This window comes from Sciurus carolinensis, chromosome 10 (assembly GCF_902686445.1).
Source record: "Sciurus carolinensis chromosome 10, mSciCar1.2, whole genome shotgun sequence".
Classification (NCBI taxonomy): domain Eukaryota; kingdom Metazoa; phylum Chordata; class Mammalia; order Rodentia; family Sciuridae; genus Sciurus; species Sciurus carolinensis.
The window spans coordinates 105385602-105457690 of NC_062222.1; the positions used below are offsets into that span (position 1 = coordinate 105385602).

Below are 72089 nucleotides of genomic sequence, written 5' to 3' on the forward strand. Positions count from 1 at the left end.
AAATAGTTAGGAAATAAAAGCTATTGCTTCTTCTTTCTACCCCTGCCTCTTTTCCTCTCTTATTTTGCTTCCTTTCTCATTTCATTCCCACATGATCTTTTCAGGGGAGCTGATTCATGCTGGTTAGAGAGGTGTTTGAGGAAGTCTGGAAGACTTGATATATTTAATCCTTTCCATGAAATAGCAACAAATTATTTAATAAAATGCATGGATATATGTAAGCAAGTCTTTGCAACTAAGAATGTAATACATCTCAGATTTTCTTGTAATCACATTTCTGACATTTCCATTAATATTATTTAGCTTTTTGTGCTTTGTAATTTAGTTTGTTTCCTGCTACAAAACAGTAGTAGATGTCAAAGATTTTTAAATATTGACCAGGGAAACTTAAAATTGAGAATTTCCATTAATATACGTTTTCATTGTTTATGTTCTGGTGAATTGGGAAAACTTGACATTATTTGACTTTCGTGCAAGGATATTATTCAATATTTAATGGATGCAAATTTAAGACTTAATGGTGTGATTCTATAACACCTTAATTTGTCAAAGACTCCTCCTACATTGAAACACTTCTGAAACATTTCTATAGGGTCTAGACTTTTCAATTTTTACACTATTTATTGGAAATATAATTATTAGATATTAAGATTACTATATACCATGCTTCCCCCACTTAGTAGTATTTAACATTTAATTCCTCACTAGAAAACCCCGAGAGTGTACCTTGAGCTGACACCTTTACCATGATCCCCAAGATAATACTTTCAGATATATCTGTCATCTTTCTATATTGCATTTGGGGGCTCATTGTAAGGAGACCATCATCTCAAAGGAAAGATATGTACTTTCTCCTTGTATGATAATGAAAGAATCTTAATTCTACCTCAGAAGGGACTCTTAAACCCCACTAAAGCTTTTCTATCCATAATGCTACTACCTTAATTCAGCCTTTATCAAATTTTATATTAACTGTTGCAATATCTTGCTATCTTATCTATTTTCCTCAAGTCTCTAAACCCCTATTTCTTTCTCAGTGTGCAGAGAAAGTTGATAAATAGCCAAAAATTGGTTTGCACAAAGCCTTTATGTTTTTTTTTCCAGAATTCTTTCCTTAATGATGGATATTTAAAAAGGCAGATTGCTGACATAGTAAACCAAAGCAAAAGATGAAAAGGTACATTACAGCTGAAGATAGGAGATGTTTAGGAAAATATTAGATGATTTAGAGACTGAATAAATAAGCACATAGGAATAGCTGAAAAGTATTCTAAAGCTGCCCAGGAGTTCCTTGCTGCCTTCTGAGTGAACAGTTCTGAAACTTGCTGTGGCTTGGAGTGCCTTGTCAAGGCTCATGTATTGAAGGCTTGGTTACCCATGCAGCAGTGTTCAGAGGGGTTTCTTAGGAAGTAATTGGCTCATGAGGGCTCTGGCCTGAGCAGTGAATTAATCCAATAATTTGATGACATCAGTGGGATGTGGTGAAAGTTATAGTAGGTAGTCCAGTTAAAAGAAGCAGATCTTTGGAAACATACTTGGAAGGGTATTTTTTTTCTCCACTACCCACTTCTCTCTCCCTGTCTGCATATACCTCCCTATCTCTCTATCTATATCTCTCTATATCTATCTATCTATCTATCTATCTATTTATCTATCTACATCTTCTTTCTGGCTGCCCTGTGGTGAGTACTTTTCCTCCACTACCCTCTCTTCTGCCATGAAATTCTACCACACTTCATGCCCAAAGCAAGAGCTAGCCAGCCATGGACTGAAACCTCTGACTGTGAGTCAAAATAAACTTTTCTTCTTTTTATGCTTTTATGTCAAATATTTTGTCACTGAGATGAAAAGTTGATTCACACATAACTCACTAAATTATGGGAGTCAAAAGAAAAATGACCTTTAATCTCAAAGTATTGTGTTTATTTATAGCCAGGCTGATTATATTCTCTGTGGGAAGATAGGTTTATGCTTCCAAATGAAAATTTGATATTTTAATCTGGAACTCAGGAACCACTGTGAATTGTGGATACACTTTTCAGAACTATCAGTTAAAAGTGATAGTTACCACCATGAAAGAAAATCACAGGGACTCCGCAAGAACATGTTGAATGAAGAACATCATGAGGCCACAGTAGCTAAGATATGGAATCATGCTTGGTGCTCATCAGCAGATGAATGAATAAGAAAAACGGCTACACATACACAATGGAATAGTATTTAGCCCATTAGAATAAAATACTGTCACTAGCAGCAATTTAAATGGAACAGAAAGGTATTATGCTCAGTAAAAGAAACTAGACACAGAAAGGTACGTCCCATAAATTCTCTTTTATGAAAGCTAAAAAAAGAAGTCAATGAATATAAACTCATGATTGGGAAATATAGATAAAGGTAAGCTGGATTTGATCAATGCTATGTGCCTGTGTTGAATGCCACTTTTAACCCCACTCACATATTCACATGTATATCTATTACATCTTAATGAAAAATAAACTACAGAAAATACATGCTCACAATCATGGCCTGGTAGGATGAAAAGAAAAACAGAAAGCACTGTGGGAATCACTAATAACTGTGGTTTGGACAGACAAGAGGAGCTAGCAAAGAAGAATGAGAAGAGAGAATTAGAATGCTACTAAGTATAGAGAAGAAGGCGGTGTCCCAGAATACAAGGAGAAAAACATTCAAGAGGACATTGGTTACCAATGAAAATAAGACAGGGGCTGAAATGTTCACTAACAATGGCAATAAGGAAGTCAGGAAAGATAATAAGAACAAGTTTATTTGGGTTGTGGTAGTGGGATCTGGTAGTATGAAGGTTAAATAGAAAGTAAAGAAATAGTTTTTTTATGTTATTTTGTTTTTGAAGATTTTTTTCATGAAAATAAGTGAAAGTGAGATACAAGAAAGATTCTACTTACTGATTTTGCTCTCAAAGGAGAAATTTGTTTATTTCAGATTAAGAATTAGATGTAACACAAAAGTGAGAATACTGTAGGAAAAAAGGAAATAAAACATTAACAGAAAAAAATGGCAAATATATTTAATTCAACTACCAAGTGGAGTTGAACTTTGATAAGGAGAAGCAAATTATCTTCTGAGAATAGAAAGTATATATAAATGAGCGTGTTGGTTGACTTGGGATGATGTCCCCCATGGTCATCTATTTTCTTTTTTATATGAATCAGGGGAAGTTCTACCATTAAAAGAGACAAGAGTGGCGGCTTGGGAAGGGATGTGAGTTCTGTATCAGAGATAAGGAAACCACAAGAGCTTACCACAGGACTCCTCATAGCTCCATGCACTCTCAGAGCTCTTTCACACATTCTGAACTCTGTCCACTCCAGCCAAATTTTGTTTTTTAAATTTTTCTTTTTCATCTAAAATTCAATATAGTGGGGACTTTTCTAAAATTCAAAGAAGTTGCTTTATTGGTGTGTGTGCTTTCCAAAATCATTACTTTATCATTCAGCTATTTACTTGCAATGTTCTTTTCATTCGATTTATAGTGAAAGCTACTATTTACTGAGTATCTATGAAATTCAATGTTTTGTCTCAAAAACTAAAATAACATACTCATTCATATTGCCATTATTTTACAAATAAGTAAACTTGAAAAACATATTAAACTACATGATAATTAAGTCAGTGAAGAAGAAAATACATCTGTAGAAATCATGATTTAAAGCCATTGGATATTGTGCCATTCTCACTTCATAGTCTGTAAATTATTTAAAATAGGGTAGAATGCATTACATTCTATGCTTCTATCGGTGCCCACTTTACTATTGATGGTCAATAATTAATATTAGTTGAAATAATAACAGAATAGATACAGGCCATCCCTTGCTTTTGTGTTTTTTTCTCGACTACTTAGTTAAATGCTTTATTTTAAATCATGACAAAACATCTTTTCTGTTTCAATGGTACCCAATTATTTTGGAAAAACTGGGAAACATAAACAGCTTATATTCCTTAATCCTCTTTATCCAGAAAGTACTTTTGAAAATTCATTTGTTCTCTTCTCTTTTTTAATTCATATTACTATTCTCATCATAAGTAATATATATTAAGGCATTATTGATTCCATGAACATTTATCATATGAAAGTGAGGTTGCTAGATGAGTTTCAGGAAACTCCATGACATGTTCATATTTGAAGCATATGCAAAGTAATAAGCAAATGTAAAACCAGAAGAAAAAAATCATACTAATAATCTTTAAAGTTGATGGACTATGATGGTATTTCATCGATTTATCAATAGTTATGGTTATTTTATATACATGTGAACATCTGTATTTATTTCACATAATAACAATTCTTACCAAAGTTACTTTATGCAGTGATACAGTAAGCATTTTACTGTTGTGTTGCTTAGCACATTATGGTATTAAGTATATTAAATCTTTCTTTTTAAAGTGAAATAGGCCTACATATAAACTTTTCGAAAATATCAAATATTATTTAAGACATTATAATAAATTATGATTTTAAAAATAGTTATTAAAATCAAAGTTATTCTCCAACATCAAAATGAAGAAATTTTATGCCAAACACTTTGCAATAACATGTGTGATTAGTAATAAACCAAAATACCTTGTGAAGATGTTGGACTCAAAAGAAGAAGTGTAAAATTAGAAAATTATACTATACTTAGGTATGCTATTAGAAATACATTTAATGGTTGGCACCGCAGAGGATAAGGGAAAAGTTAGCTGTTATAACATGAGAATTAAACTGGCCAGAAATGGATGGTCACTAGATACACTGGTTCGAATGGGGACAGTGTTCAGGCCATTGGGAAATACAGGGGTCAGTAAGAACTTGATCAATGGGAACCTTATTTTTATGACTGTTAATTAGGTATTTTGACATTAAATAGATTATTTAGCAACAGTGTACTTCATTCAGCAAGTCATAAAGAAGTGGTAACAATTAAACAATTAGATTTGATATTAAGAAATTATTTTAGTGATTTTTCAAACATTAAAAAAATCCCAGTAGAAAATTAAAACATATCATAACAAATTGTTTTAATAGATATTTCAAAAATAATATTAAAAAGATGGTCAACAAAATAATTTGCATACAATATCTACTATTGACCACAATTAAGTATGTAAAATAAAATAATATTTAAAATATAATAATATAATGTGAATATTATTCACACTTGTAATTTATTTTATTATGTTGTATCAACATACTTCAGTGACACAGCCATATTATTGTTTATAGCAGCTCGATTCACCATAGCTAAAATAGGGAACCAACCTAGATGCCATTCATCAGATGCATGGATAAATAAAATGTGGATTATTATTAAGCTTTAAAGAAGAATGAAATCATGGCATTTGCTGGTAAATGGATGGAGTTAGAGAATATCATGCTAAGTGAAATAAGCTAAACCCCAAAAACCAAAGGCCAAATGTCTTCTCTGATATACGGGTGCTAATTCACAATAAGGGGTGTGGGTAGGGAAGAATAGAGTTATTTTATATTAGGTAGAGGGGAGTGAAGGGAGAGGGAGGGGGAGGGGGAGGGGGAGGGGGAGGGGAGGGGGGGGGAGGAAAAGGGAGGGGAGGGGAAGGGAAGGGGTGTGCGGGTAGGAAGAACAGTAGGGTGAAACAGACATTATTACCTCATATACATATATGACTGCATAACCAATGTGATCCTACAATATGTATAATCAGAAAATGAGAAATTACACTTCATTTATGTATGATCTATCAAAATGTATAAATACATTCTACTGTCATGTACAACTAATTAGAACAAATCAAAAAAATTAAACAAATGTAAATATTAGAAGATTTAAATCATTTTTGGCATGTAATAAAGAATAATGCACCTCCTATGATCAAAGTCATAGTCTTTGTTCATACAAAAGTTTTGAGTTACTTGATAGAATCTATGAACAAATATGGAAAGATGCTTTGCCTCGTCTTTAACTAAAGCTTAAAACCAAATACAAAAATATATTTTGAGTTTTGATGACTACTAGACACAAAGATGAATACAATAAAATACATTTAAAAGATTCTTCCCTATAGTACTTGTTAAAATATTGTGTTTATCTTTTTAATGGTCACTATTAACTAATCTCTCCCTGTTTTCTAGATGAAAATATTTTTGGTAGCTGAAGTAATGTTCTTTTTTCCTAAACTATATTTTCTTCTAAACAAGAATCTCTCTGCACTTGCTTCTTTGAAAGTTTCTAAAGGATCTCTGTAAGTGACAACGGAAAACAATGTTTACCTCTTGAAAAAAAAAAAAAAGAAGCAGTTGGTAACATTTTAAATGCACCCTATTTGTAAGCCAGGATACACTAGAACTTTTCATGATCAAAATGTATTAAGACATAGAATGAAATCTACTTATGGGGAAAATATAAAGACCATGATCTCATGCCTGTTTTGAGTGTCTTGTGTTGACACGCTTACATCTACAATTGGCTGAAATTGCTTCTGGTTGGCAATTATCATGCCTGTCTCTCAGATTAACAAAAAAAAAATCAAGTTAGCAATAAATGCACTTCTGGTCTCAAAAAATCATAGTAATAGTAAAGTACTACAATTTTTTTCAGTCTAAATAATGGGAAATGACGTCTTAGAGATCAAATACAAAAAAAGGTATATAAATCAGATTACTATGTTTTTAATATATAAGAAGAGGTCTACTATGTTTTCCTCTATTCACATAGTGTGAATTATTGTCCTCTGGTATTTTGCAATAACATATTACATGTTTTGATGATATTTTATGCCAGTAATATTTCACAGCTTCCTAAGATTCCATCTCATAGATCATTTTAACCCATTTGATAGACTGTTTTGGTATCACAGACAAGTAATGTGTGCATATCTTTTCATTTTCTTGTACACTATAGTAGTAATTTATACACTAGTACCCTTGAGATACATAAAAGTATTTTGTTTCTATTCAAATTGATGTCTGTAATCATCATTTAGGTTGAGCATTCTTCTGACAATCCCCATGTATTAAACATCTCAATATCTTTTTAATGGCATCTAATTTGGCCATGAATTCTATTCATTTCTTTGCTTTAAAATGTATTTTTCAGAAGTTGATTTTATCACTACTTTTATTAATGATTTCAAAGGATGAAAAACAATAATACTTTCACATAGTCCTCTCTAAAAACGTTTTGATCATCATTGTTTGCATTTCTGATTGTTTTTGCCTTCTCAATGTTAAAGTTCAGCTAAAATTGCTTAGATTGAGTTATCAAGACTATTTCCTTTTCTTTGTGAAACATAGTTTTTAAAACAACCATAATGTAATTTCAGAATAGAATCATGTAAATTTTAATAGTTGTCTTCTCCATTTGATGTTACTATCCCTTTCTAGAATTCTACTTTGGTGGAAATATTATTACTCTGATTTTATTATTTTGTTAGTGTTTTATGAACTTATTTCTTTCTAGTGTTTAATGTGTAACCATTATGGGTCATTTAGCTTCAGGTTTATTCCTCTTAGAAAGGTCATAGTAGACTTTGTTTAGTTTGAAAGTAGTGAAATTAGTTTTTTTTAAGTTCAAGATAATTCATATTCTCTTAAAAAATAAATTTGAGCCATTCATATTTGCATAATAACATACACTAGAATAATTGAATTTATATTTAACATTAATATACTTGCATATGATTAAAATGAACATGCTTTTCTACTTTTATATAATTGTATTCTTTCTGGGAGAAAAATGAATAAACTGTTAAATACAAGTGAGCACATGACAATTTAAAAACAAAACTAATTACTTGTATTAATCTATTTTCTTTAACTATAAGAAAAGACCTGGGGATGGGAATTTAATAAAGAAGAGGTTTATTTAGCTCACGGTTCTAGAAGATCAAGGACATGGTACCTGCTCTGGTAAATATCTCACTGTGGCTGTCTTCACAAATGGTAAGACTCTAAGTGAAGAGAAAGATCATATGGCAAGAAAGAAACCAGAAGTGGTGGGTGCCAGACCAGACAGACTGGTCTTCCTCTTTTGGTAAAGTCATCTCTGTAGGACTAATTCAGGGTCCCACAAGATATGAATCACTTGTTAATCAATTTGAGGCCAGTGCCTCCAAAGAACTAACAACCTCCCAGGAGGCCCACCTCTAAGGCCTGACCCTCTTAACATCACCACTTGGGGACCAAGCTTCAACACTTGAATCCTTGGGAGAATAAATCACATTCAAACCAAAGAACAAAGGGATTTACAATAACTTTGTAAGTAGTCTGTCTCTTTAAATAGTTTTCTCTATAGTTGGATAGTTTCACACATTATGAGCCCTAGTTTCCCAAGATCAAATCTAAAATTCTTCTCAATATTCCTTTACTATGCTGGCATGTAATTTGGGGTCTGCCATTAGATACACAACAGAAGACTTGGATTTGGAGGAAGGTTATGTGAGGAAATACTGTTTCAGGGAATCACATTTTGCTGTTGATGGGAGTGACCGGCAGCTCTCTTTCTTTCTAGGTGGCACAAATAGTTTCAAGTTGTGTTCCATGCATCCCTTAGTTGTGTTCCATGCATCCACTGTCCTCATGGAACCAGTTTTAAAGCCTTGTTCTGGGTCTGTTTATGGAAGTTTATTTGCAGGTCTGTTTCTCTTCGCTCTCCCCAAAATCCTTTCAACTAACTCAAATAATTCAATAAAATCTTCTTCTCGGTAAATCTTACAAATCAATCGCAACTTAAATGAAGTAACAACTCTAACTAATGTAGAATATTTTATTTTACCAAGGGGATTGGGGGAGGGAGAGACAACATGACTTCATGAGAGTAATAAAGTCTTTGTTCCATTGATACAGCGTAATAGAATCACCCTTCAGAAACCATATGACAGTGCTTCTTCTCAAACAAACCATGTGACATAAAAAAACTGATTTTAGGCGGCGGGGGCGTGGCGTCCGCGGCCAGCGCGGTGGTGGCAGTGGCTGCAGGGGCGTCGGGCGCGCGGCCGGCCCTCCGCGGGCGGTGAGTGGCAGGGAAGGGTCCCCCGCGAGTTCCAGCCCTGGGAAGCCGCGGCATTGTCCTGAACGTTGGGCAGGCGTCTGTGTTTGGGACGCTGGAGGCAATGGCTGCGGATTTCAGTATTTCTGACAGTTAAAGGAGAGAATGATTGCAAGCGAAATGAAAAAGGCTAAGAAAAAACGCGTTGGGGCATCGGGCCAACTCTATTGACAGTACAGCTTCGGAAATGGGGCGCAAGTCCCTAAGTTCCAACTCCAGTTTTGATCCGGACTATATCCAGGAGTTGGTGAATGACATCAAGACCTTCTGCCATGTGCTACAGTATTTGAGAGAAGCTATTCTTTCAGACTCTTTCAAAGAAGTCATTCATATTCGTCTGGATGAGTTTCTCTGTATTGTAAAGAACATAAGTAATAAGCATCAGAACCTCAATTCTGTTGATCTTCAAAATGATGCAGAAATGCTTCCTGATAAAGTGAAAGCTGTGACTCTTACAGAAGTTAACGAAGAAAACAAAACCATCTATTCTGAGAAGTGTTTCCTCCCATTGAAACTTTGGTATTTACCTTTGGGGGTAGCCTTACACACTTCCTTAAGGGAGATGTTGGCAATGACTCATTGTTAGAACTGCCTGTTTCTCAGGAAAAGAAGTCTTTTGGAAGCATTTCTGAGGACTCAGTCAAGCCATCCACTGAAAAAGGAAATTTTTCTCCTATCGAATTAGACGGTGTGCCATTAAGAAACACTGACGGTTGAATTGGCCTTGTCATATTCTAAAGCAAGGTCAAAATATACAAAGAACACAGTGTCATGAGTTGAAAAACAGCTTAACTTGGAATTGGAGTCCACCAGAAAGATTGTGAAGTTGGCAGAGGCAACTAGAGCTAATATTGGACCACAGGAGTTCATGCTGCTACAGTCTCTATTTACCAGTGCGCTCTGCAGTGACACAAAACATACTAACCTTTTACAACAAACAACTGCAGCTCTCCAAGCCAACAAATTTGCACAGCCTCTACCGGGGAGGAAAAATGAAATGGAGAAACAAAGGAAAGAAATAAAGGAACTCTGGAAACAGGAACACAATCAAATACCGGAAACAGAAACTGCTCTCCAAAAGGCAAAACTGTTATGCATGCAACGTCAAGATGAATATGAAAAAGCAAAATCTTCCATGTTTCGTGCGGAGGAGAAGCATCAGTGCTCAAGAGGTAGATTAGCAAAAAGTCTCAACAAGAAACTAGAAAAAAGTGAAGGTTGGAAGAGAAAGCTCTTCAAAAAGTAGAAGCAGCAAATGAACTCTGCAAAGTTCGTGTGGCAAATGTTGAAAAAAGACGAAATCTAGAAAACACCAAAAGAGAAATTTTAACACAACTCAGGACACTTGTTTTCCAGTGTGATCTCACCCTTAAAGCTGTAACAGTGAACCTCTTGCAGGTGCAGCACCTGCAGGTGACTTCCCTTGAGTTGAGTTCACAGTCTCTCTGATAATGCCAAACCTTATGAGCCAGGCAAAGAGTCCAGTGAATTTGCGAAGACTACAAATTCAACTGAAGAAGAAAAAGTTGATGGGAATGTAAATAAACCCTAACAAGTAGTTACCAGATTTCTAGATATGGCCCTGCTGACTCTATAGGGGATGTTGTGAGCCCTCCTGACACTTGTAGTAAAGTTGAAGAGGACAGATGCTCTAGCAATGGAGACCTAACAGGTTCTTCTTGCATAAGATCAGGGGTATTTTGGGATGCTTAGTGACTCAGAGAGGCCTGGAGGGAGCAGGGAACCTAGATCTTTGGATTCAGAATCTGTAAGCCCAGGAGACTTTCATTGAAAACTTCCACAAACTCCACCCAGTGGAACCATGTCTTCTGCAGATGATTTAGATAAAAGTGAGCCACCTCCCCCTCCAGAAGCTGGACCTAATTCCCTGGGAGAATTTAAGAAAACATTGACGTTCAAGCAGCTGTCACTCACAAGTTCTGAAAATTGAGATTCCCCACAAAATGCAGAAAGCGTGAAGGCATTGTAGTATTCCAAGGTGTTGAATGTGAAGAGTGTCTCCTTGTTTGCCATCAAAAATGTTTGGAAAACTTAGTCATTATCTGTGGTCATCAGAAACTTCTGGGAAAATACAGTTATTTGGAGCAGAATTCACAGAAGTTGCAAAAAAGGAGCCAGATGGCATTCCTTTTATACTCAAAATATGCTACTCAGAGATTGAAAAGCGATTCCTGTGTTTACAGGGAATTTATTGTGTTAGTGGAAACAAAACAAAAACTGAAAAACTGTGTCAAGCTTTGGAGAATGGAATGCATGTGGTAGACATTTCAAAATTTAATTCACATGACATCTGTGACATCTTAAAATTATACCTTCCACAGCTCCCAGAACCACTATTTTATTCCAATTCTACAAGGAATTTATAGACCTTGCAAAAGAGATCCAACATGTTAATGAAGAACAAGAAACCAAAAAAGTATAAACAGAGGACAAAAAATATCCAGATATGGGTATAGAAATAAACCAAATTCTTCTAAAATGCAAGGATCTTCTAAGACAATTGCCAACATCGAACTTGAACAGTCTTCATTACTTCATGGTACATCTTAAGCAGGTAGTAGATCACACAGAAGAAAACAAGATGAACTCCAAAAACTTGGGAGTGATATTTGTACCCAGTCTCATTAGGTCAAAGCCCACAACTGTTCCTGCCACCATCTCCTCCCTTGCTGATATTCAAATCAGGCACTGTTGGTACAGTTCCTCATTACTTACTCACAGAAGATCTTCAATGAGTCCCTACAGCCTCAAGGTATTATGTGTAGTACAGGTGTTGTTACACCTCAGGTTGATCAAAGCTGTCCTTCAAAACCTCTGTTATCATCAGAAGAAAGAGACTCAGAACTTTCCATGAAGTCACTATATTTTTTCTTCAAAGGGAGATATACACACTGCAGACAGTGAAAGCAAAAATTTTGAATCAATTGCATCATTTGAAGAATCAGAACACAAGCAAAATGCATTGGAAAAATGCGATGCATGTCTCATTGATAACAAAGAACTTGAATCATCATCCCAAAAGATGGATGATGTTTGTAAAACCAGTAAGTCACTTATTTTGAGATCTGATAGAGCAACAAACAATATGCAGAGGCATTCACCAAGGACCAAGATTAGACCTGTAAGTTTGCCTGTAGATAGGGTACTCCTTACAAACCTTCCTCATGAGAGAAACAGCAGAAATATGGGAAATGTTACTGCAGACCAGTTTTGCAAGAATCCTACCTTCAAAGGACTTAATAGAATAGATAGCCCTACTACTGTTGTTCCAACTTTAATGACTTTCATCAGCAGATTCTACCAGAACCTCAAGGAAAACAATGTGAACAACAGCTTGTCCTCCAAGACTACAGTGATTGTGTCTAGTGCACTCCAGGAAAAAGTGACAATGAGAGACAGCATCAGTGGTGACCATTCCAGCAGTGCCACACAACCTGACAAGCCATACAAAGAGCCATCCAGATCAACATGAGAGGCATCAGAGACAGTCCTCCGATTCCTACTCTCTCACTCCTGCCAGAGCACCCAGAACACTGCAGCGCCAACACTGGTTAACATTTTATAAATGATGTACCCCCACCCGCAATATCAGGGGGACTGAGGAGAGACCAGCTGCATCTTCAGCAGCAGTGCCTCCTGAGTCAGGGGGAGAAATCCGTTCCACACTGGGACAGCACATCAGCTTGTTCTTTGCAGCCAGGTGGTAAGCCTGAAGAGAACGTTGAGGAGCATGGCCTACCTGACGTGACTCCAACGTGTCAGAACCCAGGCTAAAACGGATGCAACAGTTTGAAGACCTTGAAGATGAAATTCCCACTATTTGTATAGGGTTGTCAAAATTCAGTTTTTCTTTTTGTTGTTCTGTTTTATGGTATTGTGTTTATTTTATGAAAGAATGTTTTGACAGCACCCCTTTTGTATAAGATTGCCAAAGTATGTATTTTTGCTGTTTGCCCTTGTATCATATTTACTAGTCATAGTGCATGGTAGTGTTTGATCGGGTCACATTTGTGCCTAACTGCAATTATCTTTAATTCCCTGTTTTCTAACTTGTGCATAATTAGGTATCATAATTTTAAAATTTCAAATGATTTTCCCCATAAAATGGTCCATTTAAAAGTATCCCTAATGGATGATATAGTTGTGAACAAATCTGCAGTGTAGATATCCCATTGATGCAAGAGAATTTTTAAACTAAAAAAGCAAAACACAACTCAGTCAAAGACTACCAACTTATTAACATAAATATTACAAAGTTCTAATGCAATTCTATAATGGTCAAAATTGTATGGGAAAAAACATATTCATACCCAATAAAGACTTTTCAGGCCCTTGCATTCAGAAACATTTTATAAATACTTAGTTTCGCTCCAAAAAGTAAAGCTAATTTTCCCCAACTGTGAAACTAAGTGCTTATATATTTAAATGTTTCTGAATGCACTTGCATTCATTCAAAACTTACATACATGCTATGAACACACAAAAGGTCAAAGGTGCTCTATAAAATTGTATGGGAAAAATCATATTCATACCCAATTAAGATTTTTCAGGCACTTGTGTGTTCATAGTATGTATGTATGCTTTATTTTTCAATTGGCCATTCACTTAACTTACTAATAACTATATAATGGACAAAAAGCTTGCAAGTCTATTTAATTGCATTCTAATTGTCAGTTTTTACATGTGGGAAAATTGTACAAGGAAAATGCACTTAAACCTATTTTTACATTATATAGTTTAGTTATATTTTATTTGGCTTTAGTGGTTTTAATACATTTGATAGTTTTTTAAAGCTTAACTTCATCGGTACAAATTTTTACCTTATGACAGTTCCAAACTTTTTGGTATTTTCTATAATGGTCTTAAGAAATGCCTGCTTCAGAAGTTTTTAAAGTCAATGCATTTTCTCTTGATATTGTGTGGGTTTTGTTAAAACCATTCCTTTTGCATGAAATGTTTAGACTTATAAATCATTTCATGTACTTTTTCCACCTGGACATCAACCATTGAAAATGTATATGTCATTAAAGTAAAGCAAAAATTTATTTAAGTTCATTCCTAGAGTAGAGTTCAGTAAGCCTCTCTGTTTGGAATTTGAGAGAAGGGATAAATGATTGGATCGATTGGATCTGTTTCATTTATAAAATAGTATTCCTGTTATTTGCTGGGTTTCATCATTTCGTCTACAATAGTATGTGTGAAAAATAAAACCCTGTTTTAATAAAATATTCTTCCTAAATTCAGAATCCTGTGTCCACATACCACTTTTGATCTTTACTCCTAGCAGCTGAATCAAGTCATCTTGAAGGGACCAACACTGAAACCACACACACAGGAGCAATTTTAAAGCAGCTTCATTTTAAAATGCTTGGCTCTGCTGTGCTAAACACATTAATGATTTGTAACCATCCTCTAAAGAGGAGAAGAGGTGGCCTATATTTGAAGATATCAAGACATTTTATGGGTTATGGTTCTATTGAGTTTCCCTATGTTAAGAACTGGAACACATTTCTAGACATTCGGTATGATAGGTCTAGTGAATGAGTGAGGGACACCAGCAGCCCAGCTCCCCTTTGCCACAAATGTGCTGACTTACCTTCTACATTCAACAGAGGACACTTGGTTATTTATCTGGTGTGAGAAAAACTGAGTTGAAGTACGATTTAGGCAGTCTTCCATTTTGTCTTCCAGTCATTCTAGTTGTCATCCATTGATGTTAGCTAAGATGATCTTTTACCACTTGGGAGTCATTAGATCAAAGATTCTACTTGGACTTTGCAATAGAAGTATTTTAAGCTGCAATGGATAATATATCTGAACTCTCCACAGGGTTTAGCCTAATACAATTTTTATTTTGGGATTTGGAACCAAAGTTCACACTTAAATGAAATAGTAGGTTCCCTTGTTTTGTCCAGCACTCTCCTGTGGTTATCCATTTGGGAAAGTCATTGGAAATGGTAGCTCAGGAACAGCAGAACAAGATTGATTCTGAGCCCTTGGCTAAGAACTAAGTATACTACCACAATGTTCAACAAAAACCCCATCAGCATGAAGCTTTACAATAGCAAATGATCTAGGTGTTCCAAGGTAGCAGAAATAGTTACGTTGTGTTGTATGTATTACTTATGTGGAAATTTCTTATGTACCTTTTATTGTGTCATGACCACTCTGTAAATTTTCAGCAATGGTTTGAGGAGACTTTTCATTTTTGTCTTAACCCCACACATCTGTGTGATACTGAAAATATCCACAGAACTTTTCTTTAGTTTCATTCCTACTTTATCTTTTCTGTTCTTGTAAGGCCTTCCGTATTATATCAAACACATACACGAGCACACACACACACACAGAGATATATTTATTTATTTTTACCAACAGTTTTTATAGATTGAGATTTTATTTTAAATGTATGCCCAGTAAATATAATCATATCAAGAATAATACAGTTAACTTTTTTAATGCACAGTTCTGTGAATTTTGACATGAGATGATACAACCCTCATCACAATTCGAACAGAGAACATTTGCATCAGCTACCAAAATGCTACAGCCTTGCTCAGTTGTGGTTAATCCCATTCATAACTGTGCCTTCTGGCAACTGCTACTTATTCTATGTCCCTACATATTTGTCTTTTCAAATTTTCATGTAAATGAAATATACACACCCACCCACACACACATAAACACACATGCATATATATCTGACTTTTCCTTTTTCTTTTTTTTTTTTAATACTGGGGATTGAACTCAAGGTCACTCAACCACAGATCCATATCTCCAGCCCTATTTTGTATTTTATTTAGAGATAGGGTTTCACTGAGTTGCTTAGTGCCTCACTGTTGCTGAAGCTGACTTTGAAATTGTGATCCTTCTGTCTCAGTCTCCCAAGTACCTGGGATTATAGGCATGAGCCAATGTGCCTGGCCTGTAACTGACTTCATGAGACTGAATTCTTCTACTTTGAATACTGCACTTAAGGTTCACCCATGTTACTGAATACATTAATAACATGTTCTTTTTTCTTGATAATCTTCCATTGTTTAGATATGCCATAGTTTGCTTATAAGCTCACCAGCTGACAGAGGTTAGTTTATACCCATACGTGTTGATTATGAATAAAGTTTTTATACACATTCACTTACATGGTTTAAAATGTATTTTTTTTCTCTTCAATGAATATTTAGAAGTAGGATTTCTCAGTCATGTTACAAGTGCATGCTTAGTTCTATAAGGGGCTGTCAACATTTCCAAGATGGTCATATCTTTCTGTATTCACACCAGCAGCAGCATTTAATATAATCATTTAAAAATGTCATTCAATTAGTTATATACTGTTATCCCTTTCAGGTTCATTTGAATTTTTCCCATGCCTTAATAATGTTGAGTGTCTATATGTGTACTTATACTTTCTTTCATAAGAAGTCTGTTTGTTGGGGCTGGGGTTGAGTTGGGGCTGGGGTTGTGTTGGGGCTGGGGTTGTGGCTCAGTGGTAGAGCACTTGCCTAGTGTGTGTGAGCTCTGGGTTCAATCCTCAGCACCACCTAAAAAATAAAAATAAAATAAGATAAAAGGCATTGTGTCCATCTACAACTAAAAATTATTTTGAAAAAGAAGTCTGTTTGCCACTTATTGACCATTTGTTTTCTGATTATAGTGTTTTGACCAGTAATTATTTATTCTGAATTTCAGGTCTTTGTCTCATATGAGATTTATAAATATTGTAAATCAATCTCTGGGGAGTTTTTTCAACCTTAACAGTGACTTTCAAGTAGAAGTTGTAATTATAATAATCTAATTTCTCATTTATTCTTCTGTTATCCTTCTTGCACATAATAAGTTTTGTATAAACTCAGGACTTCTATTTTGTATTTTCTACTAGATGTCTTATAGTAGTGGTTTTTATAATAAGGTCAAGGACTCATTTTTACAAATCTTTCATGTGTTGAGGTTCTGTTGATCTTCTTGTTGATTGTTTTATCTACTGATTTATTTTGTACATAGACATCTGATTGTCCCAGCACCATTTGTTGAAAGTAATCCCTTCTCTACTGACTTTTCTTTTTTTCATAAAAAAATCAACTCATCATACTTGGAGGGACAACACACTTCAACCTAATCTTAGTTACTGCTGGATCCTATTGAAACACAGACACAGCTGGTTGTTTATATATTGTCTCAGACTACTTTCTCACTATGGTGAGAGAGTTGTATAATTTCAAAAGAGCCCATGTAATTAACAAAGTGTAGATGTTTATATATCTGCTCCTTTATAGACAATATTTGCCTATATCTAGAATTACAGGCTGCATTTTGTCCCCTCCAAATTCATTTATTTAAGTCTTTACTCCCAGCACCTTAGAATGTAACTCTTTGGAGTTAAGATTTTTAAAAAGGTAATTAAAGTTAAATGAGGTCATGGGCCATTGTCTTACACGACTGGTGTTGTAATAAGAGGAAGAGACCTGAGAGAAATGCCAACTCAGAGAAAAGGCCACTTAAAGACACAGGGAGAGGGTGGCCACCTGCAGTTAAGGGCAGAGGTCTTGGAGAAACCAAACCTGCTATCACCTTGAACCTAGACTTTTAGCTCTGAAAAAAATAAGTTTCTGTTTTTTCTGCTAAACTTCTAGTGAACTTCTGTTATGGCAACTTGCTTTCTAACATACTTGTTCTTTTTCTAGTTTCACTGATTTTGTTTCTATTCTTTTGCTAATACCACACTGTCTAAATTCCTGTTCCTTTGTAGTAAGTCTTACTACTAAAATTAGATGACTTTTTTTTTTTCAAAATTATATTGGCTATTCTTGTTCCATTCATGTTTTATCAACATTTACTTTCAGATTGTCAATATCTACACAAATTCAGTTGGGATTTTGTTGTAGTTGCACCAAATTTATTGATCCTTTAGGGGAGATGTGACATTCTGACAAGTTTGAAACCAAACCAGTCATCACCTTGGAGCTAGACTTTCAGCCTCCAGAATTCTGATAGCACAGTATTTCTCTCCATTTATTTAGGTCTTATTACTTTCTTTAAGAATTTCTTTTTCTGTAATTTCTACCATATATATCTTATATATTACCACCTATCTCACTTTTGCAGCAATTGTAAATGGTAATTTTTGGAGTTTTATTTTCTATTTCCTAAGTACAAACGTAACTAGGTTTTGTATATTGATCTTGTATTCTGTGACTTCACCAAACTCAAACATATGTATTGGCTCTGTAAGTTCATTCCTTCCTTCTTTTGTTATTGTTTTCTTTTTTGTGTTTTAGGTTTTTTTGGTTTTAAGTTTCTTGAGATTTTCTACTTTAATATGTAATCTGCAAATAAATGAACCTTATATTTTCTTTTCTTCAACATGTCCTTACTTTTTTTTTTTGGCTTGCTCTCTTGCACTGGCTGTGATTTCCAATATGACTTTGAATAGGAATGCTAAGAGCAAAATAAAATCAATTTTTCACCATTAGAAATGATGTCAGTTGTAGGTTATATGTGTATGTCTCATATCAGGTTAATAAATATGTCTCTTCTTCTGACTTTACTGAGATTTCTTTCTATTTTTAGCATGACATGGATCAAGCTTTGTTGAAAGTTTTTTCCTGCATCAGTCGAGATGACCATTATTGATGCTATTAGTTTACAGGTAATAAAGTGAATTACGTTTGTTTATTACATTTTTTAGTTTGTTAGTATAGGGAATTATATTATTTATTCTCAAATGTTTTTTGAGTTAGCCCTGTATTTCCAGTATAAGCCTTACTTCATCCTGATATATTACCCTTTGGATATTTTGCAGAATTCAGTCTGCTAATATTTGGGCAGAGGTTATATTTTGTTCATATTCCTGTGAAATACTTGTCTGTAGCTTTTTGTTTTGTTGCGTTTGTTCGTTTGTTTGTTTGTTTTCCTTTTATTACCTTTAGCTATACTTTTTTTTTTTTTTGCCATCTGGGAAACATTGATGTTGGCGTCATTCCAGGTAATTTATAAACAATAGAAGATTCATCTAGCTTGGGACTCCAGAGGCTGGGAGGTTCAAGGTGAAGGGGCTTCATCTAGTAAAGGCCTTCTTCCTGGTGGGGGCTCCCTGCACAGGCCCACATCTGAATAATGCATTACAAACTGAGAGGGTCGCAGAAGAGGCAGAGCCACAGTGGTTTTTATAAAAGACTCATTCTGCAGGTAACACGTGAACACATTAACTCATTAATTGATTTATGCATTAGTACAGTCATGAGGGCTCTCTAATCACCTTCTAATCATGTGTTTAAGGTCTTGCTAGTTCCTAACTCAATACCTCAGAATGAGGATTAAATTTTCACATGAAATCAGAGTAATGTGAAAAATGAATTGTGAAGTCTTTCCTGTTTTCCTGAAGAGACTGTACAGAATCAGTCTTTCTTCTTCATCAAATAGTTGGATGTACATGCTTGAGAATATTTTCCCTGGACTTTAACTTACTAGAAAGGTTTTAATGATAAATTAAACTTTTAAAAATTCCATATTAAACAATTAAGATTATCTATTTCATCTTTAATGATTTTTATTGCTTTATGTCTTTCAAAGACTTGGTGCATTTCTACATTTCTAAGATTTCAATTTGATAGCCTTAGAACTATAGCTTTCTCTTTAAGGATTTGTATGATCTTTATGAATGACCCATGTTTCCCTGGTGACACTGATCATTTACATTTTTGCTTTTTTTGTTTGTCCTTCCTTCCTTCCTTCCTTCCTTCCTTCCTTTCTGTCTTTCTTGGTACTGGGATGAAACTCAGGGGTGATTTACCAATGAGTTTCTCCCCAGAGTTCCATTAAATTGCTGGGGGTCTTGCTAAATTACTGAGGTTGTCCTTGAACTTCCAATCCTGCCTCAGTATCCCAAGTTACTGGGATTATAGGCATTAACCACTGTCCCTGTCTATACTTTTGCTTTTTTTGTAGTCATTCTATCTAGAAGACATGATCCACATTTTAAAATAGGTAGTTCTTTATTAGATTGATGCTCTGTTTACTTATCCTACATTTATTTTTTTTTTCAATTTCTACTTTTACTTTTGATATTTCTTTCCTTTGATTTATTTGGGTTTAATTTTATCTCATTTTTATAGTTCAAATGGAAACTTAAATGATCAATTTGAAGTCTTTCTTCCCTGATATAAGCATTTAATACTACCAATGTACTTTATTGTTCTTATTCTCTCAAATCCAGAACCAATATCTGAACTAGAAGAAGAAAGAGAAGGTCTTATTTCTCTAAGGTTGAACACCCTCCTGTTAGCACTGTGTGGTGTATTTACAAAGCATTTGTGGAGCACTAGCTACTCAGTTAACCAAGACCAGTAGGAATGCTCCAGAATGGATGACTAAGCTGGAAGTTAGTGTGTCTCTAAGGTGACACATACTTTTTTCTCTGAGATACAGAAAAATAAATTATTTCTTAGCAAAGCACAGTGGTTCTGAGGACTTGGCACCAATCAAAATGACCCACATGGGTAGTTATACTGTAGATTCTGTGTAGTACTTTCCTGTCAGCAATCGGCGATGTTTTCCCTGTTTACCGTTTTATCAAATTTGAGATTGCTGCCCTAAGCTATTGACTCTGTGAGGTCAAAGACAATACCCACATGCTAAATAGCCCAACAGCAACACATAGCACTTGGTTCACTGACTTTTAGTAATCAGTGGTTAATTAAATAAAATTCTATATTTAAAGGATTTAAAAATAGGAAATAAAAATTTACATAGGACTTTCAAAATACTGTTTATGAAAATGCATTTAGAAAGGTGACAATAATGAACATGGTTTTAGTTTCAGGAATCAGAATACTTCAAATGAGAATCTACTGTGTATGTAACTAGCACTTCATTAGGCATTAAGGTAGCTCTACCAGGAGAACACCAAATAACATTACCAATGTTTGCCTTGCAAGAAAAATTATTTCAACCAACAATACTAAACAGTAACATAAATATCATACTTTTCCTAGAAATGAGATAATGAATACTCTATAGGTTAAATAAATTGTGCCACATTTTACACATTAACAATTTAACTGGATCCAACATAATCTTGAGGTCTTAGAAAGATTCCATAAGTGACAAATATGAAGTATTTCTTAAAATCCCATATTTTAAAGATCCATTCTATATATCAATTCTATAGCAATTCAGTGGGAATAAGGTCAGAAGGTTGGGGTGATGAGGAAAGTCTTTATAAAGATGATAGAACTTCTCTAGGCCTGGAGGTCCAAGTAGACACAACAGGTTATGGGGAGTCTTTTTCTGGCATAGAGAGAGATGGGCAAAGTGATGAAAGCAGCAGTGATCATAGAGGACTTCTGCAACTTACATTGCAACTGGCCTGGAGAGGCACGCTTCATGCACGGTCAAAGAGCAGGAATTTGTTGTGTCTAATTACTCAGTCTCTGTTTGCTCTTCTTTAGATAAGGAGGCTTCAATTTTCTTTGGGGTGTCCATCTTTCCATTCTCAATTTATACATTTTGGAATTTGATTCCACTATAGAAGTCACTACTGCTTGATTTTGCATCTGGGAATGTGATTGAAGCATTTTCTGTATTGCCTTTAAACATTTGATTTGTTTTGGTTCTTTCTCAAACATCATTATTCAGTATACATATAAATGCATTAGTCCAGCAGCCATCACAGAATTCTACCAAGAAGATAATCAACACCAAAGAAGAGCTGTGAAGTTAAAGCAAGAAATAAGCATAGACATACACTGAGACTGCACAGACTAGGGTAAAGACTAGATTTGTAATTAAAACAAAATACATGTGCTTTTTTCAAAACATTGTTTTGTTAGCATTTTCTATTACAATTAAAATCATACTAATGGATATAGGTAATAACATGGCAAAAAAGTAAGGGGAAAAGCATAAATTATAAACAAATCCATGTTGGATCAAATTTTGACTTCCCCATTTTCCAGATGAGTAACATGTTAAAATATTTAATTTATTTTGAATCTCAACTGACATATTATAAAGGAGAAATTGACTAATTACAAAGCATTTAACAGGCAGAATTGACAATAAAGTTAGATGGGGGTAAGAATTAAAGTGTACCTGAGATATTAAAATTTAATAAAGTCTGCTAAAATGGACTTAAAAGAGTTGTTGGCTCAAAGAAATGACAATACTGGAGGAGTCAGAACCTGTATTTGTAGACTACTTTGCTTAAAGGACTTCAGGAAAACAAAAAGTTCCTCACAATAATATTTAAGTATGGTGAATAACGTCTGGGCTAGGATATTGAGCCTGGGAATAGAAATGGAAAGGCATCCTTGGGTAATATTTCAAAGGTCAGGAAAAAGTAAGTTTAGGAGACTAAAGGAATGAACTGACTTCATTCTAGTTATAACCGATATTCTAAATGGCTATCGTGTTAGAAAATAATAATAGTTCAGCTCTTGGTTCAGCCAAAATTTAATATTTGTGTTAGACTGGGTTTGTAGTTTTGTAAATCTGTGCTTTTGCATTTGGTTTGCGGTTCACAGTTCAGCTAAAGACCCTGCTAAAACATATGATGCTTTGCTGCACAGCCGAGAGCTACAGGGGAGAACAATACTTTAAACAAAAACATTAGATGTGTATTTGGTAGAAATGTGCAGTAGAAAAAGAGACACTGAGATCAGATGGAGAATAAAATAAGTCAGCATGAATTCAAGAGGTGCACTTGCCTAAAAACAGTCTTAACTTTCTCCATTTCCATAAACTGTTAAAAAAAAAACAAAGAAGAATAAAACCTCAGAGGGTTAGATTTTTCTCCAAATAGCAATTATGTTTCCAAAGATAAAGAAACCTGGAGAGTTGGATAATTATTAGCATTTTTTGTAGACCGAAATCATGGTTTCTGGGAAATAATGAACTAAGGGAATGACTGAATTATCTAGAAAAATAATTCTATCTGTAATAACAAGTTGGTGGTGTTCAATAAGTTCTTATCCAAGCTTTTGCTCCTCTAGAAACAGTTCACCTTTTGAATGGGAATGTGATTGGGACATTGACTGCCTTCTTGTCTCAGAGATATATATATATTTCTTTTTTGGTGTTCCTACCATGACCGTGAAGGTCTCTGTTTCCATGTTGCTTCATTTCTTCTACAAATAAGGGGAACAAAGGTAATAATCCCAAGGTGATTTATGCATTTGTTTTCTAGCAGCAACTAATAAAACACAGGCTGTAAAGTATTTGGAAGATATAAAACTGAGGGTTAATGCATAATTACTTGTGCTGAAGATACCACGCAGGAAAGGGCAACTTAAATGTTCCAGGTGTTCACAACTAAAATGGATAATGACACCACAGCAGCTATAATTCATGAAAAAAATAAAGATCTCAGTTCTGCAAGCCAGGGAAGAATGCAGTAAACATTATAAGGCTTTATTTGTTATTAAAATATGCAAAAAGTAAATAGCCTGGGCCTCAGCTAAGAATGCTACAGCACTATAAAATGGATTGCAAATTAGTTATTTAGTTTATACTCTACTATCAAGAGAATCAATCTATGACTTATGCTAAGAAGTTTTTCATTTTAATTTTTCACCAGGATCTATGAGATCCAAATGCCCAAACCAAGAAGAAAGAAGATGATTTTTAGCCCCCGGGTGTTTGACTGCCTCTGCTTCTTCTGCTTACAGCATTTTATTTTTGCTTTATTGATAGAACCCCTCAATGCCTGTACCAACCCAGTGCCTGGGTTAATACTAATTAGAACAAGAAATATAGCAAAGTCTCCACAAGGGACCTATAAATCCAGCCAGGTTCTCACTTTATACTCCATGTTGTTGCCATGTTTACCTTGTTTTATATCTCACCACTCTTGATAGGATCCATTTTAGAATATTCATCATTTTTTTTCCATACCAAGGATTGAACTCAGAGGGACTTAACCACTGAGCCACATTCCCAGTTCTTTTTTTGGTTGGTTGTTTGTATTTTATTTAGAGTTAAGGTGTCGATAAGTTGCTTTGGGCCTTGCTAAGTTGCTGAGGCTGGCTTTGAAATCACCATCCTTCTGCCTCGACTTCCTGAGCTGCTGGAATTATAGATAATGCACCACAGTGCCTGGCCAAAAATTCATCTTCATTGAGCACTTATTCCAAGTGAAACACTATGTTTGCCCTATCATCAAGTTTATCTTCAGAGGTGAAGAATTAATTCTATGCCATTGTCCATGGTATCTAATCATCATTGGTTAATGCAAGACCCTTAATTTGTTTTATGAATTTATTTATTTAATAGCTATCTCCTTTATCAACTTCTTCCCCAACTTTTAAAGGAGAGATGGTTACGGCTATGCAACATGAGTAGGCAGAAGGACATGAAATGGAGGGGTTCTTTTGGGGGGCACCTCTTTGTACTCCTCTGTCTTGTGATAGTTGTTCATAGGAAATACAACTCAACTAGACAGGACTCTTAATGATGCAGACTCTCCAGAAGTGAAGTTCAGTCACTACCAATCAAGAAACTGAAGTTGTGCAAAGCATTTTCTGAGACCAGAGGCAATATTATGAAGGTGGTGGAAAATGGAAGTACCATTTTCCATACCAACCACAGCCACGTGATCATTAGCAGCAGGGTAGACCAGCATTGTAGCTATTCCTACTTATTTGTGTCTATTTGTATAGATAGGTGCATATTGTATATATATTCTGTACAAACACAAATAAAGGCATTTCCATATTTATATGTTAATTAGTATTCTTTTTGTTTTTCTTTTCCTCCTTTATTAAACCTGTGATCATAGTAATTAACCTTATGTTATGATTAACCTTGTCTTCCTTATTTAAGTTGGAGCATATCAAATTTGGAGGATATCAAAGGGGAAGTGTGATGCAGATCAAGATGTATAAGTGAGGCTTTGTTCCCTTTGGGAAAGGAGGTTAATATTTAGAGGTTTTATGTAGAATAGTTATATTTTGTTAGATGGAAACCTGATATTGCTATTGTGATTATTTGAAAGTTAAATATGCTTAAAATAATGTTTACAGATACTAAGTTTACAATGTGCAGACTGTGGTAGACTCTTCTATGCTGGCTAAATTATGCGGAAGTCTAAAACTTTAAGAATCACTTTCCTGAATATTTTTAAGAGCATTGAAAAGAGAAACATTTTAGGAAACACACACACTGCTCATGTTAGAGAAAATAAGAGCTTCCAAATCTCACAGCCATTTCCAATATAAAGCAAACAATTCATTTAAGAAAATATAACGAAAAAAGTTCATCCATAAAAATCACATCATACAAATTCAGTACTTACAAGACTTACAATGATGGAGCACTTGCCAAAGTTGTTAATGAGCTCTTAGAAGCAAGAAGCAGATGTCCTGGCTTGATATCTCAGAATGTATTGAAGGCAAAGAGTTCAGAAAAGGTTCCAGCTCTATTTCAGAAGATCCAACACTATTGTTTACTGACTTTCTCCAATGCCCTCATGAAGCACAACTTTATAATTTGAAACTGAAATCTGAGTACATTCTACATAACTTTTCAAATCTATATAACATTTTTAAAAATTATTTGAGAAGGTGAGTCATTCTCCATACATTATTTTGGGGTCTTGGTTAAATTGCAAGATACATAACCTGTCCAAGTGTCATTATGAAATTTAGCTACATGAGTAAGGAGGACTCTATTTGCTATTAATGGTTTGTATGTGGCAAAAAAAAAATCTGTTTAGAAAGATTACTTTTATTCAAACAATATAAATTATCTACTTCTTTACACTGAGCTTCTCAGGAGTTTTACCTGTGAATCACTGAAATATCATATATGCCCTTACAGGTTTTGTATTCTAGTGGAGAACACTCAGAAACATTATGAACAATTACAAAAATAAATTAAAAATATTAAGGAAAAATACAAAAGTCTGAGACAGATCATAAGGTTGAAGGAAGAAGGGCTTATGTTTGAAAGGCTAATATTAGATGAATTTAACAAAGAAAACACCTAAACTAGATTAAAGATTCAGTTACATAACAGTGAATGAAGAAAGTTGCACAACAATGATTTCTTTTTTTTTCTTTTTTCCACAAAGCCTCTTGTTAGGAAAAGTAGCCTTGGATAGATGATTCAATGATAGATAGACTTGGATAGATGAACCTATGATCAGTGGCCTAGGTCATGCATACGGTAAAAACCTGAAGCAGTTTAAACAGGGACATTAAAGAATTATATTAACATTTTTATCAGATCATTTGGAATCATGCATAGGAACAAATTGAGAGTATGAATTTGAATTACAAATACCATTTGCAAGGCTTAAGCAACAGTTCAGACAAGAACATTTCTTGTTTGTTTGTTTGTTTGTTTATTTGTGTATTGGTACAAGGGATTGAACCCAGGGGCCCTTAAACACTAAGTATCATCCCCTACCCTGTTTTACATTTTATTTGCAGACAGGGCGTCACCAAGTTGCTTAGGGCCTCACAAAGTTGCTGCAGCTGGTTTGAACTTGCTATCTTCCTGCCTTAGCTGCTGGAGCTACTGGGATTACAAGTGCAATGTGTAGAAATGTAAATAATTGGTGGAATTGACATAGTTTGCTATAGATTATATGTGGAGGATGAAGGAAACTGGGGATTCAAAGATAATTCAAAGATTGATGCTTGTCCTTTTGACTGTGCTAGGAAAAGAGGATGGTTCTAGTACCAGATTAACAATAGTTACTCCTTTTAGTTTGTAATTTGTGTCATCTGTAAGACATGGTTGAAATGTTGGGTAGCTAAACATATAAACATGGCACTAAATTGCAAGTCTGGGCACAGGTCTACATTAGTAGGTCATTGCTATAATAAATTATCCTTTAAAGACATGTCATGAAAGCTGGATGCTGTAGTGCATGCCTATAATTCCAGTGGCTCCGGAGGCTGAGGCAGGAGGATTTTGAGGTCAAAGCCAGCCTTAGCAACTTGGCGAGGCCCTAAGCAATGTAGCAAGACCTTGTCTGTAAATAAATTTTCAAAAAGGGCTGGTGATGTAGTTCAGTGTTTAAGCACCTCTGGGTTCAATCTCAGATACCAAAAAATAAAAAATAATAATAAAAATTAAAAATTTCTAAAGACATGTCATGAATATATTTCCTTAGATAAAAATGAAGTGACCCTGAATGAAATCCTGATGAATATTGAATATAAGCCCCTAGTCAGGGATTTGATACAAAAGAATGTGAAGTAAAGCACTTAACAAGGGAGAAGCTAACAAGATGAAAATTAGGAGAGGATGCCATTGTGAAAAAAAGAGAAGAAAATTTTCAAAGAAGATTGGCCTTGTAAACTTCCACAGAGAATTTGAAAATGGTGAGTAAGAAAGTCACCTATGAGCATGGCCACAGGGACAGGATTGCTGACTGACAAGAACAGTGTTGGTGGTTGAAGGAGGAAGCTAGAGGGTTGGGATAAGATCAAATAAATGTCAAATTAGGATAAGCCTAGAGCATTATAATTCATCAGTAGGAGCCTCATCATATTGGTATGCTTGGGACAGTCACATTATTTTTACTTAAGATTGAATAATGAATTGTATGGTCACCCTATGGGGTGTTAGGGTTTTTAAAAACTTATAGTTAATGCAATGAGCATTTTGACATGCATATTAGAGGTAGATATAAATGATTTGGCACAGAGGTCAAGAACATTAATAGGTAAATGACCTCTTCTTTAAGGAATGGCATTATTAAAACTTTTACTGTAAAATAACAACTAAACAAGCAATGTTCTAGTCTCTTATCCTGAAATTTCTGAGTTGGAAAATGGAGGCTGTGACCTTTTTAGTTCTGTCTCTGGGCCCTTGCTCTTTCTCACTTGGTCAATATCCTTCTCTCCTTAGGTCCACCTACATCTCTCCTTTTCCATACTCATTTGCACACCTGCTGGTCACTCTCCTTCTTCCTTAAAGATAGTAACTCCAGGAAAGTGTTGTCATCTTCAACCCAAATTCTGTTGTCATTTGACATAGCATGACTTCTATGAGGACAACCTCAGCTAGAAGTGATTAAAGCACACTTCACACATGAGCGTATCTGGCTCCTTCAGAGGGGTCTTCCTGACTGAGGCCCACAGTGAGGTGTTACAGAATTAGGGATGTCATTTCATTTCTCACCAAATTCATCTTTATACATTTTTTTCTTGTGACAATTTGTTCAATGGCTTCTCTCCCACTAGATTCCAGGATTGTCACTGCAGACAGTAAGATTTACTTTATCTGGTTTTTCATTGTCTCCCCAGTGACAAAAACAGTAGCACAGATAATGGTCAAAGGCATTTGTTGAAGAATATATTGTAACAGCAACTAAATAAATAGAATAAAAAATAAATATCATAAGGCAGAACAGAGATTGCTAAAATTTTTTTCTCTCATATTTTCAAAAATATTGAAGCACCTTACTGGAAAATATATTAAAAACTGAATATGCATATTGAAAGAAATATTTAACAAAATAGTTCTAAATATATATATATATTTGTGGTACTATTAAATATATATATTTGTGGTACTATTCCTAGAGAAATAGCAAAAAGAAGGAAGAGGTGGGCATCTGTAAGCATCAAAGTTTTTCTAACATGAAACAAGTACTTGTTCAAAAATAAATAAATAAATAAAAGGCGGATATGATCTACTAAGGCAGAAAATATATTCTCCACACATTCTCTTGGAAGAGATACCCATGACATGTAATAAAATTATTCCTAATGTTACTGCATTCATTTTATAAAATGATCTTGTAATGTCCTTCAATAAAAACAAATGGAATAATTTAGTAAAATATAAATTATTCTGTGGTTAAAGCGATGCAAGGAAAAAAGATTTTAGAATGTTTTGAATGAATGAATAAATGCGTTACCCTCCAAATTCACACTGTGTGTCCCTCAGCACACACAGCTATTAGGTATTTCAGTAACAGCCATGAAGTTTATAGGAATAATCTATGTTCTAATAGCAGCTTATCTTGATATTTAATGAGGCATATGCAGCCTCCTCCTATTGAGAATTTCTTTAATATTTGTAAACGTGTAAGATATGGTTATACTCATTTCTACTTAGTTTCATTACAATATAAAATTGCTACTTATAACAGTATATTTTTATTTACTTCTATTTATCAAGTAGCTAAATGATTTTTATATTTTCTTCAGAAATAGTAATGTGTTTAGCAATCATTTTTCTAATTTTTTTTATTTTTACAGACTGCATTTAATCTATATAGTTATGCTCTTCCTTGCATAAACACTTTCACATTTAATTTGGGGTAAAACTGACTAATGTATATTTTTGTATCAATTCTCAATTCAATAAATAGCATGTTATATGTGGTCAATTGTTGATTTTGATTTTTGTAAGCAATTTTACAATATTGTAGTTAAAGGATATAAAAGTCATATTAATTTAGATATTACCAGTTGCCATAAAAAATAAATACCAGTTATCCACTGGTTTAATAAACTAGAAACTTATTTATCCATTATGTAAGCATCTACCACATATCCTGCTTAAATGTGTGTTTCTTTCATCTATATAATGATTCAAGGGTCTTCCTCGTTTTCATCTTTTGGTGTGATATCCTTCAGCCTTTCCAATGGAGAAGGAGATTTTTCCAGAGAGATAAGCCCTAATTTTCTAAGGTATCTATTGTATGAAATGAACTGACTTTTTCTTACAGCATAGTAATATTTATGTGGATTTTTAGAAAAATTGATAAAATAGTTAAATCACTTACATGTTCTGTGGTTTAGACAAAAGTCTTCGCTTAAAAAGATTTTTCTCGAAATTTCTGCATCATTGCAAAAGGAGCAAGAGAGAATAGTGAAAGCACTCCTCCAAAGCTCCAACCCTACCGGAAGCACAAACTCTTACACATTGTCTTGGTGAGAATCTATCACCTGGCCATAGACTGCTAGAAGAAATGGATCAATGAGTAGGCAGGCAACCCCCTTCAGATGTAGAGCTAACTCGGAGCAGGAATTACTGCAATGTGTACTCCCTCTATTTCATTGTTCTGTGAACTCTTCTAAGGTTAAAAAAAAAAAAATGTGCACAAATTTACTATTTACTGAGCATCTTCTATAAGTAAACTCATGTGCTAGGGAGGTTATGTGACTTCTTAACAAATTAAGTCAGATTTGAACCTAAGTCAACCTGCCTGCAAGTCCCATGTTCTCTATTTGCTATAACACTGATTTGCTAGCATAATTAGAATTGAACACATAGCTGAGAAGGAAATATTAACTAATTTTTATTTTTTCTATGAACTTAGGGGAAAATGTCAAAATTCTGTTTTATTTAAAGGACAATTTGATCTAATTCATTAAGTTTTAATTTCTTCGAGAATGTAACTAGAGAAAGAACAATCTAAAAGTTGATCATCATTTTGGCTTTTTCCAAAAGGAACTGAAAATTGATATCAGCACGAAAATCTACATGGATGTTTTAGGTGGCTTTATTCATAATTGCCAATACCTGGAAGTGAACATGATGTCTTTCAGTAGGTGAGTGGACAGACTGTAGCACATTCATGTGGAAATTCATGTGTAGCAAAATGAAATTAAACCCCTATCTCTCACCCTGCACAAAACTCAATCGAAGTGAATCAAAGACTTAGGCACTAGAGCAGAGACCCTGTGTCTAACAAAAGAGCATATTATAAATACTTCCATGGCATGGTAAATATAATTTCTATAGCATAAATATATGCAAATCAATAATTTTTTAATTGATGGACATTTACATAGTTTCTAGTTCTTTGTTATGACATGAAGAAATTCATGTCCAACAATAAATCTTTAAGTATGCCTACACTGATATCTAATTCTGTATTGTGTATGTAACAAAGATTATGCAAAAATCACCCTATTGACAGTAAGATAATTGCTATTTTTCTGTAATGACAATGCTGCAATAAGTACACTTGTTAATCTTACTACATTTTCATACTTGGGTTTGATTCCTACAAGTATAACTTCTGAGTCAAACTATTAATACCAGTTAAACTTTAATTCATTTAATCACATTACCCTCTAAAACAGATACATCAAGTCATTCCACCAATATTCATTCCAGTTGCAATTGTCTAATTATTCTGGATATTTTGTGTATACTTCCGTAATCCAGTTGGTATAAAAAGTAATATTCTTTCATTGCTTAAATTTTCATTCCTTTCATTACTTGTGAAGCTCAACACATAGGCAATGATGTTTAAAATCTATTTATTTTGATAATTAATTCACATACTCTGACAAATTTTTCTACTAGATTTCTTGTCAATTGTTTTCAATGTTCAAATAAAGGCATAATTAATAATTGCATTTCAAATATATTGTCAGTATATATCTCTCATTCATGGATTCTTTAGCTTTCATCATTTTTTAAAATTTATTTTTTATGTATACATATCTATCTATATGTTCCCTTCATATTTTCCCGGGTTCTGTAAGTTTAGGGAAACTCTCTAGGCTCCAGGATCAATTGATCTATGTATACTCATCATAAAATATTTTAGATATCTAGTAGATAGATATGACATACTGATGCATAACATCATTCAGATAAGTTTTATGATCAACTTGTGAATTTTTCAAGTGGGGTTGTGGTTTTTGAAATAATGTTTAGATTATTTTTGTGGGAAGAATTATCATTAAAAGAACATGTAATTCTAATCAAATTTTCATTATAGGTGTGGAAAATTGCAAATCTTATTTATGTGTGTTTCAAACCTTTCTTGTTATGCAAACGATTTCTACTTTTCTATCACATCTTTTGTGGAAGAATAATGGCATAAAGAAAAAAATATAAACTTTTAAATTGTTGCTTGTATATGAACCTATTATCAGCTATACAGCATGTCATGTCCATTGCTCACATTTTTCACTTAAGACTTACCCAAAACTTGTAAAATATCCCTTTTAGAAAATGACATCCTCATCATGGAGGAAAATACAATCCAGACCAAGCTGATCTCATATGAGCTCAACATTATACTGTCATCAACTGCTATTGATTTTTGAGTTGAGGATCATTCTTTATAAGTCAACAATAATTTTATTTGCAAATACCTGTAATTTTTGATTTTTTCCAATATACAAACGTGTTTTTTTCTCTTGTCCCATTGCATAGGCTGGAATATTTAAGTTTATTTTGTCACCAGGAATTTGAATCATATTTGAAATATCAATATTTTAAAAAAGGAAGATTTTTTTAACATTGCCCAAGTTCATTAGGCACTTAGGAATCATCTCAAAATTCAAGGATTATATAAAATACAGTAGGTTACTAACAGCATCAGATTTCAATGTTTGTAATCATTAAAATTTTATCTCTAACAGTAAGTCAACAACCTTCATTAGAAATATACATATATACACATATATCAACATATATAAATGTATATGCATACACACGTATATTCTTTTTTAACCAACTCAACAGTTTGATCTACTTCTAAAAGGTCTTACCCCTATCCAAAATAATTTTGCAATTTAATTTTAATTATTTAACTTGTAACATTAGGGTAGGAGAGAAAGATTTACCTGTACTGTAAATGCTATATTTTGGCTAAAATACAATTGGTATTTTTTAGACCACAATTAATGTTTGTCTTTTTTGACTTTATTTATACTGAAAAGACACTGATAGGAAGAAACTAATATTTTGAATGGTTATTCTGTATCAGGAATATTGATAAACATTTTACTTTATTTTACATCAATTACTCTAATTCGATCCTCAAAAATCTCATGATGCTATTAGATTTCCTGTTTCTAGATATCAGACTGTTATCTCTATATCCATTGGCAATTTAATTACCCATTTTCAAACATCAGAAGTGCTATTTGCTTCTTCCTTCATTTTCAGTTGACAAATTTGATTTTATGTATATTTAATGAATGCAGGAAACAAATTTATTTGTTTGCAAACATGTTTAGACAATGCTGCTCAGAGAGCTTAAGCTGCAGGTTAGACAAATTTTATTTCACATGCTAACACTCTCACTGACAAATGGAGCAAGTCATCTAACTTCTCTGAGTTGTAGACTCTCCACTGATAAAATGAAATAATATTTACATCATAATATGTCTGAAAAAATAAATAAGAGAACATTTACTATGTGCTGAGTAGCATAGTAAATATCAATGTGTACTGTTGTTGTTAATATGCTTTCAAAAAATCTATCAAAACGTGAATGGAAATATGTACTAGTGTCAGACATTTTTTCTGAAATATCACTCAGATTAAAAACTAAAGATGTTTTAAGGAAAACAATATTTTATTATGGATATTAGCTTACAAATTCCAACTTGGAACAATAGCAAAAATTAAAATAGTCATAAAGGAAAATGCAAGAGTATTGCAAAGCTAGAGAATCTGAATAGAGCAAATATTGGAAATTAGAGAACTTTTCATGAACAAAATGTAATAGTTTGCTTTTTCAATTCTTGCATGTCTAATACATTTACTGTGGCTTTATTTTATTATCACAAACCACCAAACACTTTAACTTGTGGAATAAAAGAAGTCATTTTAAGATGTTTAATGACTCAGTGCTATTGAATACATACATATTCCAGATATCATTTAGTTTTGAATATTTGTCAAAAAAAATCTCTCTACCACAGATATTCATTCGAGCCTTTTACACAGATACTTCATGTCATGTAACTAGATAATTAAGAGATATGTTTAATAAATTTTCCAGATATATTTTGCTGTTGCACTTGAAGCATAAACATGTGATTGATCAGATGTGGCCAGAATGTTATATGGAATATAAAAATTAAAGAAATAGAATTTATAATTGGTGAATGTCATAAAAATTAATTATCTAGATATATTGAATATATTCAGTTCTAAAAAATACCATCTGGAACCAAGATCATGAATAATTTATTGTTTTCTGTATTCATCTAACTGACAGGAATTTCCAGCCAATACTTTATAAGTGGACTACATTAGGAAATTTCTTGATGTCTTTGTTTTAAATTCAAGACTGATATTTATGAAACTTTCTCATATATTTGCTGCTTTCTGACATTATATTGAATGACAATTTATGGGCAGGGAAACACAATTCAGAAAAAAAAAATGTAAAGTAGAAGCTGTGGCTGACATAGACATGAAGGATCTCCTGGAAAATAAGTACTTGCTCTCCTTCCATGAAGAGTGCTGCAGCCTCCAATTGTCAGTACTTGAGGTTCCACTTCAGCCTTCCAAGTCCTGCTCTTCCTGGGATAATCCCCAGACAATTAGAAAAGCAAAGTATCAATTTAATAGCATAGTAGTTTCCACCCAGTGTGGGAATTTTCCATAGGCAGTTTGCTTTAGTGCCTTATGAAATAAGAGACTTTGGTTAGGTCTGCATCTTGTTCTGATGGCTCCTTTTCTAATCTTATTTCATCTCCATTTTCTTCACAGACAGCAATCCCTATAAATCTTTTACATAACTAACCACTTCTGGCTTCTGCCTCCCAGAGAATCCAATCAAATCAAGAATTGAACCCAAATGTTTTTCCAATTACATTACTGTATTTGAAGAAGGAAGTTCTATTTTTCCAAAACAATATGCTTACCATAGCACCTAACCTAAAAACAGCTTGAGTTCAACTTCAGTAGTTTCTGTAACACTAATGAAACTCTACCACCTGTTATTCAGCTTTTGGCGGCCCATAACAAAATATTTGAGAAAATAAACTTAAAAGAATAAAAGTTTATTGTGGCTTAAGGTTTCAAAAGTTTCAGTTCAGGATTGTTTGGCTCTGTTATTTGGGGGCTGTGGTGAGTCAGAGTACAATGGTGAAGAGGGTGTTGTAGGACAAAGCAACCCGATTCTTGGGAGTCAGGAATCAGAGAAAGAGAAAAAGAGGAAGAGGAGGAGATAAATCCTTCAAAGGTGTTCTCTCAGTGACTTTCTTCCTCCAAATATATCCAACTTCCTAAAGTTTCTACCACCTCCCAATAATACCACCTGTCAGGTACAAAGATTTCAACATACAAACATTTTGAAGGACATTCCAGATCCAAACAATAACCACTTTTAGTCATTTGCATGTCTAATTTATTTCTGCAGTTATCATTAAGAACCAACCAATTACCCGCACTAATCTTACATTGTTTTTGAGCTCAGCATTATAATGCAGAGGCCACTAGAACATACAACTGTCTACCTGAACAAATGGACTGATATGTCATATTTTCACATCAACATTTTTAGGTGAGGAAAATAATGTTTGTATCTTCATAGAATATAACTGAAGACCCTTGTAATAAAAATAAGCTAAGAAAAGAAAAATAAGGTTATTAACATGTGTACCTCATGTGTACACAGGAGGAAACAGATATGAGAAATCACTAGAATGGTTCTCATTAAAAAACATCTAAACTTCAGGATCAAATACATCACTTTTGGAAACAAGGTTGGGGAAAAGACTACATTAAGAAAAGATGGCCACAAAAGCACTTCAAGAAAAGTAAAATTTGCTATGCAAGGTCAAAACCAAGCGTTCTCCATTGTTTATGGTCTCTAATAATTTTACTCTTCTCCTCTTCTTGGTGCAGAGAGGAATAAACTCTTAAAATTTTATATTTCCTTCATAGATATAAGTTTATCTTACACAAGAGTCACTTTTCAGAGCTACTCTCTATGTGTGCTGTTTCTCAAAATAACCCATCCAAAATAACCAATATGCAAAAGAATTGTATTTTGGGGTGGCATATTCTGTCAACCCATAGTTGTATTTTGAAGTGCTATGTTCTGAGTCCTATTACATTTCAGAGCAGTAAAATTATGACTCATTCTTTAGTAGTGCATAATCTGTCCCACCATTCATTTTGTTTTCTTTCTTCCGTTACCTTGATAGGGTGGGTATGTGAGCAAAGAAGCTACCCTTTCCAGTTGGTTGATTTGATACTTCTATTTGGAATATATCTTCATATTTAAAGTAGTCACCTGCTTGCCTTCCTTGCAAAAGATGATATTGCATTTGTGGTAGTTGGACTATAAGTCTTGGTGATGGTCACAAAGATAGAAATATGTCTGGAAGAGAAGGTAGATACCAGGAGGGTGTGCTACCATTTCTCTAATAATAGACTAAGTACACCAGACTAAGTCTGGTTCAATGATATTAATACTGACAAAGAATACTGAATAACCTGAAACTGTCCTCTTCTATTTTTTCGAGCATAAATGCACTCATTTATCCATTTACAAATTATTATTCCTATTAAATATCAATATGAGTAGCAAATATTGACCCTGAATTCTTCCATAAGGTTTTAGAAATGCTACTACAGACCAAGTTTGAGTCAGATATTTGGTTGCACAGAGATAAGTGAAGTGAACACAGTCCCTTCTTTCATGACATGGTGGGGATTGCAAATGAATACAGGACAAGCACATGTGGTCAGGTTGAGTTATTGAGCTGAAAGTGCAGAATGCTTTGGGAGTTCAGGAGACATGAGCCCATGCAGATACAGGGGGATTGGGCACATGGGTGGTCAATCATATGAAATGACAGCCAAACTGAGAACTAAAGGATGCAAATAGAAGACACAGGGCAGGAAATTTGTATAGGGAAAATGCTAAACTGTTCCAAGCAAAGGGACTAGTGTGTCTGGAATGTTCACAAGTCAGAAGTAGTTGGTTCTTATCCTTATTTTCCCATTTGGGACACTTATCTAAAAGAGAAGATTTTTTAAAAAATATATATTAGGTTAAGAGAAAGGGAACACTGTAAATTTACATAAGAAACAGCCCAGGCTTTGTTGAATAACTCCTCACTGCACATTGTTTCTACAGAATGATCACAGAGTCTCACACCCCTCTTTGGAAAAGGCCTCCTTAGCACATGAAGTAACTCATGTCACCCACCTACAGGGACAGTTTTGAAACCCCAGCACAAGTTTAGTCATTCCTTCCACTATGTTTTGAAAGAAAACCTAATATTTAGCACTAAGTGACCAAATAGTTACATCTATGAACTCTTGCCAGAAGGAAGTTTTTAATTTTTGTATAAAGGAAGTAACATTGTGTTGCAAAATGGAGAATTCAATGTCACCTCAGGCTCTAAGTACAAAACAATTCTTTCATCAAAACCAACATGACAGCAAGAGAAGGACAATTGTTCACTCACAAGCAAGTACCCAAGTTAAAGAAGCAGAATCCATAGCAGCTGGCTGCCATTCAGCTGAACCAAGTAAAACCACTAGCCAAGACCAAGTAGCACTAAGTGAAAGACATTGTATCCTTCTCTAAAACTGTTAGATGAAGATTATGATTTTGTAATCAAGGACTAAAGTATTTTATGATTTCTCAGATGGGCTTATAAAGCAGAAGCCATTATCAGTATTTTTGACTTCCATATATAAAAGCATGAAAAATAAATCTTGGTATTGCTGGTGAAAACATACTTTGGATAAGATTAAATAGAATGGTAATGTAGCTGGTTTTTAAAGTACAGTCTTAAAATAGCTTCCTTAACTTATATTTGAGATATTCAAGTTGAGTTAGAGTGAAGTAAATTTTCAGTGGTAGTGAAAAAATTCAAGTTTTGCAGATGAACTTGGAGAGATCTCTGACAGGCAGAATGACAGCTGACAGCTTGTACCATACATCCCACTTCCATGAGAGAGTATAAATATTGCTTCATCCTACCATATTTCTATTCTGGGGGTACACTGTATGATATATCTTTGGTATTAAGGATAAGGAGTAGAGAAGATTTAAGGTCATTCTATAAAGAAGACTGTAATGAAGGTACCAGAGTAATTCAAGAATACTGTACTTTATACACTAAACATACCTCTGAAAATCTATAGACATGCTTTTCAATAGAATATATTCATAATTAGAGTATATTATAAAATTCATAAGGGAATTTATAAGATGAATGAATTTCTTTTGTAAATTCTCTTGGAAAATTAATAATCAATTCTTAATTTATTTCAATATGTATTGTGATTTCCTAAGAAAATCATGTATATTCAAATACATGTGGGCACAAACATATCTACTAAGAGATACAATACATTGGAATTAAAATTTTGGGAAATAGCCAATATCAGATTGTCTGGTATTGAGGAAATAATTTTGCTTGCATAAAAATTTATTTATAAAAGCATGCTAAGTGGACTGATCATAAGCATAAACAATAAAAATATGTTGAACGATCAAAACATAGTAATTACATAACAACTTTGCTTTAGAGAGATCAAAATTCTCTCCAGTGCATTATCTCATTTAACCTTAACTTCCTCCTTGCTTGGAATTATGTGGAGACTGTGAAATTCATTGCCTATAAAATATTATGAATTCCCAGTTGCTTCTTTGCTTCCTAAAAAGAAAACTGAAATAATACAAAAACAGTATAATTTGATTTAAATTTAAAATCTAAATTTAAAATCTAAACCAGGGATGTCATTATCATTATAATCTCTAAAATCACATAATTTAAGACAAGAATTCCTCTTTTAATCCAAATCCACTCTAGGGAGTTATAAATAGTTAAACAGTAAAACCATGAATTTCTTGATTGAGACAATGTATTTTTTAAACAGGCTGTAATGTGTAGGTATAAACCATTAGTAATTTAATTAACATACTGTACCTTTAGTTGAGGTTTACAAAATAATTGCTCTATTGCAATGAAGCTCTTAGTTTTAGATACTGCAATTTCTCTTCTTCCTTTCACAGTCCCCACATAATTCCACCTAATAGCCAGTCTTTCTTTTATAATGAAAGCTACAGCATATTTATTGGGAATTATTTTATAGGCATTAAGATATTGTGTGCATGTGTGTGTGTGTGTATGTGTGTGTGTGTGTGTGTGTGTGTGTGTGTGTGTGTATGCTATGGGAATGTTTATGTCCCTCTAAAATCATGGTTTAAAGCTTGGTTCCCAGTGTGATGGTATTAAGAAGTGGGTTCCATGTAAAATAATTTTGTCACAGGAATGGAGCTCTCCCGGATGTGGGATAAGTGCTTCTAAGAAGCCAAAGTACTATCTGGTCTTTCAAAAAGTCTGCACTCTACAACCTAGAAAGACTTCTCATCAGAATCAGCTGTGTTGTTATGATTATCTTAGACTTCTAGACTCCAGAACTGTGAGAAATAAATTGTTGTTTTTTATATGCAATCCAGTTTATAAGAAATTATTATAACACCCAAGACATTACAACATGACAAAGGAATCAGACCTTCCTTATTGTGGCCTTAAGATATTTATGTATTTCTTTTTTCCTTCAGGCTAATTGTAAATCTGATGCAGGGTTTCTGGACTTGCTCTTCCATCTGTATGGATCTCTCTTTTTCCAGAATTCACATAGTCTTCATTCAGGTCTCCTTTAAAAACCATCTCTGTTTTAGACCTTTTAATAACAGCATTAAACATAAATTTAGTGAAAGAATGAATGTATTTTAACAAAATATCTCTCATTGAGTTCCTTGGAAATATTTGCCTAAGTAATAGTGCCTAAGTAATAGGCTTTCTAATTAGATACTGCTCTTCTGAATTTGTTCAATGAGTATGTCTCTCTACATAAGGTTTTAAAGAAATAAATAGAATGATATACATAAATTGCAACATTAACAACTAAAAAAAATCATTGCACATTATAAAATATAGTTTCTCTCAAAGTGGTATTGCTCTCCAGAACTCAACCCTGAAAACAAATGGTCTATGGATCATAATAATATTCCTCTATAAAAATGAAATTTAACTTTTTGAGTAATAAAATATTTTGAGAGTTAATGAAAAGCATGAGAATTCTTTTTCCAAACAATGTTTAATCAAACACCTTAAGGATGATGTACTCAGTTCTAGTGAACCTGAATATAAACATGAGGAACTATCCTTACAGACTAAAAATATCTACTGTTAAAATAAATATTTAGTATCCCTAGTTCAAAACATTTATTTTGAAAGGAGATAGTACAATTATAGTTGTTTAGCATCTCCCTGGAAGGTCACACTGCTATTAAGTGGCAGCTCAATATTTTAATATAGCATGAAAACTCAGTTCTTTTTCAATACCTATATATTGACAAGACTTTCAAAACCCAAATTTCTGACATAACATCTTGCACATGACAAAATCAATAAAGTCCCTGATGCCACAGAAAATTCCACTAGCTCTCTCCCAAAATTAATTTGAAAATATTTTCCGCCAATTTTTGACTCTGTACCCATTTATAGTCCTTCAAAGTCTTGTAAAGCATAGCATCATAATGACAAAATTTTGTGAAAGTAGTTTGTATATTCTGCAACTTCATTAAAGCAAGTTTCTTTTGACAAATACATGATGCTACACTATTTTTTGTTAACCTGATTCATTGAAGGAAATTTATGTGCATGTTTCTTCAATTTTAATAATTTATGCATTGTTATATTTTGTAAGTATGATTAATTTTTTAATAATGAAAATATTTGCAATAAATATTGTGAGACTGATTGAAATAAATCCATATTTGAGTTCTAGTTTGTAAATTTGCTCATACCATATCCCCTGATCCAACTAAGACTATATATGTATATGCCTATACACACACACACACACACACACACACAATGATTTTTTTAATTAGTTTTCAAAACTGTTTCTCCTCGGTGTCTATTATAATTATGCTAAACATTACATAAGTAATGCTGACAGTCTTGGTAGAAAAATATATGAGGAAAGAATAGATATCCTGTGGGGAAACTAATCAACTGAACTGTTATGTAATGTAATAGAGTAAGTAACCAGAAAGAATGTTGGTCTAATAATAATGTTACAGATTTTATTAAAATGGGTCATAATTTCTTTAGCGCCATGACTCACTAAGTGTTAGGAAGGCACCTTGAAGAAGCATATTAATTAAATTTTTTTCCTGAAAATGTTCTTAGACTAAATATAGTGATAAACCAAAGAGACAGACAGACAGTACTGTAGAAAATATATGAAGTTATTATGCTCAAAAACCTTGAAGTTGACTCCTGTCTTTAAGCTAATAGCAGGAGAAGAAGGGGAAAAAATTCATAATAATCTAGGTTGAAAGTTTTAGGTAACATCTGCTTACTTGTGGTGATGATGGAGACCAAGAGATGTGAGAGCATTCTAAAGTGATTATTTTTTCAATTTTAGAAAAGTAAAAACATGAAGGGAAACCTTGACAATCTGGAATTAAACAAAATAAAATAACCAGAAATGATTAAATGCAAATCATTACAAGTGAAATCATTGAAAGACAAATAGCTGACAAATAGCATAAAATAAATGCAAATTCTAGAAACGCTGTTTAAGAGAGACATGAAGAAGCATAAAAATAGAAAAGTCTTAAATAAAGGGATGGGAAAAGGCATTGAAGCAAACACTCCCTTAAAGAGAATGTTATACTATTAATAGAGATACAATACAATAATAATACAAATATGATAGTGATAAAATAGGAAGAAATAAAGAAGTCATCCAGGATGGGATTTTAAAATTAATTAACTTTAAAAATAAATTTCAGTTTTAAACTATAAGTACCTAATTAAGTAAGCTCAAAACATTAAGTAAGATTTAAGCAATAGCTACAGAGAAAAACTGACAAATCTACCATCATGGAGTTTAAAAAAAAAAAACAAAACTCTATTATTGATAAATTAATTAGACAGCAATTTAGAAAGTATGCAGAAGATCTAGCCAATTTCTTCTAGACCCACACTACCACTGCAACTGAGAATGAGTGCTCTAAGACCCACTCTAAGATGAGTGCCATCTCCCCACAGCCAACTCTCAGGGACTGAAAGAGTTGCTGCGATCCCTAGTTGCCACCTCTGTTAGTGGACTTTAGGGCCCAAACTGTCAGTGAATCGAGAGTAAGTGCTTCACTGATCCACTACTTCAACTGCCTACAACCAGTCATTCATGAGCTGCATCAGAAAGCAGGTGTGCATTCCTTCATTGTAACCCCCCATCCATGGGCAGTAGCTCCCTGACCCAGATCATCAATGGAACTAACAGCAGATGCTGTAGGCCCTCCATCACTCCTGGAGTTGTCAGTGACAGAGGCTCTTACCAGCATCAGAGCTTGCTCCAGCAAGCTTCCTGGAACTGTCATTCCCTTTGTTGGAGGGACCACACAATGCACATCCCACTCCCGATTCTAGGTGCACCACACCCAGCTGAACCAGTAGAGTGTCCCCATTTCCACGTGACTCCCTCACACAGAGATTCTCTTGGGCCACAAGTGCTTCACAGAAGACATCCAATCAGCCAAAAGAGTTGAAGGGATACAACACTACAGCACCCAGATAATACCAAAGCCAACATTCCATTCCAAAATGATACTTCAAGACACATCTTCAGGAGAAAACGTTTACTCTCAAAGCCACCTTTAAAGAGTGGTATGAATCTATATCATGCACAACCACAGAAAAGAAAATCTGTTCCCCATTAGTGTGCAAAGAATCAAAATGCAGTCTGTAAAAATAAAAAATAATTTAAAAATAATAAAAATAAAATAAAAAATAAAAATAGACATGATGCAAAAAAAAAAAAGTGGTAGAAATAACTGATCCACCAGACATTCAAATCTCAACATTGGGCCCAAAAAATGTGGGAAAACAAGGTAACATGAAGCTTCCAAAAGAACAACAAAATGATATGGACAAGATGCCTGAGAAGGATTTTAAAGAATTATTATAAGAAAACTCAGTGAGATTAGAAAGAGTACAGACAGTTGAATAAAGTTAGGAGAAAAAAATCATGTAATGAATGAGAAATTCAACAAATAGATAAAGATCTTGAAAAGAACCAAACAAATCTAGGGAATAAAGAACTTAATTTTTGCCTGAGAAAGATTTTAAAGAATTATTATAAGAAAACTCAGTAGAGATTAGAAAGAGTACAGACAGTTGAATAAAGTTAGGAGAAAAAAATCATGTAATGAATGAGAAATTCAGCAAATAGATAAAGATCTTGAAAAGAACCAAACAAATCTAGGGAATAAAGAACTTAATTAACTCATATAAAAACAGTTGAAGTTCTCAATAATGTATCAGATTAAGCCAAAGAAAGAACTGAACTAAAGATAGGTCTTTTGAAATATTCCAGTGAGACAAATAAAAAGCAAAAAAAAAAAAAAAAAAAAAAAAAAAAAAGGATAATGACAACTCTTGAGACCTTTAAGATGCCATTAAATGAACAAATTTCATGTGTTCATTTGGTTTATTTTGTGGTGGTTGATATTAAAGAAAATAAGTTAAGCCATAGAAAATACACCTTTCTTGGGAAAGATATACATGACCATGTATAAGCTTAGAGAATTCCAAATATATATGACCAGAAAATACCTGAACTTAGGGTCAAATTGTCAAAAACACAAGATACAAGTCAAGAAAGGCGCAGTATGCACACCTGTAATCCCAGCAGCTCAGGAGGATGAAGCAGGAGGATATTGAGTTCAAAATCAACCTCAGCAAAAGCAGGCACTATTCAGCTAAGTGAGAACCTGTCTCTAAATAAAATACAAAATAGGGTTGGGGACATGTCTTAGTATTTGAGTGCCCCTATTTCAATCGCCAATACCAAAAAAAAGAGAGAGAGAGAGAGAGAGAGAGAATTCTAAAAAGGACAAGAGAAAATCTCTATACGTTACATTTAATGAACCCCCATTAAAATAACAATAGATTTCTCAAAGGAAATCTTACAGGCTAAAAGGAAGTGAAATGACTTATTCTTTCTAAAGGAAAATAGCTGTCAACCAAAAATACAGTAACCAGCAAAGTTATTCTTCAGATATGAAAAAGAAATAAAATTTTCAAGACAAATAAAACCAGTCTGAATTCACTACTACCAGATTGGCCTCTGAAAAGAAGCTTAAAGAAGCCCTACATGTAAAACACAAAATAAAAATAGTGAACACAATGAAAACATATGGAAGTATAAAACCCTTGGGAAGAGTAGGTTCACAAAATAGAACAGAAAAAAAACTCAATATTTATCAATATAATAAATAACCAAACCACAAAGATGAACAACAAAACAAAAAAAGGATAGAATAAAGGAGAGTCAAAACAAACAACATTTAACATTACATGAGTAAGTCCTTACTTATCAATAATAACTTAGAATGTAAGTGGACAAAATATCCCAGTTAAAAGACACAGAGTAGATGAATGTGTGCAATAAATAAATAAATAACCCAACAATATGCTATCCATAAGACAAGACAAGACACTCGCTTCACCAGTAAAGACACACACAGAGATGAATTAAAATGAGGGCAAAAGATATCCCATGCAAATGGAAACCAAAAGAGTGAGCAGGACTGTGTGTGTGTGTGTGTGTATATATATATATATATATATATAGACAAGATGCCTGAGAAAGATTTTAAAGAATTATTATGAGAAAACTCATATATTACATATATGTAATATATATATGTAATATCAGGCCAAATAAATCTAACAACAAAAACCATAAATAGGAAACAAAGAAAATCACTGTATAATGATCAAGAAATCAGTTTGACAAATGCATATGACAATAGTAAACATACATTTTCCTAATGCTAGAACATTCCATTTTATAAAGTACACATTACTAGATCTAAAGGGAGAGATAGGATCCAATACAATAATGGGAGTTTTCAACATCTCACTTTCATCAGTGTACAGATCATCCAGACAAAACCATCAACAAAGAAACATGATTTAAACTATATTATAAACCAAAGGGACCTAACGGATATTTACAAAATACTTAATCTAACAGCTGCTTAATGAATATTCTTTGCCTCAGCATTTGGGAACATTCTCTTGAGCACACTACGTATTAGGTCACAAAATCAGTCCCAACAAATGCAATAAAATTGAAACCATGGCATGTATCTTTTCTGACTACAATAGAAGAAAACTAGAAATAAATACAAAGGAAATGTTAAAAATCATGCAAATATATGGAAACTGAATGACATGCTATTGAACTTACAATGTTTTTTTTTGTTTTTTGTTTTTTTTTTTTGTGGTTCTGGGGATCGAACCCAGGGTCCTGTGCTTGTAAGGCAAGCACTTTACCAACTGAGCTATCTCCCCAGTCCTACAATGTATTTTTGAAGAACTCAAAAGGAAAATGTAAAAATTTCCTGAAACAAATAAAAATGAAAACAATATACCAAAAATTATAGAATGCAGCAATAACAGTGCTAAGAAAAATTATAGCAGTAAGTGTCTACATAAAGAAAAGATTTCAAATAAACAACCAATGATGCATCTCAAAGACACAAAAATGCAGGGGAAAATCAAAATCAAAATTAGTAGAAAGAAAGAACAAGATCAGAGCAGAAATGGATGGAATAGAAACTAAAAACCAAACAATAACAATGAAAACACCAAAAGATCAATGGAATGAAAGTTTGACTTTTTGAAAAGATAAACAAAATTGACAAATATTTGGCTAGACTAACAAAGAATAAAGGAAAGAAGACCCAAATAAATATAATTAGAGATTAAAAAATGAGACATTACAATCAATTCATACATGCTAATAAAATTTTTAGAAAAATATTGAAGTAGATGAATAGGCTGATTTATATAGAATTCATATACTGCATACTATATCAAATAATCAGTGTATCCCATAAGTATGTTAAAGTGACAGCAAACTTTTTGAAAAACACTTTACATTTATTAAAAAATGATCTATGATAAACATGTCATATGAATGTCAAGTCTTCATGATGTGCACTTTGAATATATGCAATTTTGATTGGTCAATTATCCTGAAATAAAGTTGGAAAAAATATGGTTTTGGGTGGTGAAATCTCTGATCTGGTGAAATATAATAGTTGCAAATATCTCTCTTTAAATGGATCTTTAATATTTTAATGAAAACCCATTCTAGTTAAAGAGGTTTTCTTAATTATCACTATTGAATATAAATGTTCTTATGTAATAGATTAACAACCTGAATATCTTTAAACATATGAAACTAATTAGTACTTAAAAACAGAACCATTGTGATAAGTGAAACAAATTTTTCTCCCCTAAGGACAGATTTACTATATGAAAGATCACTCTTGTTAATGTTTAGTCAGAGGACTTTGATATGCTTGTCTCAAGCCCAATAGCCTCTCTTAGTAATGTTACTCATCAGAGCTCTGATTTTTACATTATTGTGTTTTACCCTAAAAAGGATAGGCCTGAAATAGCTATGCTGTCACTAATAAGACCTCAAGATGTGAGGATAGGATTTTACTCTTGGAAAAGAGGCAAAGAACAACTAAAGCAAATCCATGATGACCAAGGGGATTTGGAGGAATTGGCCATGTTGGGACCCAAAGCCAAAACAGAGCTGGTCGGACTTCTACTTCACAGGCAGGGTAGTTGCCTGGGCCCAACATGATGTAGGATAAGAGAAAGGGAGGAACGCTATGGGGAAAAAGGTACCTGCTCTCACCACCAGTAGTATAATCTAAAAGAAGAAGAGATAACACCTTATCCTGTATCTTCTTACAATAAAACTACAGGAAGCACAAAAGAAGGCTCAGAAGGTGGCCTCCTAACATTCAGATGAAGAACTCTTACCCATGTAACCCTTTTGAATCCAGTGTGACCCACTGGATGTCAGGTCAGAATGACACAGATTGCCTTAGATTAAATTCTGTAAGATGATTGTGAAACCAGGACATAGTCTCTCTTATAAATCAATTTGAATTAAAAAGGAAGTGGGGATTTCACTTATAGATTATCTAGAGAATAAAGATGAGTAAGGAAAAATTTATATTTACAGAACTTAATGTGAGAAACTTACAGAAAAATGGTTCACTTATCCTACCTTTTTATTGTACAAGGAAGAATGAAAATGAATGCACTACCTTTTAAAAGTACCATTGGACAGGCTGACATCTCAGTAAATAATGGTATGATCACCATGATAAATTGAGCATAATGATTTTAAAATAATGAGTTGCCAGAAAGGAAATCAGGAAGAAGAAATTAGTAAGTATAAAGACATAAATAAGAAGAAAAATGTAGAATATAAAATATTTTTCTTTACAAAGTCCAAGAAAACTTAAAAAAGAAAAAGTTCATGAAAATATAAAAAAATGCAAGAAACCCAAAATAAAAATTCTAACTAAATTCTAATTAAAAATTCAACATAATCAAAGATATGAAAATGAGTAAATATAACTTGTATAATGTTAAATATACTGCTATAAATACTGATATGCACATGTCACTGTTGTGTGCTGATTTTATTTCATTTGGATAAATACTAAAGAATGTGATAACAGTGTCATATGGTGGTTCCATTCCTGATCTTTTGAGGAATCTCCACATTGCTTTCAAAGGTAGTTGTACTACTTTGAAGTTCTACCAACAATGTGTGAATGTTTCTTTTCTCCCACATCCTTGCTAGTATTTCTTTTTATTTGTATTCTTTATAATTGCCCTTTTAACTAGAGTGAGATGAAATCTTAGTGTAGTTTTGAATTGCATTTCTTGATTGCTAAGGATATTGCCAAGGATGTTGGACATTTTTTCTTATATTCATTATCCATTTGTGTTTCTACTTTTCAGAAATATCAGTTTAGTCCAACCCAGGTGACTGTCAACAGACAAATGGATAAAGAAAATGTTCTGTATCCTCACAATGGAGATTTACTAACGAGATCATGTCACTTTCTGTTAAATGGATAGAACTGGACAACATAATACTAAGTGAAATGAGCCAAACTCACGAGGTCAAAGGTTGAATGTTTTCTCACTTTTGTGGAAGCTAGAGAGAATTAAAGAATTTTAAGAAAGGAAATCCCATTAAAACCAAAGGAAAAACTATAATGTAGAGGAAGGGGATCCAGGGTGAGAGAGAAGAGATGGGAAGGAGAGGAACTATGAAATGAAACTGACCAAATGAAGCTATTTGCATGCACAACTACAGCACAATGAATTCCACTTTTCTATGTGTCTATAATCTGCCAATTTACAAAATAATAAATAAATAGAGGGATGACTAGTAGAGTAGAAGAAAGTGAGCATGGGAAGAGAGGAGCAGAGGAAAAGTGGAAGTGCTGATGATCAAAATGGAGCAAATTATATGCATGTACAATTATGTCAACTTGAACCCCACTATTATGCATGACTATAATACAACCCCACTATTATGCATGACTATAATATACCAACAGACATTTTTAAATGAATAAACATTATGAGTGATAGTGAAGTACAATTCTCTACAATATATCCAAAGATTAATGAAGCATAGGCTTTTTAATTGAAGTACCTGTTACTCGTTCCAAATCAAGAAGAGGAATGAGACTCAGAGAAAATTCATAATCAAAATTCCTACTATGAAACAGATGAAACAAGTGGACACAAGATGAAAGATTTCTGTGTTTGTTTGAACTCTGAAGTGCCTCTATCCAATCTTCTTGGCAAGAGTGTTTATTTTGTTTCCCTAGAATCTCTCTGATCTTCATTGATTTCAGTTTTGAAACAGTTTCACAAAAAGTGTAGTCCACTGATAGAACATTCTCATGTTCTATTAACAATTACCAAATAAATTAAAATTAACTCAGTGGCAGAAGACATGGCAGACCTGTCATAGTACATCAATATCCTTGTCTTCCCTTTATATAGGTGGCTTTTATTTTTTACACTGGGTCCAGCTCTAATGACACAGTATGCACATGCATAAACACAAATTACAGCAGAAATACATTGGGGCTGTTAACTCTTACTGTGTTTAAAATTACATGAATCGCAACAGAAAAATATCAACCAGGAATTATTTTTAGCTCAGTAAAATGATTTTTAACATTTTAAAGAATAAATGCATTGATACTTTTTTTAATCTAGTAAAAAAGAAAAATATTCTCCACCAGAGATTATTTAAATGCTGTCATATTTAAAGAGATTATTAAATTCTCCACCAGAGATTATTTAAATGCTATTTAAATGCTCTAATATTTGCTTGGGAATCAGTATACAACTATGAAAAAGAAAGTTGCAATTCCATATTCAATATATGTAATACTTAAAGTTGAAAAATAGACATTTCAAATACATTAAAAATGAGAAGGGATCATTTAAAGGAAACCAAATATAAACTTCTATCTTCCTCCACATCATACCTAAAAATTACTGTATTATAGATTTAAATGTTAAGCATGAGATAAAACTAGATATAGCTGATAACAATTTTACTCGATCTCTGATTCTTACCTGGGCCAAACTGGGCAATGACCCTTACCAAATCACCAGAGAACAGCAATTCACAAGGACTCATCACACACTGGTCTTCAGAGGGACTTTTGCAGCACGAGTGGACCAGGATGTAGTCTCACTAGCAACCCAGATAACAGTTGAGGTACAAGGAGGTGAAATACACATCAGTGAGTGCAAGGTGCAGAAATTGGTTCAAGCCCGGGTTCTTGCTTCCCTATAGCTGAACTCTGCTTCCTTCTGTGTCTGATGCTGCATTGTTGTATGTTGATCTTCAGAAACCCAGAAGGGATCAAATTCTAAAAGATAATGGTATGTCTGTTAAAACTATTAGATAACACTTTAATATCTCAATTTTATAGATGTATTAATTATTTTACATAGATATTTTTAATGTAAAATTTTCTGCTTTGTAGGATTTTATTATCTTAAATTTAATTAAATGGGAGGAAGAGCCCAGGAGAGGTGGGGAACCCACTAGCATTTAATTTTTGCAACTTGTTTTAAAAATATCTCATTTACCCTCCTGGTCATTAATTGAGGTGGAAATGTCTTCACCACTATTGATTGACACTCTGAGTTGTATTGTGGACAATCTGAGTTGCCCATATATCCCTTCAAGGAAGGATTTTTGTCTCATTTGTTAGGAATTCTATTGCCAGATGGCAGATTTAAATCTCAGCTCCTTCAAGATTTGTCTCAACTGCAGAGAAACAGCCAGACCCAGGACAAGACCCTTTCCAGTGTAATCCACAACCATTGATTGGCATTGCATGAGTAGAAAGGAGCAGCCATGTTGACCCCATGTAAGACCAGCCAACAGAGCAGTTGAGCCCCAGAGACTCCTGTAGGATTGACTGAAACTCTCACTGGACCCACAACCCAGTTAGACAACTCACTCTGCTGATACTTTTTCCCTCTTTTGCCTATACAGGTGTTGATAATACGCAGTCTCCATGAAAACACCTGCTCCTTAAATGTGCTAGCCTCACGTGTTTGTGGAGGAACATTACCTGCAACATCCCCTAAGAGAGAGTAGAATTTAGGGAAATTAAATGCTTTGCCACCCCTGCAGAATGAATTCATTGTTGAGCCAGGACTAAGATTAGTTTATTATTTCCTATTTTCCATATATCGATGTTTGAATAAAGCTGAAATAAATTCTGAGGAAAATACATTATACTAAACTGAGTGCAGCCCATGACATATACACAGAACCAAATGTAGATTCTTTTGAAAATTAATCCACTTTTAGGAACAGAGTTGCCTACAATGAATACTTATTCATTCTAGATGAATAAAGATGAGAAACAGTATATTTATTTATGTCAGACTTTCTTTAGAGAAAACATGAGTTTATTTATAAACATCACCTTCTAAAACTCCCAGTTGATCCTAATATATCTATTTTCAGCCCATCTTAAAATAGTTATAAGACTGTATATTTCCTACCTCAACACACACACACACACACACACACACACACACACATTTTCAAGAGCTGAAAATTTAAAAATCCATTTATCTGCAGAGAAGTGCAGATATAATGTTGAAAAATAATAGGATAAAAGGTTTGTTAAGGAAAAGAAGCAGCAAGCACTATCCAGCATATCAGGATGGTCAGGTGATGGGACTGATGAGTGACGTCTATACAACATGATAGGAAGGAATGGGAAAGTGAGTTTCTGGCTTCCAACTTGATAGGCGATGCTCATCTTAGGGGAAATTCCACAGACTTTGGAAACATTACAAAATTTCCCACTATTGATGGCAAATAGCCACATGGGCTACCCTAAATTTTCCTGCCAGTTGCTTCTGAAAAACAATAACAAAACCTACTTAAATGAGATTGGGCTATTTGCTGAAACTTACCAAGACCTTCATATAAATACTGAATAATACTGTGCTTAATATAAGTGACACATAGCCTGTGGGAGGATTTTCTTGGTCCACCAGAGGTGGGTTGTGTTGGACAATGCAAAGAAACAGAGATCTGGACGTCATGGAGTTGCAATGTGGATAGAGCTGAAGCAACCTTTAGGTTTGACCAGTTGGAAAGGTATCATGATGTGTGTGTGTGTGTGTGTGTGTATGTGTGTGCACACGCGCCCACATTTACTTGTGTTTATGTGCATGATTGAGGAAGTGGAAACACAGAGGATAAAAATGAATATTGAAAGTAAGGGTAATGCTTGATCCAGTTAAGTAATGTGATCCACTCAGATTAACAAAGGGTGGGGAAAATCGTTAAAGCCTGCGATGACAGCCAATTGTGTTTTCAGGTTATCACTTTCCATTTTAGGTTTTCAGGATGAATAACAAATTTTACTCCTCTTTACATCAACCTGGTAGAATAAAAGCTTTGCTCATCCTTTACAGAAAGTCCTGAGAGTCCGCTTAGCTTTATGACCATTTGTTGCTTAACTATGCTCCAGTGTCAGGTTTGCTTGAAAAGAAGACTGCAGGGTCTTGAGAAGAGTCTAAAGTTGGCAGAGAACGCCAACTGGCAAGGCCTATTTCTGTCTGCTGAGATAAATGAGAAAGTGGGTGGGAATGGAAACTTTGAGGAATGAAAAGATTGTGGCAGAGAGAGAACAGCAAATAAGAAACGGTTGTTGGAACAAAAGGACTGGATAGAAACATTGAGGGAGATGATGAGGTCATGACACAATCAGCAGTGAGCAATTTAGACTCTAAATCGAGTGAGACTATCAGGTTAATAACTCCTGTACACTCTGGGTATTTACAGTTCAGATTCAGACTTCCAGGAAAATGGATTTCTTTTCCTCTCAGAGTTTGAATGAAAGTCCCTACTTCTGAGATCTAAGATGCAGTCCTAAAATTAGACACAAGCAAGTGACCAAAATCATCAATGTCTATTAGATATAGTGACAATTGAAAAAAAAATAGGTTAACCTTTTAGAAAAATGTACACCTTTAGAAGTGAACATAAAAATACCTTGTAAGAAAGAAAAGCCAGATTGTGGGATTATGGTGCTTCACCCACAATATGGGAAAAAAGGATAAATTCAGCGGCAAGAAAATGCATGACATAATGCAAGATGTTTCTGCACAAAATTCAGAACAGCACCCCAGCTAAAGAGCACACACAAGGTACACAACTTAGGAGAGAAACTGATAATAAAAACAAAAGTTCCATTCATATTATCATAAATATGATGGCTACATGAATTAACTCATGTGAGAAAACTAAAAAATATCATAGAAAAGAGTAAAGAGTTGCTGGAAACAGGGTCTGAGAGTGAGGGTTAAGAAAAGGGGAGACAGGGATCAGAAGACCCAAAGGTTCAGTAGTTAGATTATAGAAATAAGTTTTAATGACACATTGCTCAGCCTTGTGACCATAGTTAATAATACTGCATTGCATATTTCAAAATTGTTAAATAATCTTTAAAATTTTTACCAAAAGAATAAGTTGGTGATGTGATAGACATATTTACTTGACTGGCTCTTTTTTTATTTTTTTACAATGTATACGTGGATCAAAATATCACTTGGTAATCCATAAATATATACAATTATTATTTATCAATGTAAAGCAGATTTAAAATGAAGAAATAAAAAATGTACAATTATTTGATATATGGGTATATGAAAATAAAATGATTTCCAGAGGCTGAAGAGAACAGGGAAGGAGGTAGGGATGGGGAAATGATGATCAATAGGTATTAAGTTACAGTTAACTAACAAATTTGGCATACTATTGGACAGTAGGGTAAGTATAGATAATGATAATATACTGTATATTTCAAAAAGCCAGTAGACAGGATTTTGAATATTTTCATCACAAAAGGATAAATATTTGAGGAGACTGTAATATTTACCCTGATATAAGCATTGCACAATGCATATATGTATTAAGACATCACATAGTACCCCATAAATATGTGCATTTCATGTTTTTATATATCAGTTAAGATATAAATTTAAGACTAAAAACTTTCAATGTTAAAAATATCCAAATTCCACTTCAAGTTTGCAAATTCAAATATTTTTCATACCTGTTGTCTAGCATGTATAGTAAAAAAATACTGTAGTTGAAACTATAGTATAATTTTAGAGTATTTTCCATAATTGTGTCTGTGAGGAACCAGGTTACTAAAGTTTACAGTAGATAAGTCAATTTTATCTTATCTTCATACAACTATTGATTCCAAAAAGCTCAGAAGAGATAGCAGGACAAACTCCCCTTATTTAAAATTTATACTCTAATGAATGCTGATACTTAACATAATTTGGGTTTTAATTAGTCCCAGGCAGTCTTAAAGTGATGATTTTAAATATGTATGAACATAATTTGCTTATTGCAAGATTAAAGTAATAATAAAAGCTAGTATTGTTTTCCACACTAGCATCTTCCCGTGCAGGCTGAAGTAGTCTGTGTCCTCAACCTTTTTGTCCCTCTTTGCAGTACACAGGAGCTGATACAATCTGTTAGACATCATTCAACGTCGTGCATGAATTCTTTTGTACCAGATTCTGTGTTATCTGCTGGGCAATAACACTTTAAATTCATGCTATAAAATATGATTCGTATATCAAGAGACATTTGTCTTATATATTCTCTAATAATAAGGTAGAATATGACAATTCAGGACAAAGAGGATGGAGAGAGCAGTCATGAAAAACAGAAGCCTAGCAAACTAGACTCTGAACGAATGCATTTCAAAGAAAGGCAGGGAAAACAAGCAAAGAAGTGAAATTCATAAGCAACTATGGAAAGGAAGTTTGCTAACAACAAAATACAAAATAGAAAATTAAGAAATGTGTGTATGTGTGTGTATGAGCACACACCTGTGTGTATATAGTATGAATATGAAATGAATATGATATATATGTTTACCCTTTCTGCTGGATGTTCATTAGTTCTAATACAACTGGGGCTCTTTTCCATTAAAGGACTGAGCTTATGTATGTTCCTAATAGTTGAGCAAAATAAAGACAGGGCTACACAAAAAGACATTATTCATTGAGAAACAGAAATTAGAAAAGTATGCAAAGAGGAATTTTGAATCTTCAGCACCTAAAATCTTCCAATCATGATTTACCTCTTACTCCTGTTGTAGGACAGTATTAGCTTACGTTCAGAAGAACTTGAACAGTGAGGAATACCTGGCTGTTTTGCTTTCTCTCCAGGAATCCCCAGCAGTCTCAATCCTTGGGAATATCAGAATGGAAGCTGCCCTCCTTTCCCAGGTTTGAGAATGCAGTGGCAGTCACTTCTACAGTGACATGAGGAGACAGAGCATTCTTTCTCCAGGTAGTAACCATGCAGTTTCCTTGGCCACTCCCTTCTGGGGGTTTTAACACTTGTGTTGCACTTTTTTTTTTTTTTTTTTTTTTTTTCCAGGTACCCATAGAAAGTTCACTGGGCTCCTCCATCACCTGGCTGGAGCCTGGAGGATCCGAATCTGACCGCTTTCTCTCATCTTAAAGAGACAGGACTTTATTTAATAGCAGATAAATTTGGGCAAGTTTCTTATTCTCTCATGGCTTTAGTTTGTTCCTACAAAAAATAAGGATAATAATATTACCTACTCAGTAGGGGCTTTGTGAAGAGTAAATGGATAATCGATGTAAAGGCTTTGAAACTGTCTGGTACTTCAAACAAACAGTAAAAGTCATCATCCCAGGACCCGTACCATGTTTATTAATGCCCCACTGACTTCTGTGCCAGCTTTCTGGTGCTGCCTTTGAGCATCCCTCTTACCTTAGGAGCTTTCTGCAGGCTGTTACCTTATCCTCCAGCATGAAGTACTAGGACTCTTTTTAAACATGTCCTTACTGCAATCTTTTCTCCCTTCATTGCTTCATCTCACACCTGTTGAGCACCATACTTTGTGTTCAATACTAAGGTTATAGCTGATTTAGGAAAACAGAAAGAGGAGCAAACTCTGCCTTACTTTGCCAGGTAGATGTTACCTTCTATTAACTCCACCTTTTGCTTTGACTTTCCTTCCTGAAGAAAGGATGATGACTCAACCCAAATATTACTATATTACTCTTAAATCAAGTACACATGGTTTCTATAATTAAACATGACTTTCAAAATGTCAACAATCACCATCTAGAATTGTGAAAAAGCTCTGTTCATAGGCAATAGGCAAGCATATAGAAGAATGGCTAGATATCTCACATAGGTCAATAGGTAAGCAATGAACTTGGATTAATGCCCTAAATGAGCAACCACTATTAGCAAAGTCATTAATTAGGATTATGTTTACTCTCTTATCATCAGTTCTAATTATTTGTTTGAACTGAGATCATGCCAAGTTCTTAGTACTTCCAGGAACCTTATGAACACTCACTCTGTCCCACTAACTTTTTTTTCTAAATTCTTCATAGGTGTTACTTCATCAGTTTTTATCATACTATTATGAAGTAAATATCGCTAAGCCCATTTTATAGATAAAAATGCCAAGGTTTAGAAAGCTAATTTACTTGTCCCAGGATATACAGATGCTAAGTAGCAAGGCTTGATTGAAACCTACTTGAATTTAAAGCCCATATTTGCGATCATGCAGCTATGTTTCCTATCATTGTTAGGTAGATCAAATTCATGTTATATTAATCAGAAGTAGCCACACATCATTTTATATTTATGATACCCTCATCTAGAGGTATCATAATCATTATGATACCCTCATCAGTAATTTCATCCTCAAAATAAGTTCACAAAGTACAATACTACACGCAGAAATAAATGTAAATTTGTGTTAGCTGTGGGAGATGAGATAGTGCCAATTCTTCCAATTAGCAAGAGGCAGAGCCAAGGCTCAAATTTCTGACTGTGAATCTCATTGGAGAATTAAAAGCCTTGTTGGTTGCAAGGCTCTGAGCAGCAGTGAAACATGGCTGCCAGAAACAATCTGTACTGGAGGCAGATGAGTAAGGACAGTAAATTTTGAAAACTTCCTAATGGAGGCCAAAACTTTTATACTGAAACACAGTGATCCTCAGCTGGCTCGTTTAGGTGGAGCACACAGAGACCACGAGACAAAGTTACCATCTAAGCTCATGATCCATAGACATGAGAAGTGAAGTCAGCTTTCATTTTGCAAGTTTTAAGAAAGACTTGCTCAAGTTGTCACAATTAAACAGGCTTTAATATAAGAAAAAAGCAAGAAGAGGAAGAATGTGAATCTGATCATATTGCTCCCTGGTTTTATATCCTCTATTAGTTACACCAATCTGATGATAAAAATCAGAATCCTTAGGATGATTTACAAACCCTCCAATATGTGATTCCTGACTTTATCTCCGTTCTCATCTCTAGCCTTTCTGCTGGCCTATTAGGCTTATATTAGCTCTTTAAAGAGCATTTAAAATATGTTGCTTGTTTGAATTCAAAGACAAAATCTACTTGGTCCAACAATCACCATCTAGAATTGTGAAAAGGCTCTGTTCATAGGCAATAGGCAAGCATATAAAAGAATGGCTAAATATCTCATATAGGTTAGTAGGTAAGCAATGAACTTGGATTAATGCCCTAAATGAGCAACCTCTATCAGCAAAGTCATTAATTAGGATTATGTTTACTCTCTTATCATCAGCTCTAATTATTTGTTTGAACTGAGATCATGTAATTACTAGTCAACTTTGCAGGCAGTAAAAGAAAATACTTATATTTGTCAAGCATGAGTTGCAGAATTTTGCCAATGTTAGCACTAGTCTAACTTACAATTTTAATAACAAGTTTGGTAAGGAAAGGGTTTTCTTTTCAACCCATATAGAGGACCTCATTAGTGAATTTGCTAATGAGTCTTTGGCTTTAAAAGATAAACACACTGAAGTAGGAGGACAGAATAATCAGTTTTGCTAAGGAGTATGGTTGCCTTTCATTTAAAACAAATAAAAAAAAAACTTGGGCTTCTAATAATGTGATACATTATTTCTAGTGAATAATCTTCAGAAAATGAATTATGACAGATATATTTCTCAATTTCAAATCATTACACTCATTAGAATTTGACCACTGAATTGATGATTGTAAGAGCCATTAAAATTATTCTTATCAAAATAGTCATTAAATATTTTGAAAATTACACTTGCAAATATTACTAGTTTAATTGTCCTAAATACAACTAACAACTATCATTACATGGTTTATTTTCCCTCGTGACACATTACATGGTTTTATTTTTCCTCGTGACTGGGGAAGTTCCATATGGGCTGTATATTTTAGAATTGAATGTGGATAAATCTGACTAAGACCTGATCAACTAATTAAAATGGTTGTGCATATTTGGTCTAATTCACATTGCATAAACTAATTTATTTATTTTATTAGTTCTTATCACTTATCGTAGTGTTTTATCTTTTTGGTTTCTTGTTCTATCAGTGCATTCACTGAGGTCTCAGCAGCAAGCGCCAATGTTTCAATAGGCACACTTAGCAAGGAGTGGGCAAGGGTATGGCAGGCCTTAATGAACTAACGGTGAGTTACCCACAGCAGCAGCACAAAGCCCACACTACTCCTGTGACTGAAGGCACAAGATGGGGATTACCAGAGCCCACTGAGACCCAGAACTTCGTGGAAGTCATCTGGAATAAGACACTGCAAGAGACCCAGTGAGGACGGGAGCAGAAGAAACACAATAATCTCTCACTTCAGTATCTCAGGGGCTTCCACTGAACTTGAAGACAGACAGTTGGAAAAATGTGAAGATGTTGTCCACAGGGCTCAGCCTGCTGGGGCAGAGTCGTAGAGAAGGGTAGAGCATGGACTGGAACCGACAAGCAGGATTAGCACCTTGGTAATGTAAAGAGGTAACACTGTGATCATAAGTTCTTAAGAAGCACTTTTATTGTATGCACACACAAAAAAATAAACAACACTGTATATAGACTTAAAACCTTCTAGATAATTCTGAAACTATTTCCCTCCTTTCATACCTAAGTAATTTTATAATTGATAATTTCATGAATATGTTTAAAATTTTACTTTATACTTATGTGAAACATAAAATATGTTTACATAAAAAATACTATACACAAATATGTACATATAATTATATGTGTATAATAATTTTTATAATGTTTAATAATCCTTAATGTCAAATAAACCATATTCAACTATAAATAAATATTCTTACAGACTCATTTTTCTCATAATTTTTTAGTTTAAAACTCATTCAGATTGATATATGAAATTCTGTTTAATACATTTTAGCTACTCCATTATATTCCATTGTATTCAATATAAAAATTCTTTGTAATTTTCATATTGAAGGGCATATGAGTTTTTTAAATTTATCCAGCTTTCAATTGGAAACAAAACTATAATTGACATAATTATGATTCTTTGTGCCAACATCATCAAGCATGATCAGATATGTACCACAGCACTTAATCAAAGTGTAGTGTAATACTAGGCTTCCTTGACTTGCTCAGTAATTCAGGTCACATTATCACCTGGATTCTCATAATCAGACATTCAGTTTCTTATCAGAGACCTGGAGGAGTGAGAAATAATTCTTAAAAGAAGAGTTATTATTTTCAAAAGAGTAAATGACCTTGAAAAAAATTCTAATTTCTCAGTTGTGGGTATTGATAATAACTGACTGAAAACAAGAATAACTGTAAATGATAGAGTTAATATTTATTAGAAAACATCATAAAATTGTCCAGGAATTATAAAGCAATAATTTAGAAAAATATGTAACAGAGGAAAGGCTAGTATACATGACTGGTTTTAACCTGAAAATTCTGAAGAAGGAGATAAAGAGACCAGATAAATGCATAGAATATTCCACAGACAGATTTGAAAAACAGAGTATGGTTTTTTGCTCATAAGTAGAGCGTCTCTGCAAAAACTCTGAGGGTCTAGAAATAAGGCATGTGACCCTGCATAGTGGCACACATCTCTAATACCAGTAACTGTGGAGGCTTAGATGGGTTACATTTCAAAGCCAGCCTCAGCAATTTAGGAGGCCCTAAGCAACTTAGCAAGATCCTGTCTCAATTTCTGGATTGAGATCTGGATTGAGATCCAAGATCCTGGATTCAATTTCTGGTACCAAAAACAAAAAAAGAAGAAGAAGAAGTAGAGTCTTCAGAGGGTCAGAGACCCAGTTCACAGTGTCCCAAAATTAATTTAATGCAGTTCCTGATTGTAACAACTTAATTTAAAATGGTTGCTAATTCCAGGACAGCTACTAATTGGTAGCAAACACAGATTTTTCTCAGGAAGGAGAATAGTATCTAGGGACTCAAATTATCTTTAGATTTTATGTGCATTGCCTAGTACTCAATCAAAAATAACCAGGCATGTGAATAGGTACCAGTAACCACAAACTGAAAAGAATCAAATAATAAAAATTTGAGTGGTGTAATTGTGTACTTAGGGTTTTACAGTGGTTATAAATGTATGTTTCAGTAAATAAGTGACAATGTTTTTATTTTAGCATTGAAATAGACATTTAAAAATTTAGGAATTCTAAAACTTAAAACAACAAAATAGTAAAGAACTCGGTGGATTTGATGGCAGATTAAACATAGTTAAAGAAATAATTAGTGAACTCATCTCAAAAAATATTCAAACTGAAGCAAAGATAAACAAATGATCAAAAAAAATAGAAAAAAATATAAAATAAAGTAGGAAGACCCTAGTATCACCACTCAGTTTAGCCCTCACATAAATATCAGTTCACAGAATGCCTGTTACCAGTTCATATAAAATATTTGCCAAAATTGAAAGTAAGCATTCAGAAGCTTTTGTAGCAAGTTGCTATTGCCACTCCACTTTTACTCCATTTTTCAAATTCCCATGGGAATTGTACTGAATCTGCAAAGCACTTTTGGTAGCATGGCCATTTTGACAATATTAATTTTTTCAAATCTATCAGTGACAGATACTTTTGAAAAACAGCATGGTATTGACACCAACACAGAAAATAAAACTAATGGAATAGAACAGAAAACAGAGACAAATTCACATTAATACAATTATCTCATACTTGACAAAGGTGCCAAAAATATGCAGTAGAAAAAAGACAACCTCTTTAACAAATGATACTGGGAAAACTGGAAATCCATATGTGCTAGAATGAAATTTACCCCCTATATCTCACCCTGCACAAAAATCAACTCAAGGTGGATCAAAGATCTAGGAATTAGACTAGAAAGCCTGCACCCACTATAAGAAAATATAGACCCAACACTCCAACATATCACCTCAGGAACTGACTTCCTCAAAAAGAAGCACAAGAATTAAGATAAGGTAAAATAAATGAGATGACATCAAATTTAAAAGCTTCTTTGTAACAAAGTAAACAATTAGGAACATGAAGAGAGAGCCTATGGAATGGTAGAAAATCTTTGCCAGCTGTTCCTCAGGTAGGGTGTAAATATCCAGTATGTACAAAGAACACAAAAAACTGAACACCAATAAAACCCAAATATCCCTCAATAAATGGGCAAAGGAACTAAACTGACACTTCTCAAAAGAGGAATTACTATTGGTTAACAAACCCAGGAAAAAATGTTCAACATATCTAGCAATTAGAGAAATGCAAATTAAAACTACACTGAGATTTTATCTCACTCTAGTCAGAATGGCAATCATCAAGAATATAAGTAACAATAAATGTTGGTGAGGATAAGAGGAAAAAGGTTCACTCATACATGGCTGGTGAGACTGTAAATTGGGGCAACCACTCTGGAAAGCACTATGGAGAATCCTTAAAAAACTAGGAATGAATCCATGATTTGACCCAGTTATCCCACATCTCCAAATACATCCAAAGCAACGCAGTCATATCAATGTTTACAGCCATACTATTCACAATAGCTAAGCTATGGAGCCAGCCTAGGTTCCTGTCAACAGATGAATGGATAAAAAAAAATGTGGTATATATGCACAATAGAGTATTACTCAGTCACAAAGAAGAATGACTTTATGGCCTTCGCCAGTAATGGATGGAACTGAAGACTACCAAGCTCAGTGAAATAAGCAATCCCCAAAAAACTTCCTCTGATATAAGGAAGCTAAACACCAATAAGGGGAGAGAGAGAGAAACTCAGTGGAGTAGACAAAGGGGATTGAAGGGAAGGGAGGGGTGATGGGAAAAGGAAAGACAGTGGAATGAATAAGACATGACTTTCCAATGTACACATAAGAATATACCATGGTGAATCTCACCATTGTGTACATGCACAAGAAATTAATTTTAAAAATAACTAAGGGTACATGGCAGAGAGAATAATATAGGAAAGAGAGCAGGGGTGGGTGTAGGAAAGGGGAAAGAAAGATACTGAAGACTGAATTAAAACAAGATACATTCCATGTTTTTATAATTATGTCAAAATGGAGTCTACTGTCATGTGTAACAAAGGAAAGAGAAGGATTGAATGTAAAGCAAACAATAATACCTAGCCAACAAGTGCAAGCATTCCCCAATGAAAAAAATATGAATTTGGTTACATTTCGCCTACATGAGTCACTTATTATAATCATAACCATCCAGCAAAGTAAAGACTAAGTCACCATAGGAAGTTCTGTTGTAACAGAGAACATACACCATAAATATCCTTCAAGTCATTCCTCAAAGAGACATTTGGCAACTTGTTCTGGTTGTTGTAAACTAAGGTAAGACATCTACCCAGACATTTTCAAGACACTTAGATATTAGACACTTAGATATTAGCCATCAGTGGTGTCTGTAAACCTGAGTGATTTTAGATGTCATTATATCTTATCAACATATCCTATATGTCACTTTTTATATTTCCTATTTTTCATTGTCTAGTAAATTTCTTCAACTATATCTACTTCACTTTTACCTCATCTTTTATGTTTCTTTACTTCAAAAATTATCTGTTTAATTAGTTGATCAATATTTGATTTATTTTCTTATTAATTTTGTCTCTTTAAAAATATCAAATTTTTACCAAATTTTTAGGTATTATTTACCATGTGCGTGTGTGTACACATATGATAAATGCTATCCTATGTTTGGCAATTTAAATACATGAACAAAATGGAAACTACATATGGTTTTTATTACTACTATTGTCTCAAAGATAGCATTGCATTTTTATTTTCTGATGTGTTGGGAATTTTTGTTGGCTGTTTTGTGTTTTCTTTACCACAGTCGTAGAAGTCTTAAAAGTCTTGATTGGAAATATTTTCCTCCAGAAAGAAATTTTAATTTTCCAATAGTGGGAATCAAGGATAACACTGATCTTGGATCACATTAGCCTCCTTTGAAAATCATGGAACTTAATTTGGTCACTTGGTATATGGGCCTATGGTAGTGCTAATGTCTCCGTTTTCCTGCAAGGAACCAGATATATTTTGTATACATATGTGAAAGAGCAATTCTTATAAATTTCCCTTGCTTCTGGGAATCCACAAATATATGAAGAGGAAAGGTTTATTGAGGGTTTAGTTTGTTTTGTAGTGGGAAAGCACTTCATAGCACTTTATACAATGTGGTCCACAAATTGCTGAAAGTAAACATTTTCTAAGACTTTATTTTTCCAGAGCAATTTTAGGTTCATACCAAAATTGGAAAAGAGGTACAGAAATTTCCCAAGTACTACCATCCCCACACGTGCATAATTTCTCCCATTATCAACATCCACCATCTGTAATAACTGATGAGCCCATGTTGACACATCATAATCATCTAATGTCGATAGCTTACTTTAGGGTTCTATTTTGGAATTTTATGTTCTGTGGTTTTGGACAAGTGTCTTATGAGATGCATCTATCACTATGTTATCTTACAGACTATTTTCACTACCCTAAAAGTAATCCATGTTGTGCCATTTCATCCCTCTCCATCCTCTAACTCCTGGCAACCTGAATACTACCCCATGATCTGGATTAACCACAACATATTTATCCATTCATTAACTGAAGCCCATCTTCACTGCTTCCAAGTTTGGCAATTATGAGTCAAACTACTATAAATATCCATGCATAGGTTTTTGTGTGGATATGTTTTCAACTTCCTTGAGTAAATGCCAAGAACTTCAGTTTCTGGCTCATGTGACAAAAATGTTTAGTTTGTAATAAATTGTCAGTTTATCTTCCAAAGTAGTGGGCCTTTTTGCTTTTCACCAGCACTAAATAAATAAATAAATAAATAAATAAATAAATACACTCTGTTGTTGACATTTGGTGTCATTAGTGTTCTGAATTTTGTCCATTCTTTTAGGTGTGGAAAGCAAACATCTCTTGTGTTCCTAAATTCTTCATATTATCGGTCACATGACTCTGCATTAATTTACATAAAAAGAGCCTATAATATATCCTCCAGTTATTTTTTTGTTCTTCACTTTTATGATAACATGGTAATAAAATATTCTTGTGTCCAACAAAATATATCTCTGGTTGATTATTTGCTTAGATTAAAATACTAAATTGACTAGGTTGAAAAGTACACAGAATTATTTATTCATTCATTTATTCTGAGGTATTGGGGGTTAAATCTAGGACCTTGCACATGACAGGCAAATGACTCTACTACTGAGTTACCTCCTCTGTTCTATCATTTTTTTTATTTTGAGGCAGGATCTCCTAAGTTTCGCAGGCAGGCTTCAAACATGGGATTCTCATGCCTTAGGCTCCCAAGTATTTAGGAGGAAGACAAGTGCCAATATACCCAACTGATACAAAGGCATAAAAATACGTTCCCAGATTTTATTCTGGAGAATATGTTAAATTATCTTCACCAGCAGTATTTGACAATTCTTATATTTAATTTTAGTAGTATCAATTAATTCAAATTATATTTTTCTGAAATGTGAGTTCTAGCATACAGAATGAATGAATTACATTGGAAAATGTGGACTAGCAAAGTCAGAGGGTGCTTCAGTGCGGTGTAAGACTGCAAAGATCCCTTTGCTTGAAGAGACAGAGAGGGTCATGGAGTATCTGATAGATGGTATATAAAGGAATATAAAAAATGTTATGATGAATTAACTGCTAAGATGAATTGTACCTACTTTGGAGATTACTTGTGAGCTGATTCAATTTATATGATGAGAAATCTTAGTAAATCACACATCCTATAGATAACAAACACTTTTAAAAACAGTAATTTTCTCAAGAAAAAATAATTGGCACAGGAAGTTTATTAACTAATGTAAAAGAGAGAAAAATGGCTTTATGAAGAAAGCCACATTTATTTGCACTCTTGCTGACAAGGCCAAAACTAGCACACACATTCGCTAGGTCTCAGCAGGCTCAGTGATTAACTTGGCAATAGTAGAAGTTGCTGACACACTAATAAGAAAAGATTTATTTGCAAAAGATCTGTTGCTGCCTCTGCAGAAGATCTTGTAACTGTGTATTATATATATATATATATATTTTTTTTTTTTTTTTTTTTTCTGAAAAAGATCTCAACTCTCCAGATTACTGGAAGTTCCTAAAAGGGTAAGACTATATTTTTATCTTCTTTCCACCTGTTTCTCTGTAAGATACTCACCAACCTGAAATAGTGTTCACTTCAAAATCATTATAAGTGTAGAACATGGTGTACTCAGCATTTCTAATTGATTTTGACCCATAAAGATGTGTCAAATGTGGCCTAAACAATAATGTTCTATAGAATAGTTCTGATTCCTCCATTTTTTTCATGTATGGGGAGTCTTCTTTCATTTTCAAGCATTTATAATCATTGACCTTCAAAATACTATAATTTCATAAAACAAGTCATTGGTAAGATCATTGGTAGCTAGTCTGGACTTCACCCTCCTCTTTCACAATTTTAAAACTACGTATGTAAATATACTACAGTGAATCTCACCATTATGTATACCCGCAAGACACTCATTTTACACAAATGTAAATAAATAGATCAGTGGATTAGAGGTGAGGGAACAAAGGAACAGAGGAGGGGAGGGTGAAAATTAGTACTGGGGACTTAATTGGAGCAAGTGATCTTCCATGCATTTATAATTTTGTTAAAATAAATCCTAATGTAATGTGTAACTATTATGAACAATTTTTTTTAAAAAGTGAACTATTTTTTTTTGTTTGTTTTTCTTGTATTAACTGCCCCTACAAGCAGAGTTAAGTAAATTAAAGATTGCTTAATGCTTCTGACTACATCATGGATTTCTGCTTTCAGGAAGAATATCATGTCCTCAACACCCCCATCAGCCTAACTGCTGTCTCTCAATAAAATAGTTTCTACTCAGTTGTCTTAACTCAAAGCTGAGACGCATTTTAACTTTCCTGTTTAGATTTTATATGACACTTTAAAATGCTTTACTAATTATTTTAAGATGAAAAATAAAATTATTCAAAGAAGTTCTAACAGCTAAAAAAAAATAATCACACACCATGAATTGTATAAACTATATTTCACATCATCTTAAAAATATGAATCTTTCTTAATTTGGGCTATTAAAGAAAACCAAAAGCATTCTACATTAGAAAGGGAGAAGAAAAATAGTTATGTATAGCTATAAATGTATTCCATTGGCAAAATAAAGCTCTTGTTTACAATATTCCTACTACTTATTTTAATATATGTTAGACTTATTGATTTCCTTTAAACAATATCCTTTGTGATTAACTGAAGTTTTAAACTAAATCAGAGTGTGTGAAATGAGTTTTAGAACGGAGGCTGCAGTACAGCCTTAATGTCAAGAGGTTGACATAAATTAAAATACATAATGACTTGGAAAACTTTTTAAGTACTCTTTGAAACATTTACCCCTGGATAAAGGAAAGAATATTTAAAGGTAAAACAATTTGGATATTTTAAATAGTTTACACAATTTAAAATGGTTCTACAGTTCTCTCAATCAGATTTTGACACACACAAACACACACACACACACACACACACACACACATATTTATATATATTTATCGTGTCTGTTTGCCATAGACAAAACAAAAGAAGCCACTATGACTAATACACCATCCAGAGGTAGCAGTGTGTGTTTGTCACGTTACTTGGGTATGTTCCCACCATCTTTTCAAATAAGGTTCTTAGCACTTCAGGGTTGGAAATATTGCCTCATGTCTCTATTATAAGTCTTAATTAGGATCTACCACATTTTTGTTATTAATGAAGAATCAGAAAGAATAGTCTTCCATGAGATTCCATAGTTGACATCATGACCTAATTTGTGGACATTTTTTTATTTGTATCATATTGTCCATCTACATTAAAACAGATGTTTGGATCATTTATCATGCCCAGTGTCACACAGTACTCAGTTTTCTAAAAAAAAATAATGACCTAACTCTAATAGTGTTAAATAAATAGTGTTGCTTCAGAGAAATTGTATAAATATAGAGAGTCTATGAGGGATACAAATGTCATCTATTGAATTATTAGGCAACAGGAAAGATGGGAAACATATTTTTCTTTTTCATAATTGTTATATTTTCTATTGAGATCTATGAATTATTAGGAAGTAATACTTAATAAGTATAGCTATTGATATATGATAATATTAAATTAGACTAAGTTAATCCAATATTTTCAGCAACTCTAATGGGGGGAAGTTCATATTTACTATATGAAAAAGAAATTTATCTTTATGTTCTTCAGTATAAGTAATGCTATATTATTAAAATCATTTAGGCTATCAGGAACATCCCCTGTATTTGTTGGATCTGATTTTCTGAGCAAGTTTACACTGTGTCTTGCAATCTTATAGATTCCAATCATATTCTTTGTCTTTACATTAGAAGAGTAATAGGTGCTAATCTTTTATGCTATCTTCATAAAGCAGCCTTCTTAATTTCAAATTACTTCATTTTAGTTACCCTGATCCATGATTTCTCAAATTTATTTTTTAGTTATCTTTACTGGTTTACGTATTCATTCATTTATTACTTAGGTAGTTTATTTTGGTACCACAAATTGAACCCAGAGCGCTTAACCATTTAGCCACATCTCTAGCCCTTTGCATTTTTCATTTTGAGACTGTCTCACTAAATTGCTCAGGACCTCAATAAATTGCTGAATCTGGTTGTGAGGTGGTGATCCTCCTGCCTCAGTCTCCTGAGCTGCTGGGATTACGGGAGTGTGCCATCACATCAGGTGATTTCTCAAACTTCTGAAATCATCTTTGAGTTTCATTGAATAGTTCAGTTGTGAATCACAAGGATTCTGTGGAACTCATATGATGATCACTTTATTCCTCTCTCTCACAATGCACTTTTATTCTGATGACCCAAATTGTTTTTACTACACAGAATCACAAATCATCAACAGCCCTTGGGAATGGAGTCAATATTGTTTTTGTTGTTGTCGTTGTTGTTGTTGTTGTTTGAACAAAAAGGTTGTTAATACTTAAAATAAGCTAGTATTAAATAATTACTAAATGTGTCTAAAAATACTGGAAATGTTACAATCATATAAATAATTTTTATGTGATGCAGATGAAAGCAACAAGAATACTGATATAGAAAAGCTGATTTCACACACTAGAATTTTTTTAAGCAATCTAGGACTTTCAAAAAATAAACAAGAAACATTTTATAAATCTTTGCACAGTTGGGGATATAAGTGCAGTGGTAGAACACTTGCCTAGCAGAATTGTGTTTTTATTTGCTCACGCATATTGAAGTCCTCTTGCTTTCTCAGCTACGAATAATACAATTCATTATTTTTTCTTGATGGTGGGATGGTAAACATGACACACACTTTTAGTGTTTGTCTATCTTTCCTTAAAATGCTCCCTTCATCTTCCAAGGTGACTACTGTATGTATTAGTCAGCTTTTTCCCTGCTGTGACAAAAAGACCTGACCAGAACAATTATAGAGGAGGAAAAACTTACTTGGGGGCTCACAGTTTCAGAGGTCTCAGTCGATACATAGCTGGGTCCATTCTTGGAGGCTCAAGTTGAGGCTGAACATCATGGTAGAAGAATGTAGTGGAGGGAAATGTCTCACATGATGATCAGACAGCAGAGAGAGACTCCACTCACCACATACAAAATATATAACCCAAAGGCATGCCCCCAATAACTGACATTCTCCAGCCACACCCTACTGGCCTTCAGTTATCACTCAATTATTCCCATCAGGGGATTAATTCACTGGTTGGGTTAAGGCTCTTGTAATCCAATCATTTCTCCTCTAAAGCTTTTTTGCATTGTCTCACACATGAGCTTTTGGGGGACACCTCACATCCAAACCATAAAACTGTATCATATAAGGAAGAAAAATTAAAACTATGAAGATGATCAAGAAAAATTTCTTTGACATGCCAATGCTACTTTAAAAAGAGCAGTCTGCGTATCATTTTGTAGAGTATCATGTGGACAATTGAGTACAGAAGATGCAATCTCCCCACCATCCAAAGTCTGACCAGTTGTATTAATTTACTAGTGCTGTCATAATAAAATAATACAGATCAGGCTGCTTAACATAACCTGTTTGCTTGAAAAACAGAAATTAGTTTTTTCCACAGATATGGAGGCTGGAAATCCAAGATCAAGGTCCTAGAAGGACTGGTTTCTCCTAAGGCCTCTCTCTTTGGTTTAAGGATTGCAACCTTCTTTCTTTGTCCTTACATGACCTTTTCTCTGGGTAGTTCCCTAGTGATTCCTTCTTTCCTTAAGGAGGATATAGTCCTCATATTAGAGACCTAACTCCATATGCTCACTTTTAGCCTTACTTAGCTCTAAAGTTCCTATATCCAAATATAACTGCATGGAAGATAGAAATTCAACATATGAATTTAAGAGAGACATAATCCAGCCAGTAACACTGAGCTTTATCTTCCTTTTGGAAAAAAGAAAAAATAACAACATGCTGAGTGAGACTACTTGGTGAGAGACATGTTCCCAATGTCACTAGGTATCCAAATATCTTATTTCTGTTAAGACCTTTCAGAGGACATGCCCTCATTTCCAACATATCAAAGCTTAAAGTAGAAAAGAAGGAAATACCTGATGTTATTTTGCGCATGCAACTGAATATTTTATCAGAGAAAGAGCATTAGCCCAATGTTGTTGTCACATAATTCAAAGATGTCTTCCTTGTACATACTTAGGAATTACTTATATAAGGAAAAGACAAATCTTAAAACTTACTTCAGTTGATATTGATTTTTCTAGGGGAAAAAGGACAGAAATTCAATTTAAATTATATTTAAAGCCAGGTGGCCCACATCTATAATCCCAGTGACTAGGGAGGCTGAGGAAAGAAGATTGTAAATCTGAGGGCAGTCTTTGCAACTTAGTGAGACCCTGACTCAAAATATAAAACGAGCTAGGGTATAGTTCACTAGTAGAGTACCCCTGGGTTTAGTCCCCAGGAAGGGAAGAAAATGCATTTAAAAATGTTTATATCTGGCTTTGTTATAGTAATTATTCTATTCCTTAATCAGCGTATTTCATTTACATAGAATGGTGGGTTTCATTGTGGAATATTTGCACACACCTAAAAACACAATTTGATCAACTTCACTCCCCAATATCCCCTCACCCTCCTTTACTCTCTCCTCCTGAATCATTACCCTTCAACTTTCACAGAGTCTCTCTTTTCCCTCATTTTTTCCCTTCTAGAGTCTGACTTATTTCTCTCAAAATTATGTTCTCCAGTTCCATCCATTTTCCTGTAACACAATTTCATTCTTCTTTATTATTGAACAAAACTCCATTGTGTATGTACACCACATTTTCTTTACTCATTCATCTGTCAGTGGATACCTGGGTTGATCCCATAACTTGGCTCTCATGAATTGTGCTTCAGTAAATATGGATATACACATATCCCTAAGGTATGCTGAGTTTTTAATTCTCTTGGATAAATACCAAGAAGTGGCATAGTTGGATTATGTAGTAATTCTATATTTCAATTTTTGAAGAACCTCCATATTGACTGCAATAATTGACATTCCTGCGAACAGCGTATCAGTTCCTTTTCCCCTGGATCCTCACCAGCATTTATTGTTATTTTTATTCTTGATTATTGCCATTCTAACTGGAATGAAATGAAATTTCAGAGTTCTTTTGAGTTTTATTTCTCCAATGGCTAATGATGTTGAACATGTTTTCATACATTTCTTGACCATTTATACTTGAGATTTTGTCTTCTGGGATAGGAAAAAGTAGATGAAGCACAAAAGCTTAGCTTTATAATGCTTTACACAGGATTCCATGCCTCCTACAGCAGTTTAGATTCCATGCACAGTGTAACATCTGCAAAGTCAAACAGAAATATAATTATACTAGAAAAATTGTGTCACCTCGGGTACTATTATGTATTATCAGGAACAGGAGCACAGGGAAACGTTTCTTTAGTGGTTGACCTGTACTGGTTTCAAGTTGTATTAATGAATAAGTTATCTGGGGGTAAATAAATGAGTCTCCTCCTATTGTATAAATTAATTGTAGATTAGCCAAAGGTCTCTTCCAGGCTGCTCAATTGTTACCCTCTACCTTCCTTCTTTTCTCTCTTCCATAATCATGATCTTGTTCTTTTAATTTTTTTTATTAGACTGATAATATTTGTGTTTGTCATCTTTTCTTATCTGTGACCAAAATACCTGGCAAGAACAACTTAGAAGTGGAGAGTTTTACTTGGGATTATAGTTTCACAGTATACAGTCCATGATTAGCTGACTCCATGACAGAAACATCATATGGAAGGGTATGGCAGAAGAAAGCTGCTTAGCTTATGGCAGCCAGAAAGCAGAGAGAGAGAGAGGAAGGGACCAGAGAACAGGTGAACCCTTCCAGGCACACCCCAGGGACCTACTTCCTCCAACTACATCCCAGCTCTGGCTACAGATATGATTCGAGCCCTCATGATCTAATCACTTTCCCAAAGCCCCACCTCTGAGTACATGGGACTTTGGGAGACACTCTAGACTCAAACCATTACAATAACATAACTGCAAGGTTAAGTTGGAGGGAAAACAAAGTGAATGAATTTCCTCCATGAAAAGATGGTCTTTGAGTCAACAAAGATCTTTGTCAACATTTTCAGGGTATATCTGAGATATGTGAGGAACTAGAAAAGGGTGAAAAGTTGTCTTTTTAATTTTTATTATTTAATTTTAGTTTTACAGACTGCATTTTGATTCATTGTACACAAATGGGGTACAGCTTTTCATTTCTATGGTTGTACATGATATAGAAATCATACCATTTGTGTAATCATGTATGTACACAGAATAATGATGTCTGTTTCATTCCACCATTTTTCATACCCCCTCTTCCTCTCATTTCCCTCTACATAATCTAAAGTTCTTCCTTTCTTCTCTCACCCCACCCCCCCACTCCCATTGTATATCATCATCCATTTATCAGAGAAAACATTCAGCCTTTGGTTTTTTGGGATTGGCTTATTTCACTTAGCACGTTCTCCAATTCCATCCATTTACCTGAAGATGCCATAATTTTTTCTTCTTTATGACTGAATAATATTCTATTGTGTATATATACCACAGTTTCTTTATCTATTCATCTATTGGAGGACATCTAGCTTGGTTCCACAATCTAGCTATTGTGAATTGAGATGCATCATTGTAGTATGCTGATTTTAAGTCCTTTGGGTATAAACTGAGGAGTGGGATAACTGGATCAAAAGGTGGGTTCATTTTCTGAGGAATCTTCATACTGCTTTCCAGAATGGCTGCACCAATTTGCAACTCCACCAGCAATGTACAAATGGGCCTCTTTCCCCACACCCCTGCCAACACCTATGATTGCTTGTGTTCTTAAGAACAGCCATTCTAATTGGAGTAAGATGAAATCTTAGGATGGTTTTAATTTGCATTTCTCTAATTACTGGAGATGTTGAAAACACTTTTTCATATATTTGTTAATCACCTGTATATCTTCTTCTATAAAGTGTCTATCCAG

The 72089-nt window shown here is 33.9% G+C and overlaps 1 pseudogene; it reads left to right on the top strand.

Moving 5' to 3' along the window:
• Positions 1-9146: 9146 nt before the first annotated feature.
• Positions 9147-54725, top strand: LOC124994297 (rho GTPase-activating protein 29-like; annotated as a pseudogene).
• Positions 54726-72089: the final 17364 nt, after the last annotated feature.